The 58,857-nt window shown below is 45.9% G+C and overlaps 2 protein-coding genes across 2 annotated transcripts; one reads left to right on the forward strand and one right to left on the reverse strand.

Moving 5' to 3' along the window:
- Nucleotides 1–5,702: 5,702 nt before the first annotated feature.
- POFUT1 (protein O-fucosyltransferase 1) lies at nt 5,703–33,328 on the reverse strand. The gene is made up of 7 exons (XM_037497119.2): nt 33,149–33,328; nt 31,494–31,615; nt 27,306–27,488; nt 25,539–25,651; nt 15,948–16,140; nt 13,717–13,959; nt 5,703–10,444 (listed from the first exon to the last, which is right to left on the reverse strand). The coding sequence occupies exons 1-7, from the start codon at nt 33,279–33,281 to the stop codon at nt 10,256–10,258; spliced, it is 1,176 nt and encodes a 391-aa protein (XP_037353016.1). The 5' UTR covers nt 33,282–33,328; the 3' UTR covers nt 5,703–10,255.
- Nucleotides 33,329–33,493: 165 nt separating this feature from the next.
- PLAGL2 (PLAG1 like zinc finger 2) lies at nt 33,494–43,435 on the forward strand. Its single transcript, XM_037497134.1, has 3 exons — nt 33,494–33,582; nt 38,901–39,274; nt 42,097–43,435. Exons 2-3 carry the CDS (start codon nt 39,015–39,017, stop codon nt 43,325–43,327), a joined length of 1,491 nt encoding a protein of 496 aa, XP_037353031.1. The 5' UTR covers nt 33,494–33,582; nt 38,901–39,014; the 3' UTR covers nt 43,328–43,435.
- Nucleotides 43,436–58,857: the final 15,422 nt, after the last annotated feature.

Below are 58,857 nucleotides of genomic sequence, written 5' to 3' on the forward strand. Positions count from 1 at the left end.
TACTCACTCACCTCTTGAAGTCTCTGCTCAAATGTCACCTGGACACAAAGGCCTTCCCTGACCATCCCACTGGTCTCCTTCTCTTTAGCTATTTCATTTTCCTTCATCATCATCTCTTTACACATATTTATTTGTTTCTTATCTGCTTCTCCCCCAACTAGAAAGCAACCACCATGAGAAGAGAAACTTGGTTCCTAAGAGTTCAAAGATTTCATTTGTATTCCTATTTTACAGACGAGGACGCTGAGTCCTAGTGATGACACATTCGATAAATATTAAAGCTAGGCCTTGCTTTCAAGCCCTTGGGTTCCAAACCTAATGCTCTTTTCAAAGGTCACCCAGTCCACAGCCCTCATTTTATAGCTGAAAAGGAGACAAGAGTTCAGAGAGGACCAGAGCTTTTCTTGGAACTTTCCTTGTCACAAAGAGATGGGTCTCTACCTCGCTGCACACTATTGGCCTGTGTGGCCTGGGTCCTTGACTCCCTCCAACCCCTACACTTCTAGAGGCAGGAGAGGGTCTTTCCCATGGCCCATCTCCTTAGCAGGCTGAGTGCTCAGGGTTCCTACTTGCTCACTAGCAAAGGCTGGAGGTAGGTGGGCTCACAGTGAGCAAAAACAAAACTGAAAAGCCAGGGAGAGAAGTAAAGGAAGCTTATAGCAGACAGGCCCTCATAAAGCTTAATCCCCCATATCTACGGCCCTCTAGACAGTTTCAAAACATTTTCATGTACTTTGGAATTTGTCTATCAACCTTGTGCCTACTTCTGGTTCATAGTTGGAAAAAAAAAAAAGAGCCTTAGAAAGATTCTGCAATTTTGCTAAATAATACTACTATTATCAAGTGTCACCATGTGCCAGGTACTATGGCAATCTTAGTTATTGAAATTCTCACAACAGCCCTACAATTAGAATGGAGTTATGTCACATGTGGGTTTAACAAATTTGGGGGAAGAATAAATATTGTCTTTCTCCTTTAGGACCTGACTTTAAAGATGAGACTTGACTGAAGATATTATTTCCATTGTACAGATGCAAAAACTAAGGTTCAGACAGCCTAATCACTTGTTTAAGTCACATACTAGTTAGAAGCTGAGCTGGGATTCAAACCCAAGTCTCCTCGACTATGTACACCCACACGCTTGCAGCCCCAGGACAGAAATCACAGTGATCAGACCCAAGTCCGATGACTCCTCACTAAGTCACATGAAAAAAACAATGAAACCAGGGCCTCCCCAGTGGCCTAGTGGGTTGAGCGCAGCACTGTGAAGCCACAGCCTCTGCAGCACCAGTTCAATTCCCAGCCGGCTGGGAAGAAACCCACATGGCAAGGCAGGAGAGGTCTGCTGCTCCCTCAGCAGTATTTTCATCCATCTGCCTGTTCTACTCCCCACTCTGTCTCTGGTGAATTCTCTCACCCTCTTGCGCCTCTGGCCTGTACCCCAGTTGTTGTATAAATAAATAAATCTTAAAAAAAGAAAAGAAATTATTAAAAAAAAACAACAATGAAACCAGGCAGTGTAGGGAAGAGGATGAATTGGCTTGACGTCAAGGTGGTCAGGCAATCAAAATGATAAATATGCGACCCTTTTGACCCACCAATTCCACTAGCAGGAACATATCCTACAGTTGCATCTGCACATGTGAGGAATGCCACATGCTCCAGGCTCTTCATTGCAGTTTTGTTCACTATGGCCCAAAAAGTCAAACTTGAGTATCTGACAGTAGGGTACATGCATTACAGCCACTCACATTGTGGAAGATTATGATGCAGGAAAAAGATGTGAATATCTGATACAGAAAAAGCTGTAAGTTATGTGAAAAAAGAAACAGGCAGACAGTAGGATTGTGTGTGTGTGTGTGTGTGTGTTTTACAAATGGAGCAGCTCTCTGACCTGCCTGTGACTATACAAGGTGGCTTTTTCTTTCTCCTTCTCCTAATAACCCTCTCCTTTTAAAATGTCAAAAAAAAGGGGGTATACAAATGGATATATGTATATATCAATATATGTATATATCTATACATATCTATATCTATATCTATATATATACATGCTTAGAGATGGCATGAAAATTTTCTGGAAAAAATATAAGAGATCACTAACAGTGTTTACCTCTGAAAGCTTATGGGCTAGGAGGGGACCCTTATTTTTTCACTCTGCTAGTGTATTCTTTTGCACTTTTGAAGTACTTTTTATTTTGAACATGAATTTATTTTTAATGAATTTTTCAAATAACATACACAGGCAGAGCTCTGTCTTTGGGCACTGTTTTCCCACATAGCTGACTCAGGGGATCCCTTAGGGAGCTCTGAAAAGTTCTCCTTCCACACACACTCCATTTGCTGGCCCTTGACCAAAAGACAAACCCTGATTAAAACCTGATCAAATACCCTAGCTTTAAAAGGCTCTGGCTTTTAAAATTCCTCTGGCTGCCTAAGGAAGAGGGCCAACACTCTCAGCTTGGCATTCCAGGTGCTCCTTTGGCAGCTTAAACTTTCCTAGGTGACCTCATCTCCAGTCTCCTCAGAAATTCCCATGGCACAACTCACTGCCCCCCACAAACTGAACCCTTTTTCTGGTTTTCACTTTATAGTAAAAGTCTTTCCCCTTGGTTATTTAAAACTCTCATTCACATTTACCACCTCGATGCCCAGTCCCAACTGTCTCACCCTGCTTGCACAGACCTCATTGGGTCCCCACTGCTCCCAGGGGCACATGCTACTCTACCCCTGCCAGGTTCTGACCACAATGAACTTGCCAAACTCTTTCCCCAATCTAGCCAAACTAGGTGAAATATGGCTCCCAATTTGTGCTTTTGCTCATGTGGTTTCCTCCATCCAGAATTCTCTTCCTTCTTCCCTCTGAGTACCTGTTGACATCACAGCCATCACTCAACTCAACTCCAACCTCCTCCATGAATCTTCCATGAGGTCAGAAGTCATCTCACCTTCCCAGCTACTGTCTGCATGGGCATTCATTCGACCCAGACACAGTGGGCTCTCCTAGACAAGAACCAGGTTAAGTGCTGGTATAAGGGCGACAGGTCAGGCACAGTTCCAGTTTGTGGGGAAAACTCTGGTCTAGCTGGGAAACTGAGAGGCAAATATCTACCAATAAGTGACCTCAGAGACAGTACAGCACAGAGGTTAAAGGCATTGATATAATTCATAATTCCATGGGTCAAGTCCTAGCTCTGCTGTGCACAAGCTGTGTGTGAACTTAAGCTAGTTTCTTTGCCTCTCTGTGCCTCAGAGTCTTATCTGTAAAATGGAGATAAGAGGAGCAACCTCAGGGGGGTTGTTCTGTGAACTAGGTTAGTTATCTTACGTAAAGTGCTGAGAACACAGCCATGGCACACGATAAACAATACATATTGGTTGTTTATTACAATTTCAAGGTGTTGTGGGAATGAGAAAGAAGGTTTTGTAGAATGAGGTCTTGAAACATAAATAAGCTAGAAGCAGAGGGAAAGCCTGGACAACAGTGCGGAGGTGTGAAGAGTGAGTGGAGTATGAATGAACCATGTTTTTCTCAGTACTTCAATACTTGCCCCTTCCCTTCCCAGCCACTTGGGACTTGTTCTGAGGGGCTTCAGGACCTGGCATAAAGATGAGGCGGAGTGAGGTTCTCCTGAACTTCATTGTGATAATGCACACCACATCATTTACTTAATATTTTTCTCTAAATCAACTTATTTTGTCTACCTAAATTTCTTAAAAAGGGAAGTTTAAAGCACAAAAGTAAATGAAAATACAAAGTATCTCAAAAAGCAAGCAAGTAAAACTGTTAGTCAATTCTAGCTAGCTAATGCTGTTACAGCACAGATTATTAGCATTTGGTAGAGTTAGTGACATGCAGGCACCAACTAGACTTTCTCTTTGTCATTGTTAGCAGGACTGAGAAAAAATATAAAAAATTACCTCCTTCTAAATAAAAAAAAACATCCCTTTTATTATCGAAACAAAAAAAATCAAATATTTGGGAATAAATCTAACAAAAGAGGTAAAGGACCTATACAAAGAAAACTATAAAACACTGTTAAAAGAAATAGAAGAAGACACAAAGAAATGGAAAGACATCCCCTGCTCATGGATTGGAAGAATAAACATTATTAAAATGGCCATCCTTCCAAAAGCAATCTACAGATTCAATGCTATTCCAATCAAAATTTCAATGTCATTCTTCAAAGAAATAGAACAATTATTGATGAAATTCATATGGAATCACCAAAAACCCCGGATAGCCAAAGCTCTACTGAAAAAAAAAGAAGGAAATGGAGGCATCACACTCCCAGACTTCAAACTATACTACAAAGCCATAATCATCAAAACTGCATGGTATTGGAACAAGAACAGACACACAGACCAATGGACTCGAATAGAAAATCCAGAAATAAACCCACAGATTTATGGTCAACTAATCTTTGACAAAGGAGCAAAGACTATGCATTGGAGCAAAGAAAGTTTGTTCAATAAATGGTGCTGGGAAAACTGGGTCGCTACATGCAAAAGAATGAAGCTTGACCACTACCTCACACCATACACAAAAATCAACTCAAAATGGATTAAAGAACTAGACATAAGACCTGAAACCATAAAATACATAGAAGGAAATATAGGCGAAACACTATGGGATTTGCACATCAAAGACATCTTTACAGACACATCACCCAAAGCAGTGATAATGAAGGCAAAGATAAACAGCTGGGACTACATCAAATTAAAGAGCTTCTGCACAGCAAAAGAGACAATAACAAAAACAAAGAGAAACCCCACCAACTGGGAGAACATTTTTGCACCCAACACTAATGATAAAGGACTGATCACAAAAATCTGCAAAGAGCTGATGAGACTCAGCAACAACAAAGAAAATTATCCAGTCAAAAAATGGGCAGAAGAGCTAAAAAGAAACTTCTCTGAAGAGGAAATGCAAATGGCCAACAGACATATGAAAAAATGTTCAACATCACTTGTAATCAGGGAAATGCAAATCAAAACTACAATGAGATATCATCTTACACCAGTGAGAATGGCACATATTAAAAAAACTAGCAACAACAAATGTTGGCGAGGGTGTGGAGAAAAAGGAACTCTTCTGCACTGTTGGTGGGAGTGCAAACTGGTCCAACCACTATGGAGAGCTGTGTGGAGATTTCTGGACCTACTAAACATAGAGCTTCCATAGGATCCAGCAATTCCACTCCTAGGTATTTACCCAAAGGACACAGAAACATCAATTCCAAAGAACACCTGCACCCCTATGTTTATAGCAGCACTATTTACAATAGCTAAGCTTTGGAAACAGCCCAAATGCCCAAAAATAGATGACTGGATCAAGAAGATGTGGTACATATACACCATGGAATATTACTCAGCATTCAAAAAAGATAAACACATGCAATTTGCAGCAACATGGATGGCGTTGGAAGGGATCATGCTCAGCGAAATAAGCCAAAAAGAAAAAGAAAAATACCGGATGGTCTCACTCATAGCAGGAATCTAGAAAACTTAAATAAGGGACCAGGAAAATGAATATAAGAAAGTGAAAATCAAAATCAACAAAAAACTATGAACCAGAGACACTTTTTGGGGGGTGGGGGCGGGAGGGTTGGGATTGGGGTCAGAATGGGGCGTTTGCAATTGTATGGGGGAATATAAAAATAAAATTTATTATTTAAATTAAAAAAAAAAAATTACCTCCTTCTGCTAGTGCCCTGCACCTCCTAAACCATTTTGTACACTGAGAAGGGAAATATCCCCGTCCCTCGAGATAGGAGAGAATGAATTTCAAATGGCTCTATTTGCTGTCAATTTCTTTTCTTTTTTTTTTTTTTTAAAGATTTATCTATGCATTCAAGAACCAGGGTGTAGGCCAGAGGGGTGGGGCGATGAGAGGATTCACCAAAGACAGAGTGGGGAGCAGAACAGGCAGACTGTCTGAAATACACTGCTGAGGGGAGCGGTGGGCGAGTCAGGAGAGGTCTGCTGTGCCATGTGGGTCAGCTCCCTGGCCGGGCTTTGAACTCTTGCTGCAGAGGCTGTGGATAGCCTCATAGTGCAGTGCTTAACCCTTTGTGCCACGAGGGAGGCCCCTTTGTTGCCAATTCGTAAAGAGGAAGATGTTCTGGGATGGGTGTCCTCCCTGGGCTCCTCTGAGAGTTTCTCCCTCTGGCACCCCTGGGTGGGCACTACGCCTCACTTCTGCTGAGTCACTGCATGTGGGGCTGGAGGAGGTTTCTGGGAAATACCTTTTGTTCCTTCCCTTCCCACTGTTTACCTGGTTGGGCTTGGTGTCCCAGGCTGGTGATCAATAAAGGATTAAATGTAAAAACAAACCAAACCTGCCCGTCCTTAAATAATATTACTTCAAGGGAAAGGTCCCAACCCCCAAATAAATCGAGTTTCAGGTAAGAATCAGAAAGAACTCTGACAACATAATCCTGCATGCAGGATTTGCCTCTGGGTGATGGGCTTTTTTCTGTGCTCATTAAGGATAGAGAAAACTGAGAAGAGAAAGGGTTTTTTTTTATTTTTTGGCCAATGACAGTTTACTGTTATTATTCACTAAGCTTCTTTGAAGTGAACAAAACCTGAAATAAGAAGTCAACTCTTTCTTCATCCCTTTGTCCTCTCTCCTTTTGTTCCTTCCTCTCCACTCAAGAGTATTTCTGGAGGACCCATGATGTGTCAGGACAGCTTCCCCAGCTTTGATTCCTCTGAACACCAGTTTCCCATTCCTGCCTAATCTGTAATCCACTTCTACTTGTAGTTACTTGATTTTAAAAAATGTGATCCCCATTGTTTTACTTACATAAATGTGGCCTCATCCTGAAATAATAAAATGCATAAAATGAAGGGCTAGACTATCAAGTTTCCGCCTACACCCCACTCGGTGTGTTAGCAAATCCTGTTGGCTCTTCCTTCCAATGTACTGTTTCTTCAAAAGACTGTAGCAAAAGGACTTGGTGGGACAATGAAGGAAACAGGGCTGGTGAAATGTTAAGGATTGTTGAAACTGGATGTTTACTTTATTACTTATAATTATTATCTATATTTGAGTTTTTTCATAATAAAAATTTTAAGTCTTTGATCTAACATCCACTTCTGGAAACTATCTTAACAAACATTTCAGATACAGAAAAAAACTTTACAAATAATACTTTTCAAATAGCAATAATGAAAAATTGGGACTATACTAAATTCTCATAATAGGACAACAGTATAAACTATGGGACACCCCTTAGTGGAATGTTATGTCATTAAAAAATTGTTTATTCAGGCTATGTACCAATACGGAAAATATATACACTATAAAGTGAAAAATAGGACATTAAATTGCATATACATGATTAAAACTACACAAAGACGTATCTTTCAAAAAGACTAAAATTTGAAAATAATTTTATATATCCAGAATGTGACCACTTCCCACCACCTTTAATGCAGCAACCATTGCTGGAATCTCTAGCCTCACCCCTGCTTCCACAATTCCATCCCTTCCCTAAGTGGTTGCCAGAGGGGTCTTTCAAAATTGTCGATCAGATCATCTGAACAAACCCTCTGCTTAAAACCCTATAAAGCTTCCTAGCTCTCCAAATGAAAGCCAAATCTCAACCTCACCACTACCCTTCAGGCTGTAGGAGGAATCACCTCCCCTGCTATTTCTGCTCAGCTCTCTGCCATCCCAGCCAAACTGACCTGCTTGCTACTCTTCAAACATTCACTGCTGTTCAGGACCTTCGCATTTCTTGCCTGTGCGGTGCGCTGCCTGGGTACCCGAACGTGCACCCCCTCCCTCCTGCTTCCTTGGCAGCTCTTCAGAGGCCTCCCCTGAGCTCCTTAGGCAAAACTTCCCCCCTCTTTCTTTTTCTTCACAGCAATTACCAACACCTCCCACTGGAACATTTATTTGCTTATTATGTCTTCTAGTTACAATGCAAACTCCTGAAGAGCAAAGATGTTTAGTCTGATTCTTGGCTGAATCTCCAGTATCCAGCAGAGTCTGACACCTTGTAGGTGATCAATAAATACCTGATGAATTAAAGAATGCTGAATTAAATAACCACCCCGGAGTGGTAAGCTTCACGTGGGCTTACTGTTTCTTAGGTGATCTCCCTCCCCCTGAAAATTCCAGGGAGTGGTGGACCACAGTGGAAACTAAGGTGGCTGATTATTTTCCATCTGGGGCCTCCCCAGCACAATGGAGGCAGCAGAGCATGGTGGTAAATAGTATGGTTTGGGAAAAGTATTCGTTTTCAGAGAATTAATTGTTCCTTGCACAGAAAGAGGATGATAGTTCCTACTTCCAGGTCTGGGTGGCGACTAAAGCAGAGAAAGCCCATAAAGCACTTAACAAGCACACGGAAGGCACAGAGTAGGTGTGCGACAACAGGCAGACAAATTAATCAACAACCACATGTGTGCCTTTGTCTCTTTCAAGTTTACAATGTACCCTTATACATGCTTTATCTGACTTGGGCCTTTCAACAACCCTGTCGGTTTTATCACCATTTTATAAATGAGGAAACTGGGTCAGAGGAACAAAGTGCTTGTCCACAGAACACAACCCAATTTGACCAGAACTCGGTGCCCTTTCCTCCAGCAACACAAGCTATTATTACTGCCCATGTTAATAAAGATAACCTGCATGACCTACAAGGGCCCAAACTCTAAAGCATGTGCAAGTGTGAAGCTGTGAACCGCAAATGAATGCAGCAAACAAGATCAGCCAGTAAGCCAGGCTTTTCTCACTCCCATGGAGGCTGGGGTGCCTGGCTCCCACCTCTCGGAATGAATGAGGCTCTGGAACAAGTCTGAACAGACAAGGCTCCTCACGGAGGAATCCACAATTTCCCAAGCAGGACTATACCAAAGGCCTTTCTGTTGTACCTCCCATTTTGATTTGGGCTGAAGCTCTAAGCAGCAAATGTCTGAGGTCCTTGTTGTCCTGCAACCTCTGACCCAGTCTGCTTGACAAGAAAGGTATTTTCCCCAGAGGTAATCAAGGGATTACCAAGCCCTGCATGGAGTTCTGGGCCTGGGTTTCATTGGCCTCCTCCACCTTCTTGGGTATCTGACAGAAGTGGGGACCAGCAGCTGCTTAGACCCACGCCCACTTGGAACAGGGTCGAAGGCTGAAGGACGTGGCAGCAAAGAGATCAGCAGGTGTTAGACATGAATGTTAGAACCAAGAGGCAAAAAATGCAGACTCAGGAGTCATGGATTATTAAAGTTGCAGCCTCTGAGAGACAAAGTAACCTCCTACTGTAGCACTTAAGTCTCACAGGGTTGGCGAAGATTAGACTTGGTGGGAACAAGGCAAAGGTTGCTTCCAAATGGAAATTCTGATGGCTACTGGGTCCTGGGTATCTTCTTACAGTCAGAGGTTTAGGATACCAAGTTAGCAGCAAAATTCTGCAACCAGGCTCTTGGGAGAAGAGATCAGAAGGGGAGAGAGCAGCTTTCAGAAGGATTCTACCAGGCTTGCTGGCCCCTGGTGATGTGTTATGAGGCCCTGATGGTGCCAGGCTTGTGGCAGACTGTCAGCTACCCAGATACGGAGAGCAGTGCCTGGTGGTCTGATTTGACAGCTTGACATGTGCTCGGTGCATGAGCGGCATTTGGCCACCGTGGTCAATCACTTCCATTTGCACACTGCTTACAGCAGAGCAGAGTGCTCGTGCCTCAATACCAGCATGGCCTCTGAAGAGCAATCACTGTCCTGGATGGGTACTGGCCTGGCCAGACGAGGCTGAGGGCCACTCTGGGGGTCATCTAGGAAAGTGGTCGACATACCCACCCCTGGCCACATCCACATTCAGTAAAGGTCACTTTAGGTATCCACGTTAATGAACTTCACAGAGGGAGTTCTAGGGTTCATGATCTTGCATCAAAACTATAAAAATCTCTTTCTCTTTTATATATATGTCTCTCTGAAGAGAGTTTAGCATCCAAGGCTGCTCAGAGCAGGGCAGACTAAAAGACAGAATAGACTGCTTTGCTCATGCAAAAAATTCCCAGGAAGAACAGCAGGAAGCACATGAGGAGGGAAGATGCACTGGCTCCAGGTGCCTGGAAGTCCTGTGACCTGGGAGATGGGCCATCTTCCTTCTCCACCAAGTCCCTGATACTTTTCTGTATCTCTCGCAGGTGAGAAGAGGAGCTTCGTCCCTCGGGGATCAATCCTGGGACCATTTCTGGTTGCCAGTCCTGGCTGGAGGGACCAGCTTGGACTGGTGATGTGGGCCAGGCAGGATCAGAACTCGTCCCGCAGCTGAGGGGGCCGGTCCATGCCAAAGAAAGAGGACGGTCTTCCCCAGAGGTCCCGTTCCCGCTTCACAAAGGCAGTGAAGGAGGAGACACAGTTGCCAATAAAGTGGTCTGCTTGGCCGAGGATGTAGAGATCAATCTGAGCCACCTCAGGCTTCAGGCTCACCACCTTTACCTGTAGGAGAAAGAGCAGAGCGTTTTAGGCAAGGTGGCTGCAGGTCAAGGTGGGAAGCTTGACTAAGGCCTGTAGTCCTTATGCCCAACCTTCTTCACTGGGCTGAAGAAAACACAAAAGGGGGCACAGAGAGGATTAAGATATGGGGTCCAGCATCTGACCAAAGCATTGTCCACTTCTGCCCAGGAACACCCCCACCCAAGTCAAACACCTCGTGTCCCAGCACCCCTTCCCCACAGCCTGCCTCAGCCCCCTTGCCCCACCCCCCTCCACACCTTTGCTTGTGTAGTTCCCTCTGCCGGGAATGTCTTTTCCCTTCCCATTAAAATCCTGACCATGGGGCCGCCCCTGGTGCCACAGGTGGTTGAGCGCCGCGCTGTGAAGCTGTCTGCAGTCTCTGCAGCACCGGTTTGCTCCCTGGCCGGCTGGCAAGGGTCCCACATGGCGCGGCAGGCCTCTCCTGTCATGCCTGCTGCTCCCCCTCAGCAGTGTACTTCGTCAGTCTGCCTGTTCTGTTCCCCACTCTGTCTCTGGTGAATCCTCTCACCCTCCCGTGCATCTGGCCTGTACCCTGGTTCTTGTATAAAATAAATTAATAAATCTTTAAAAAAATAAATAAATAAAATCCTGACCATGCTCTCAGCTCAAGGTCTACCTTTCCTATGAAGGCCTTATCTGAAGGGCTAGGTTTTCCTCACCAAACAGTGTTCTGACCAAACAGCACCTCATTCAATTCTGCCACCCCAATACCTCTGAACCCAAAGTCCTTTCCAATCTATTCCTGAGACAGGACCCAAAAGGGAACCCTTCTTTTGATGGATTACCACTCCCTGGGTCCAGACACCACAATCTCATGCCTCTTTATGGCCCTCTAGCTCCCTCTCTTGCAAGTCTGCTCACTAGAACACCCAGAGGAAATTTCTTGAGATATCCCTACTCCTTTTGCTCCCTCCTCCCCAAGGTGAACATATCAAAATGACGCCCAACTGCTCTTCAGAAAAGATGACACATCTTGACGGTGGCCTATAGGGTCCTGTTCAGGCCATGTTCCCATGTCCTCTCATATCTCCCCACATCATCCTTTCTGTTCCAGCCACTACCCACCAGACTGCCTTCTTCCTCGGGACCTTTGCACATGCTTTTCCCTATGTCTGAGGTGGCTTGTAACCTGAGTTGCTCTGCAACTCAAGTCTCTCTTCCTAGGGGAAGCCGTCCTCTCTGGCCCCCCAGGACCCTCAGTGACCAGGATCTTTTGCTCTACACTCTCACAGAACCATATCCCTTTACATCAGAGTACATACACATCTTAGTTTTCAGTTTTCACTCCTTAGTGATTCTCTGATTAATGTCTCCTCCACCTGACTAGGCTGTGGCTGTATCATTTTGCCACTACTGGCTGGGGTCTGCCTCAATAAACATCTGCTGAATGTATAAGTGAATGAACCAATGAACCCCCACCACCACCACCACCCCCCACCCCCGCCCCATGGCATGGCATATATTGCAGTTCTTTGTAAAGCATCTTTTCTGAGCCCAGACTGTGAGCCTAGAGGGCAAGACTGTATCTGATTTATCAGTATCCAGGGCTCAGCACTGGCCCAGCTTAATGGAAGACCAAGGCTTAGTTCAGGAGGAAGGGTGGGTTCTGAGTTCATGCAGAGGGGCCTGAGGAGTGGGGAAGGGCAAGAACTGTGGCACAGGAACAGGAAATAGAAAATGGCGAGAGGTTCAAGGTGTAACAAATATATCAACACTAAAAACTTACAGAAAACTCCCTGGGACTCTCCAAATGCTTCAACTTAGTACAGAGGTGGTGGCGGAGGGCGGGGGGAGGGGGTACCAGCTAAAATGGGGCTGAAAGTGCTTTGCTGTCACATAGACATTTCTGATGTAACAAAAATCATCACCTCACTGTTTGGATGGTAGCGAAGAAATACTGGTTTAATCACAGCCAAAATCCCCGAACAATTCAACCCACGCCCTGAAACTTACCCACTTTGTGTCATGCCCACTATAATTAGCTCCGAGACCTCTTGGGTAAATTTTATCTTTTTTAGGACTTTGGTTTCCTTAGCTATAAAATGCAGGGGTTGGGATGAGGCACTCCCAGCTCTGACAGTCTTCTATCGAGTGGGTGGGTGTGGGACCAGAAGGCACTGACTCAGCACTCTCTCCATAAGATGGGCTTTCCAGCCTGTGTCTGGGGTAGAGAGAAGGGAGCCCCTCCACACAAAAATGAGGGTGCCCACTGCTAGAAAGCACTTTTGCCTTTTACAGTCCACACGAGCATTTAGGGATTTCAATCATTCAACAAAGTCTTTTTGAATGGTTATTATTTATCTATTTTCACTTACCTACTTATTCTTCATACATTCGTCATACTTCCTACTTATTCTTCCTATTCTTCCCACTTATTCTTGATACAGTACCAAGGACACTTTATTCATTCATAGTCCATTCAGTCATAGACTGTATATCAACTATTCATCACTTCCTTAAGCATTTGCTAAGCACAAAAGAGACTTGCCTTTATCAGCCACTTACTTGTACTATAGATTATAGATAACTCTTTCGAACACTTGTTTTGTACCAGGACTGTGTTAATTTCTTTGTATTTGATCTTCACAGTTACCCTATAATATAGATACTACTCATCCCCATTTTATAGACAAGGAAACAAGCACAGAGAGGTAAACTTAAGCATAGCTGCACAGTGAGTAGAACCCAAGTTCTCTGGCTCCTGAGTCCATGATCTTAACCCTCTGCCACACCTGACTCTACCAAGGGCCCACTCTCACATCCTTAGTCAACAAACATTTAACAAGGGTCACTATGTATTAGGCATGTCTCAGTCCCTGGAGACAGCAAAGCCTGAGAGGTCAAAGTACCAGGCTAGCCTTGGAGAAACAAAACAGTGAGTCAGCTTCGGAACCTGTCTTCAAAGAGCCACAGCTCCTGGGAGAAAGACATGTTTCTAGACTAGTCTCTTACTTAGCCTAGAAAGTGGCTCAGAGAAGATGTGAGAAAGTACAGGGACAGTTCCCAGTAGGGACACATTAGCTACAAGAGTGGAAGAGAAACCAAGAGAATCTGTGGAGATGGTGCTTGAGCTAGGTAGGGTTTGAGGGGCGGGTGGGAACTGGAGGAGGAATTGGATGTCAGGCCAAAGCCTGGAGGTGTGAGGACGGGAAGCAGGGAGTGGGAGCGGTGTGACCTCCCTGGTGCTGTTTTTGATTCCCTTCTGGCCACACTCCCCCTTTGCCTGTGCATACCTTCCCTTTGAAGAGCTGCTGGATCTCGGGCACATAGTTCTCAGAATCGGTGGCAATGTAGATTGACTGGGCATTCAGCGTCTTCACCCAGAGCTTCACAGCCCGCCTGATTTCCTTCAGGTCAGGGAGGCACATAGTCAGGGTGAGGGGGGCGGCCGTGCTGCGGCTGTAGCCCACACACTGTGGAGAGGCCATGAAGTGCGAGCCGGCGGTCCCATCCTTCAGCATGGCGCAGGCATTTTTCTATGGGGTGGGATGGGAGCATGAAATCAAAGACGAGCAACTGCCCCTGAACCCCAGCAGCAAGAGCTAGCAAGGGGGAAAAGGCAAGGTGCACAGGAAGAGCTCAGCTGTGTTTTTTAAGAGTGCAAAAAGGGGAGAGGGCATTGCATCAAAACAATAACTGCAGTTATTTCTGGCTAGTGGGGTATATGGGCTTTGCACAATTTTTTTTTTTCCTCTCGTCTTACTGCATTATCTGGGACTTCCAGTAGAATTCTGAACCTGGCACTGATAATGGACAGCATTATCTGATTCCTGACTTCAGTGGGAACATTTCCGATAGCTCTCATGAAGTCCATGTTTACTGTGGGTTTCGGAGAGATAGCCTTTATCAAGTTAAGGTGGGTCCCCTTCTAATCCTGGTTGGCTGAGGTGGTTTTTTTTTTTTTTCGTTTTTATCATGAATGGGTGTTGACTTTTATCAAATATTTTCTTGGCTTCTTTTGAGATGGTTATATGATTTTTTTTTTCCTTTGGGAGTTAAAATAGCAATATCAATGCACTTGTAGTATAAATTTCACTTGTTTGTGTTAAAGGTTCTTTAATACATTATTAGGGTTTACTTGCTAGAAGAACCTGTGCACCTATGTTTATGATGATGGGCTATACTTTGCTGTGTTGACCTTATCCCAGTTTGATATTAGTGTTATGCTAGTTTTTTTTTTTAAAGATTATTTATTTATACAAGAACCGGGGTACAGGCCAGATGCGAGGGAGGGTGAGAGGATTCACCAGAGACAGAGCGGGAAATAGAAAAGGCAGACTGACGAAATACACTGCTGAGGGGAGCAGCGGGCGTGACAGGAGAGTTCTGCTGCGCCATGTAGGACCCTCGCTGGCCGGCCGGGATCGAACCAGAGCTGTAGAGGCTGTGGACAGCTTCACAGCGCTGTGCTCAACCGCCTATGCCACCAGGGAAAGCCCCATATACTAGTTTTATAGAAAAATAGCATCTTAAATCTTTTCATGTTCTAGGAAAGTATAGATGGGAACTGTTTCTCAAAAGTTTGGCTAAAATATTCCGTGTCTGGCCTGCTTTCTTTGGAGATAAGGGGCAGGAAAGAAGTCTAGTGGGTAAAAAATTCCAACTGAGGGCCTCCCCTGGTGGTGCAGCGGTTGAACGCTGGGCTGCGAGGCTGCCCGCAGCCTCTGCAGCGCTGGCTCGATCCCTGGCCACCGGTGAGGGTCCCACATGGCGCGCAGACCTCTCCTGCCACGCCCGCTGCTCCCCTCAGCAGTGTATTTCGTCGGTCTGCCTGTTCTGCTCCCACTCTGGCTCTGGTGAATTCTCTCGCCCTCTCACGCTTCTGACTGTACCCAGTGCTTGTATAAATAATAAATAAATCTTTTAAAAAAAATTCCAATTGATTGTGAGTGAATTTTGACCTAATTTTTATACTTATTAGTATTTTTTAAGTCTTTACCAATGAGCATTTCTAACATGTACCATATACATCTTCTTAAACAGTACATTACGTTGTCTACATCGATCCTGTTATTTTCACACTGAGGATAATCTGGTGGGGCTTCTGCACATTTACTCAGCCTCCAAGTTCTGGGGATGACATCTTCATTTCTCGGGAGCCCCACCCAACCTCCAGAACTTGTTTTTCGACAAGCAGTCTACCAGCCAAACACTGAGCTGGGACAGGGGATGTCTGGGCGATGGCCTCTCTCTGGCTTGTTGCCTGATCTGGAGTCTAGCTTGTTATCTGTTTATCTGCAAAAATGAGGATGAAATTAGCAACTTTAAAATGAGAGCTGGCAAGCAGGCGCTGTGGGGCCATATTTCTGTTGAGTCTATGGCAGGATCATGGGACAAGGTCCCATGAACTTGGCCGAGGGAGATCTTTCAGTAATGACTGGGATTTGGTCCAATGTTCAGCCCCACAGATGTGAGCCCTGCCAGGAACACATCCAAACCAGCCAGGAAAGGGAGGTGGAGTTACCCAGTCGGAGCCAATGCGCAGGTGAATGCCCACATAGGGCCGGAGGAGGTGAGTGTGGATCTGGTCCTCTCCTGTCCTCACCATCTCATCTGACCATACCATGTACTTCTGGAGTGGCCTATGCTCCTCCAGGACAGGGAACTGAGCTGGAGCCCCTGGCAGGGCAAGCACTGGATGTTCTTTTGGAGAAAATCTAGGTATGAAACAGAATGAGGGGAAATCAGACAGAGGATGCACAGAGAGTCTGGCCGCCATCCCCACCCCCACAGGAAAAAGGACAGTGTTGCATCATGTCCCAGAGACCCTGAGGCGGGGCCCCTGTAACATGCAAGAAGCATGAGAGGTTGTGAAATTCCAACAGGCTGATAAGAAACCTTGGTGGCGGCAATAGGTGCAATATGCAATACTGTCCCGCCACATGGAATTTACAACCCTCTTTGCTTGTTTAACAATTAAAAATTTACAGTAAGCATTCCAACCTTTTGTATGTCATGCTGGCCTCCAATCTATGGTGCAGCAATTCACTCCAGGGTTGGGTGTCTGGACTGAGGCTTTGCCCTTTTACCTACATGGTGGGAGTGGGACAAGCAGCTGCTTATAGAGGGCAATGCACAGATCACACTCACAGAGAATGTGTGCACTAGAGGAGGTCATTCATTTGACACAATACATATTTACTGACTGCCTACTATGTGCTGCTGTCCAGGGTAGAACAAGACAGGCACAGTTCCTGCCTCGAGGAAATGGTCAGAGGCCTGCAGATGTCCCCACAACCCCTCTTTGTTGCTGGACTCAAGCTTCTGAAGGCAGTGTGTCCATATGCCTAGACCAGTGTCTGTCACACATAAGGGTCCACTAAGTATTTGCTGACTAAACAAGTAAGGAGCAAACCTATGTTCCCTCTTCAACTAACCCCAGAGCCTATCTGAGCAACAGGAAACATCCCGCTGCTCTATAAATGCATAACCTGCTTTCAAACCCCGATCTCTACATACTTCTCCCCATTTCCTGGAATGCCTTCCCTCTGCCATGCCAGACAAAACCCTTTTCTGAAAGTTACGAAATAGGCACCACCACTCTGGAAGACATTTTGGCAGTTTCTTATAAAACCAGACATGCAATTACCATATGACCCAATAATTGTATTCTTGGCATTCATCCCAGAGAAATGAAAACCTATATTCACACATGAACCAGTACACAAATGTTCATAGCAGCTTTATTCATAATAGCCAAAAACTGGTGAGAACTTGGATGTCACTCAACAAGTGAATGGTTAAACAAACTGGAGCATCAACACCCTGGAATACTATTATAAGAAAAAAGAACAAACTATTGACACAGGCAACAACTTGGATGGATCTCAAGGGAACTCTGCCAAATGAGGAGAGCCGATCCCAAAAGGTTACATACTGTATGAGTCCATTTATGTAACATTTTTTAAATGATCAAATGGAGAACAGAACAGAAATGGAGAATTTAGTGTTGTCAGAGGCTATGTGTGTGTAGATGTGCAGCTGTGCGAGCGCGCACACACACACACACACACATAAGTGAGTACAAGTATAACCGGGAAAATCTGAATAAGATGGGTGGATTATATCACTGTCAACATCCTGGTTGTGATACTATACATAAGCTTTGCAAAATGTTACCAATGAGGAAAACTGGGTAAAGGGCACAGGGGATTGATTTTTTTTCACAACTGCAGGTGAAAGTTATAACTCTCTCAATGAATTCAATTAAAAATCATGAAATAGGGCCTCCCTGGTGGCGCAGGCAGTTGAGCGCAGCGCTATGATGCTGTCCGCAGCCTCTGTAGGGCCGGTTCGATCCCCACTGGCCTCGGAGCAACCCACACGGCAAGCAGACTTCTCCTGTCTTGCCCACTGCTCCCCTCAGCAGTGTATTTCATCAGTTTGCCTGTTCTGTTCCCCACTCTGTCTCTGATGAAACCTCTCACCCTCCTGCGCATCTGGCCTGTACCCCAGTTCTTGTATAAATAAAATAAATAAATCTTAAAAAAAAAAAACAAACATGAAATACTTCAAACCATACAGGGAAAACATTTTTTATACTTTCACTTTTTTATTTTGGTTTATTTTTCTTTCTTTCTAGTTTTCTTCTTTCATTTTGTTTTCTTCTTACAGGAAATAATTTAACAGTACATACACCAATGACTCAAATTAGCAGATGTTAACCCTTTGCTTTGTTTTGAATTTTTTTTAAAAAAGTGCACACCTAAATAAAGTCTAGCTTATCATCTTTTTCTCTTTTCTTTTTCTTCCTAGAAGTATTGTGGCTTTATGCTCAATTATACTTTTATTGTTGATAGACAAGGGCATTGTTCTGTATACTTTGCACACAGTATAAAGGTAAAGGCATGGTGTGTCGAGACAGATGGCCTGTTCTCACACTGACTGTGCCACTCACTGACCTGGCAGTTAGTTAACCATTGGGCTTGATCATTCTGTGGGTTTCCACATCTGCACTGTAGAGCTGATAACAGTTCACACCTCATAGGACTGTTGAGAAGATTAATGGATAAATACAAGCAAAGTATTTAGCGCAATGCTTGACACATAGGAAACTCTCAGAAAAACCCATCACCATTATTGTCATATTGAATGCAACCTATTTCACCTTTTCAAAACCTCACTTTAAGTTCTGGCAATGTGGCCATATTGATCCCGTGGATCATCTGATGGTTCTGACTCTCCCGAAATCTCCCATTTTGCATTAATAAACCACAATTTACCTGTCTAGCCCCCTCCTGCTGAGGGGTATTCTAACCTTTCACTCACATGAAGGTGCTACAATGGATGTGCCACTGAAGTTCTTCACACCCAACCTAAACTCCTACCTCTGCAAACACTTTCTAAACCTCCAAAACCAGCTGCCTGTCCTGCCCTGTCCTGTGTCGTTCACTCCTCAACACTTGTGTGCTCAGCAGACCCCCTGCTCAACTGTGAGCATGTGAGGGTAGGGCCCTGAGCAGTCCCGTACCATGATTCCCACACACAGTGGTCCAGGGCCAGTGGAGAGGAAGCAACGAATAGGAGTCCACTGACACAGACAGCTAGACAGCTCTGTAAGACACAGTCTTGTTGGACTTTAATTTCATTTATACAGACATGTGAATCATTTATTGAAACTTATCATGGGACAGGAAATGCTCCAATTGCTTGATAAACACTATTCACTGATTTTCAAAAAAGTCTTGGGGGTAAGTACCATTGCTGGAAGTAAGTACATTTTACAGATGAGGAAACTGAGGCATAGAAAGGTTAAGTAATAAGCCCATGGTCACACATCTAAGAACTGTAGAGCTGGGATTTGACTCTTAGCAGTCTGCTCTGGAACCAATGTTCTTAACTACTATATCTCACGCCAACCTCCCCTACCCTAGCCAATAAGCACTTCAAAAGCTGAATTTCTAGCCCTTAGTATAGGCCTCAACACACAGTAGATACAATAAATATTTTTAGAATGGACAAAAAAAAAAGTAGAAAGGATTCAGGGATTTTTTTTTTTTTAATTTTTTTTTTTAATAGAGGCATGTTTTATTTATTTATTTATTTGTTTGTCTGTTTGTTTGTTTTGTTTATACATGCACTGGGTATAGTCAGAAGTGCGGGAGGGTGACAAAATTCACCAGAGCCAGAGCGGGGAGCAGAGCAGGCAGAAGGACCGAAGTACACTGCTGAGGGGAGCAGCAGGCAGCAGGAGAGGTCTGCGCGCCATGTGGGACCCTCCTCCGGTGGCCGGGGAGCAGCCGGGGATTGAACCAGCGCCGCAGAGGCCGCGGGCAGCTTCGCAACCCAGCGCTCAACCGCTGCGCCACCGGGGAGGCCCGGATTCAGGGATCTTAACAAAAAGACCAGATCAGGTTGTTAAGGGTTAGAGAAAAATGAAGCACACATTCATTCAGCAGTACCTGCTACAGGCCAGACCTTGGCTAAGCGCCTTTCAGATGGTACCGCAAAGAATTTCAAAAAGGAGGCAAAAGTTGTGATCCCTGAGGGGGCTGGAACATTTTTTAAAAATATATTTATTTATTTTCTATTTACAATAGCTAAGCTAGGGAAACAACCCAAATGCCCCAAAATAGATGACTGGATCAAGAAGATGTGGTACATATACACCATGGAATATTACTCAGCATTCAAAAAAGATAAACTCATGCAATTTGCAGCAACATGGATGGAGCCAGAAGGGATCATGCTCAGCAAAATAAGCCAGAAAGAAGAAAAATACTGGATGGTCTCACTCATAGCAGTAATTTAGAAAACCTAAATAACGGACCCGGAAAAAGACTAATTATAATAAAGTAAAAATGAAAATCAACAAGCAACTATAAACCAGAGACACACTACGGAGGGGCGGAGAGAGAAAGGATGAAGGTCAAAATAAGGGGGACTGCAATTGTATGGGGAATATAACCAAAATGAAAATGCATATATTGTGCAAAAATGAAAAATGATGTAAGAATAATATAAAATAAAATATAAAAAATATATATTTATTTATTTTGTGCGTAGAAGAACTGGGAATGTACACCCCTCTGGGGTGTAGACCAGAGGTGTGTGTGTGGGGGTGTGTTGAGAGGATCCACCAGAGACAGAGTGGGGAGCAGAGCAAGCAGATCCACCAAAATAGACTGCTGAGGGGAGCAGCGGGTGAGACAGCAGTGGGAGAGGTCTGCTGTACCATATGTGGGTTAGCTCCCTGGGGATTGAACTCAGGCCTCAGTGGTGATATCACTGAGACTTAACCCCTAGCCCAGCAGGGAGGCCCTGGAACATTTTGATAAAATTGGGATCTGTGCCCTCCCAGACCTCTTGCAGCTGACCTTTGGTAAATTCTAAGTTTGGAATGTCTGTCCCTTGTAGGAAGGTCAGGTGTACACATACCAACCAACTGGCCCAGCTGAGCTCCCAATGACAGCCAGCATCTTAGGCCTGCTACGAGTGAGCCCTCTTGGACACGTAGCTGGCATGCCTTCAGATGATTCCAACCCTGGCCAACAGATCACTGCAGTCACATGAGAACACAAGCAAGAAGCACCTGGCCAATCCAGGTGTCTGTCAACAGATGAATGGGCAAAATGTGGTCTGTACATACAATTGACTATTTAGCCTTAGAAGGACTAACATTTTGATCTATAACATGGATGAATCTTGAAGACACTATGCTAAGAGAAATAAGCCAGAGACAAAAGAATAAATAGTATGTGATGGCGCCTAGACTAGAATAGGCACCTTATATAAGTAAAATAAAATAGGCAAATTAACAGAAATAGAAAAGTAGAACAAAGGTTGCCAGGAGTCGGGAAACGGAGAAAGAGAGAGTGGTTTCATGGCCACAGAGTTTCCGTGTGGGATGATAAAAAAGTTCTGGTGGTGGACAGTGGTGGTGGTTATACAGCATTGAGTGTACGTAATGCCATGAATTGTGCAATTAAAAGTAGTTAAAATAAATAAACACAACACAGCTCCACTAGCATAAATATGCATATACACACCCAGAACCTTTTTTTTTTTTTAAATGTCATGTTTTTATATGTTTAGAACTGATCCTGACAGCAATAGTTACTAACCTGGTAAATAATGATATCAGTTACTCCTCAGACAGTAATTCCATTTTACATTAGCATTTGCAGGCATGCATATGTATATAAAATGTCTAGAAACGGAGGTATATACACCAAAGTATTAATAGTGTTTTTTGGAAGCGTTGGTAGAAGTGTGAGTAAATTTAATTTTATTCTTTATTTAAAAAAAAAAATCTGCCACCAAATCGATGGTAGGTATTCCAGAGGGTATTCAATCCAAGAGGTTAGAAGTTCAACATGGACTGAAACTTAGAGCAGTTGGGATTCCATGAACAAACAAAATAAACAAAAACCAGAGAACTGCCTGGCTAAACCTAGTCAGCCCACAGAACTCTGGGAAATAGAGATTTGTTTTGTTTTTGAGTCACTAAGTTTTGGAGTATTAGGTTATCAGAAAAGTCATGATGCATTTTTGCAACAAAAAACAGAAAAAAATACGGCATAACTTTTCTGACAACCCAATAGCTTGTTACGTAGCAACAGATGAAGAACCTGCCATTTTCCTCCCCCCACACCACCCACACTGGCCTTCTTCCCACTCCTGACCACACCACCAAGCTTATTCCTGCCTCAGAATCTTTGCTTAAGAAGTGAAGTCTCTGCCACTATTCCCTCCAGCTTGTAGGATGGCTGCTTCCTTCTCTTATTTCAGGCCTGTTATGGCTGAATGTCTTTACCCACCAAATTCCTATGTTGAGGTCCCTCCCAAACCTTAATGTGGTAGTATGAGGAGGTGAGGCCTTCAGGAGGGTGAAGACCTCACGATGGAATCAGAGCCCTTATGAGAGACCTGAGAACCAGCTCTCTCCAACAAGTGAGGATACAGCAAGTAGGAAGCACTGGCAAGCCAGGAAGCAGCTCACCAGAACCTGATCCAAGAGGCTCTCAGCAGAACCTGATCGGATCACCCTGATCTTGGACTTTCCAGCCTCCAGAACTGTGAGAAATAAATGCCTGGCATCTAAGCCCTCCAGTTTGGAGTTCTATGAGAATCCCAAATTGACAGTCCTGGCCTGACAATCACATATCACCCCGTTCACATCTTTCATAGCACTGTGTCTTCTGGAACGATCTTAGGTAAAACTTTATTCATTAGCCTCAGCTCCATCAGGACAAGAGCTTACGTGTCTTATTCCTGCCTGTACCCCCAGCATCCAATCCAGGGCTGGACATTCAGGAGCTTCTTAAATATGTGCGGAAGGATGGAAGGAATGACAGAAGGCAGCTGCCTGGGTGGCCCTACTACCTACAGCTACCTCCAGGCACCTCACCTCCCTACAGCTACTAGTCCTTCTTTCCCAACAGTGTGGTTCTAAGGCACAAGGTTCCCCAAGCCTTCATGCGATTCTGGCAACTCGATGAATTCAAACAAGTGTTTCAGCCACATCTCCTGAACAATAAATACATCCAGGTAGCACTGCCCCTTCTCTTTCAGCCAGGACTGTGCACTTCTTTTTGTTTTCTGGAGTTTGCTTTTGGAATGGGTGTCATTTCCCCCCTGCCATTTTGTCTATGGGGCAAAGCTCCATTCTTTTTCTTTTTTTTTTTTCTTTTTTCTTAAGATTTATTTTTATTTATTTACACAAGCACTGGGTACAGTCAGAAGCACGGGAGGGTGAGAGAATTCACCAGAGCCAGAGCGGGGAGCAGAGCAGGCAGACTGACGAAACACACTGTTGAGAGGAGCAGCGGGAGGCAGGAGAGGTCTGCGCGCCATGTGGGAACCTCCTCCGGTGGCCAGGGAGCAGGCGGGGATTGAACCAATGCTGCAGAGGCTGCCGGCAGCTTCGCAACCCAGTGCTCAACCGCTACGCCACCAGGGAGGCCCAACGCTCCATTCTTTGAGGGCGGGTTCTGGCAACAGCTGTAGATCATCAGAGCGGAAAGGGAATAACCAAGTAGATGGACAAGTGGGAATGCCCTGCCTAGGATCAACGAGGGAGGATTAGACTCTGCCATGACTGAGCATCCTCATTTGATCATGAACCAGCTCTGAAGGCCTGTCCCAAATAGGAATTGGAGTTGTTAAAGGCACAGTTCTGGGGGTCTCCCTGGTGATGCAAGGGGTTAAGTCTCAGCACTATGAAGCAATCAGCAGCCACTGCAATACGAGTTCAATCCCCAGCCAGTGAGCTAACCCACATGGTGCAGCAGACCTCTCCTGACTCACCCATTGATCCCCTCAGCAGTGTATTACGGTCAGTCTGCCTGTTCTGCTCCCCACTCTGTGTCTGCTGAATTTTCTCCCCCCACACCTCTGACCTATACCACAGTTCTTGTATGTATAAATCAAAATAAATCTAAAAAGAAAGGCACAGTTCTTTTCTCCAAGGCTATTTAAAATAGGTGCTTTGGAGTCAGACTTCTTAGGTTCAAATCCCAGCTCTACTACTTCAAGTTATGTGACCTTGGGCAAGCGACATCACTCCTCTCTCCTTCAATTTCCTTATGACAGTAGCACCTGTCCCACAGATGTGTGGAAAGAATAAATGAGTTATTACTGTGAAAGACTTAGTACAGCCTCTGGCACGTAGTAGGTGTTAAAAAAATACTCTTATTAACTAATTAAGACTTACACACAGAGGGCCTCCCTGGTGGCACAAGGGGTTAAGATGCAACCTATGAAGCTGCCCACAGCCAGTGAAGCACGAATTCAATCCCCCCAGCCAGCCAGGGAGCAACCCACATGGTGCAGCAGGCCTCTCCTGACTCGCCCGCTGCTCCCCTCAACAGTGTACTTCGGTCAATCTGCCTGTTCTGTTCCCCACTCTGTCTCTGGTAAATCCTCTCACCACCCCCCCCACCTCTGGCCTGTGTATGCATAAATAATCTTTAAAAAAAAAAAGTCTTACACATAGACCCCAGCCCCAACTGCTCCCCCAGCAATTCCATTACCTTGGACAAGTTATTTCTCCTCACTGAATTCAGTTTCCTCATCTCTTAAATGGAAACTGATCAGAATACCCAATTCATGAAACTTTGTAAAGGCTTTAATAAAATAAAACATGTGACTAATAACAGTAATAACTAACAGTGGTTGGCCTTGATTATGTGCCATGAGTTTCACACACCAGGAGACAGCTACCGCACAGGGTTCCTTCCACTCAATCAAGGGGGAAACTCAGGCCAGACAACTGGAGGGCTTGCTCAGGGTCGCTTGAGAAAGAGGCAGGGCTGGGTCAGAGCTCAGGTCTGTCTTATCCTGAGACTGTGCCTGTGCTCATTTCTCACATCAGTCTATCTTCGGCCTACTAACTGCCAAGTGTTGTGATCATGCATGAATTCACAAACTCTTCACAGCTCCTAACCCAAGTCTGACTTCTGACACTCTTCTCGCCATGCTACAACATCAAGGACAAGAGCACTATGTTAGTTAACATCATTATAACGAGACTGTACTTCTCTGAAGACTAGTTGGGGCTTCCTCATTTTTATATATCACCTCTGGCCTTTCAATACTATGTCTCATACATGACAGACGCTCTATAAATATTTCACAGTCTGTGCCAATGCCCTGCTAACCTATTTTTTTTTTTAAATAGTGCCTACTGGAGTGCAATTAATAAAGCACATCCAATTATTATCAGGATGACATCATTTCTTAGTCTGCAACTGAAGCTGTTCATCTCTAGAAGCTGCTTCCAATTTTCACCTTGTGAAGAGGAAGGTAACAGGGGAGTGATTCTTCTCACGCTGAGAGGAGGAAATCGAGACTCATGTGACTGCACAATACTCTTTTATGACATCCTTTATCTACTGATAAACTTGCTCAACCTTGTGGCAGGTCAATGTTCTACTGTGTCAGGAGCTGGATGGGAACAGATCACACAGGATCCCAAGTTCAACAGACAGAATGGTCGCACCTTTGGTCTCATACATCAGGGTGTGGTAGAGGGGGAGAGGGCTAAGAAGCTGCTGAATGCCCATGGGCCCCATGCCCCTCCCCTAAACCCAGCAACACTGCCCCTTCCAAGTACCTCTGGATCCACTGGTCTTTGTAGGAGGCACTGAATGAAATGCCTGCAAAAAGCTCCGATTTGTTGAAACTCACATGAAACTGATCCCAAAATGGGCCAAAGGGGTTTCCTTCCTGCAGAAAGAGTATGGTAAAAGGCTTACTGAGGGGGAGGCAAAGGCATTGGGGGATGGGCCTAGGAACTATGAGTGAGGAGCCCTGGGTGAAGTCATTCAGGCTGAAACACCCTCATAGGATACCCCAGTAGGAATGTCACTTTGCAATTTCTGGGTTCGTGGTTAAGGAGGGCAGTTTGGCCTCCACTCCGCTTTCTAACAGATATTCACCAGTGTCATCTGCACTTAACATCCCATCCCACCAACCCTGCAGCATTGGTGAGGGTCCAGGGAAGAAGTGGACTTTGGATTTGGGGCCCCCGTCTAGAGCTTCAAGAGACTTTCAAGATCAGAAAATCCAATGTCCTTATTTTCAAGATGTAAACCAGGGCCCAGGCAGAGTAAGATACTTGCTCAGGGTCACACGCACATGAGGGCAGTGTTGGGACTGTAAACCAGGTTCCCCTTCTCAAAGTTTATGGCTCTTTCAATTACCTTCCTTAGATGAGCACCGAAAGACATGTTGGGGATAGTCTTATCCCTAAAGTACCAGAAATCTATAAATTTTTACTGATAAAAAATAACTTCTCATTTATCTCTGAGAGGCAGAAAAGTATAAAGAAGGTAGATGGTGCAGTTAATTACCTAGGATCAGATCCCACTTCTACCACTTGCTATGTGACCTCGTGCAAACTATTGAGAATTTCTGTGTCACACTCAGTGTTCTCACTATAAAACATGGCTGTTGGGCCTCCCTAGTGGTCGAGAGGTTAAGTCTCAGTACTATCACTGCTATGACCTGTGTTCGATCCCTGGCCGGGGAGCTGACCTACACATGGCACAGCATACCTCTCCTGTCTCACCCGCTGCTTCCCTTAGCAGTGTATTTTGGTGGATTGGCCTGCTCTGCTCCCAGCTCTGTCTCTGGTGAATCTTCTTACTACCCCCACCCCCCACCTCTGTACTACACCCTAGTTCTTCTACACAAAAATGAAAATCTTTAAAAAAAAAAACTGGGCCTCCCCTGGTGGTGCAGGCGGTTGAGCACTGAGCTGTGAAGCTGTCCAGAGCCTGCAGCGCTGGTTCGATCCCGGCCAGCCAGCGAGGGTCCCACATGGCATGGCAGACCTCTCCTGTCTTGCCCACTGCTCCCCTCAGCAGTGTATTTCGTCAGTCTGCCTGTTCTGTTCCCCGCTCTATCTCTGGTGAATCCTCTCACCCTCCTGCGCATCTGGCCTATATCCCAGTTCTTGTATAAAATAAATAAATAAATCTTTAAAAAAAAAAAACCAGCAAAATATGATTGTTGACAGTACACTCCTCATGGAGTAGGTTTAAGGATAAGTGGGTTAATATGTTGATAGCTCTCAGCATAGTGCCTGGCATGTGAGTATTTGTTATTATTACTGATGTGGCACTTTATAGTTTACAAGCATTCTTACACTGGCCCTCATAACACTTTAAGAGTAAAGAGCAGCACTTACTTTTTGCAGGTAAAAATAAAGGCTAAGAGGAAGTAAAGACCTCTGCCCACAATGACATTGCTAACAAAGGCCAGAAACAGAACTTAAATACTCTAAGCACCCCCAGTGCCTTCTCCCACACACTGCCATCACCCAACGTCTAAGAGGTCTAGAGGACATGGAACCATCAAAAAGGGCCCCCAGACCCACCTTCATGGGACACGTTTTCTTATCAGGACTTCGCTGGGCTGCCACCTCAAAGCAGTATGCCACCCGCTTCTCAGGGGGCCAGTGGGTAGGTGCCAACTTCTCCATGAAGTCCTCCAGGCTGATGACCCGATGGTAGGCCTGGAGAGGTTCCAATTTGAAGTACGTCTCGTAGGATACATGGAGCTATAGGAAAAGGGGGGAGGGGCACAGACATTTATTAAACCATTATTATAATCTAAAACTCAGCCAGCTTGCACTACATGCCACAGAGAAACTTTTGGTAAAACATACCAATTAGGCCAGGAAAAGACATCTACACTAAAGAACAAAGAGTAATAGCCCATGCATTCAAAAATGCCTGCTGATCTACAAGAAAAAAAGGCAAATGACATGAGAGAAAATATGGGGCAAAGGACAAGAGCAAACAACTCACAGCAAAGTAAACCCAAATAACAATACACTCAAAAGCTGTGCAAGTTCACTACTCATTAAGAAACGCAAATTACAACTATAATAAGATTCATTTCTCATCCATGAGACGCGCAAAAATGTTAATGATTAACTATCACTGTTGGAAGGGGTGGGGGAAATCGGTGCTTTCATACACGGCTGGTGGTAGAAGTGTACATTTTGGAACACTTTGAAATGCAATCTTGCAGCATCTAACAGAATTTAGAACATATCTTCCGTCTATAGGTATTTGCCCTAGAGAAGTTTTTGCACCTTGCACCAAGAAAAGGGTACAAGGATGCCACAAAGGAAGTATGGGAAAGAACTTGGAAGGAATCACAGTAAAGACCCATGATACTGGTTATGGGGGAAGGGGAAAGAGTGAACTGAAGGTGGGGAAGGACTAGGATTAGACTCAGGAGCCAAGGGAGATTTTATCTTTTACCAACTTTATCTGTAACCGTTTTCTTCCTTTCATTAATGAACAGATAAAGCAAAGGAGAGAAATGAGTAATGAGTATCACTTCTATGGGTGACCACATGAATGGTAACTGTATTTATCTCTTTATTTTTATAGATAAAAAAAAATTCTTAGGCGATCAAAGAATAAAATTTGAACTCGATTCTATAGGTCAGGGTTTTCCCCAATATATTTTACTAGTTCAGGTGCATAAAGGTGTTGCAATAAAAAGTTCCCTAGGTAAGCAGGCTTGGAAAACGCTGCGTTAAATCTGCTTTGTTTACTAAAGAATTTTTCAGGGCCTTTAATATACTAACGTGCATTCTGGATCTCTAATTTCGGGAAGATAGGGAATTGAGAACATAATTTCCCAAAATGATTTAATCACTGATTTTTCTTACATGAACTACTGGTGTTCTAATGAACAAACTTTGGGAACTTTAACTACCAGCAAAGAGGTATTGCTGAAAGGTTTTGAACAGAAATAGTATGAGATTTGCCTTTCTGAAAGATTACTCTGGTGGTAGAGGAGAGTGTACTGATGCTAGTAAGATTAGAGATGGGGGAAGAATTAGGAAGCTACTGCAATAGCCCTGTTATTTGTTCAAGCATTCATTCAATGTGCATTTTGAGTAGGTCCAAGGGAGAGATGGACAGGCATGGACTGATTAGAAGATATAAAGGAAGGCAACTGAGAGGAAAAATGGAGCCTTTTAGGATTACTTCTTGACATCTGTCTTGATAGCCAGGTGTCTGGCTGGCAATACAGGAGGTGAGACAGGTTTGAGGGAAAAAATGCCAAGTTAAGTCCTGGCTTTGTGAATTTTGAGCTATCTATTGGACATCCAAACAGACTCAAGGATCTAGGAGTTAGAAACACAGGCCTACGTATGGTCAGAGGAGAGTCTGGGGCAGAGATAAATTGAGAAGGGATGTGGAAAATAGTGAAACCACAAGAATCAATAGAAATTCTTAACAAAGTAAATAACAGTAACGATAGCAGCTAATATTTTTTGAGTGCTGACTTAGCACCAGGTGCTACACTCATTGTGTTTCCTTGATTTGTTCATCTAATTCTAAGAGGTAAGAATATAGTCATCTCCAGTTTACTCATGAAGAAACCCAGGTAGACAGAATAACTCATCTGAGGTCACACAGCTAATATGCAAACAGAAAGAGAAGCTAGATCAACATTTAAAAACAGTGAGTGGTGAGAGAGAAGCCCCCATACAGCATAAAGAGGAAAATGCTGAGAGGTCAGGACTGAAGCCCTGAACAGGCTATGTCTTGAAAGCTAAGGGAATGGGAAGACCAGGAAGGAGAGAGGCTCAGGAGGCCAGGTGCCACTGTGAGGTCAGTTGAGATAAACACCGAGAAATGACTCCGGTATTTGGTAATTCTGAGGTCCCTGGTGATATCTTTGAGATTAGTGCCAGTAGGGGAGCCCAATAAAGACAAGTAGTAACCTGCAGAAAGCATGAAGTGGAAACTCCGAAATACTCCTGGCTGAGAAGGCAAAGGAAGAGAGAGCAAGCAAGTCAGAGGGAGAGGAATGGGCAATGTCTAAGTTACTGTAGTGAGCACAAAAAATCAGATCACCAATGGCTCTCAGCTACCGAGGACTTCCTGTGTCCTTAGCACTTCTGCATTGATGAGCTCAACTGATTCTGAGAGAGAAGTATATAGCACTCAAGGACTGCCATGGTCACCCACTCATTGTGGGAAGTAGCATCAACTACTACCAGCCTAGTATAAAGATGAGGAAACCAAGGCACAAAGAGGTCAAGTACTCTGCCTTGTCTATAGAGCAAGTAAGTAGCCAAAGCAGGATATGATGTCGGGTCCTCTGGCTTCACCTCCAATAGTTAACCACCCCTCTAAATATAGGCATGGAAAGGAAAAATAAAACCTATGCAAAGGCTACAAAAATGTATGTAAAAGAGTGTTTTTACATACTAAATATAATTTTTGGAGTTCATTAAAAACTTTTTAAGGGGACTCCCCGGTGGCAAAGTGGTTGAGCGCCGTGCTGTGAAGCTGTCCACAGCCTCTGCAGCACTGATTTGATTCCCCACCAGCCAGGGAGAACCCCACATGGCGCAGCAGACCTCTCCTGCCTTGCTCACTGCTCCCTCAGCAGTGTCTTTGGTCTATCTGCCTGTTCTGTTTCCCTGCTCTGGCTCTGGTGAATTTTCTCACCCTCCCGTGCTTCTGACCTGTAATCCGGTTCTTGTACAAAATAAATAAATAAATCTTTAAAAAAAACCACAAAACTTTTTAAGCCAGCTCCTCCCCAGTGGCCTAGGGTTAAGTCTCAGCATAACCATCCCAATGGCCCTCCGTAGCAAAGCAGCCTGAGTTCCATCCCATGCCAGGGAGCTAACCAACATGGTGCGGCAGAACTCTTCTGTCTCGCCTGCTACTCCCCTCAGCAGTGTATTTCAGTAGATCTGCCTGTTCTGCTCCCAACTCTGTCTCTGGTAATCTACTCATCCCCTCCCAACTCTGGCTACACCCCAGTTCTATGCAAAAATAAAATAAAAATCTTACAATAAAGGAATAATTCCTCAAAAAAACCTTTTTAAGCCAATTCATTAAATATTAATTCAATTCCTAGTGCTAGGCCCCCAGGGATACAGCGTGAACAAAGACAAACATAGGACCAACAGAAGAAACAAAGAATAAGCAAGGAATTGGAGGATGCTCCAATTGGCATGACATTGGAGGATGATGTCAATTGGCATGACATCATCATGCCAAGAGAGTCCCCTGATGGGGTGAGAGGTGGCACTGGAGCCAAGCTTCCTGGGTTTGTGGCCTTGGACACCATACAAACTAGGCTGTGACTCAGTTTCTCCTTCAAAACTGATGATTCCCCATCACCTTCTGACAATGGGATGAACAGAGACCAACCAGTGTTGGAAATGGAATTTTTAGGTTCAGGCCTCAGGCTCTGGAGTCAGCAGACAAGGACTTGAATTCCAGCTCTACTACTCACAAGGTGTGTAATCTTAAGCAAGTCACCTAACCTCTCCAAACCCTAGTTTCCTCATGGGGATATGAATAGGAAAAAAGAGTTAATCCTTATACAGTGTTTAGAACAGTGCCCGACAGAGAATAGGTGCTAGATGCTAGTCATCATTATTCCAGGGAAGAAAGTTCTTGGTGGGAACCCACTCCCACAGAGAATGAGTAGCAGAGAAGGACTCGGTGTCAAGCAGAAGCAAGCAGAATTGAGAAAGAATAAGAAAGGACCAAAGTCAGCAAGGGATACTCACATTGGTGAAGGGAGGTTTGTGATGCTGATACTCAATCCAAGGAGGCACAGCCAAAGTGCGGTTCAACAGCTTTGCAAATGCCAGGGAGCCCAAGAAGTGATCAGCCTGGTTCCCGAAGCGCCCTGGATGGTATATAGCAGGTGAGATGAGGCTTGGGATGGATATGCAGAGCTCAGAAAGGAGGCAGTCAGAATTGGGGAGGGCCAGGACACCAAGAAGAACCAGAGTTGACAGCATGGGATTAAGTCTGGACTCCTGGGTCTGACAGTCAAGGCCCTCCAGCCTTTTCTTCTGTCTCAGCCACTCCGTGTTCCTTGCTGTTCCCTAAATATGTTCTACACTTAATATCCCGCCATGCCTTTGCTCTTGCTGTCCTCTTAGCCAGGATAGTCTTCTTCTCATTCATTGGGATCCTTTCACTAACTTCCTGCCATACTCAGTTGCCTTCTTTGCCACCCACTTTGGGTTTGAGTTACTTATGATTTGTAGTTTTCTTTGAATGTCCTTTCCCACTTCCTGGCCTTTGTGCTGACTGTTTCCTCAGTCTGTAAATGCCACAGGGGAAAGGCGCAAGGGCCTTGTCTAGTTCTTTTTGTTATCCCCAGCATTGCTTTCATTCATTCATTATACAAACATTATTGAGAGGCCATAATGTACCAAGCTGTCTGCTAGGTGCTGAGATTACAGGAGAGAAGAACAAGCTGGATCTGCCCTCCTGATCCAGCTAGGGAAACAATAAACATGTAAGAAATACATAGTGGTAAATTTTGATAATTTTAAAAAAGAAATGAGGAAATTTTGGTGACAGAGAACAATAAGGAGGAGATCATCTGGGTTGCGGTCAGTGAAGTCCTTTCTGATGACATTTAAGCTGTGACCTGAGGATGAGAGAAGATTGCTCTGGGCAGAGGGGACTAGCACAGCTGCAGGATCTGAGTATGTGTGAGGAACAGCAAAAGGCTAAGTGTGGCTGCAGCTGGAAGTTCTCCAGAGAAGGGAACAGTGGAGATGGTGGGTGGCAGACCAACTTATCATGGCCAGGAGTTTGGAGGATTTTAAGAATGAATGCCTTCTACAATGACGATGGCCCTCCACATTTAGATTGCAACCTCAACTGGCCCTGGGACTCTCCCTATTTTATTTTCCCATAGCGTTTAACCTCTTCTAAGATACTACGCAATTACTTATTTTTTTGTGTTTATCTTTTATTGTTTGTCTTGTCCCACTAAATTGAAAGCCTACAAAGGGGATGGAATTTTGTGTTTTGTCACCGCCCTATGCTCTGACCAGAGAACAGAGCTGGGCACAGAATGTCCTATAAATATTTGTTGAATGAATGAAAAAATCGCCCAGGGCCAGTGTTGTGCCAGTGACATCAAGTCCTGCCCCACTAACTCCATTGCTGGACTCAGACCTTGCGCAAGACGAGTATCATCTCGAATACGCGGCCACGGTTCTCGTTTGCCAAAGGCAAGGTTGGAATACAGAGGCCCGTCAGGGTCCTGCAAACGGGCTGAGAGGCACGGAGCACGTCCTGCCCCGCGCCGGGGTTCTCTCCCGGCCATGTCAAGGTGTTTCTGGGCGCCTCAGAGAAGTGGCGTCGCCTCTCTGGGCCTCAGTTTCCCCACTTGAGCAGAGGTCTCGGGAGGCCTTACCCATGCATGGGCAGTAGAGCAGGTAACCGGCCGGGTCCCAGGAGCCCGCGGGCAGCCCCGGGAGCGGCAGAAGCAGCAGCAGGAAACACACACGCATTGGTAGGGGCGGCAATGCCCGCGCGGCGGCGCCCATATCGACTCCGGTGTCTGAGCGCGCCACGGCGAGGAGGCGGGGACGGAAGGAGGAGCACGAGAGTCCGCCCCGCTCCCAGCGGCCTCCGCGCGCCGCCCGCGCACTGCCCTGGTCGCTCTAGCCAGCGGGCGGGCGGGACCATAGAGAGCCCGCGGCACCGCCCCCTCCACGGCCCGAGCGCCCGCTCGCGCGGCTCCCACAATGCACCGCACAATGGCCCGACCGCCGCCACTACCGGGGCCTGAGCGGGCCTGGCGGAGCCCGAGCGCGGCCCGGCCCGCAGCGCGGGGCCCCGAGCGCGGTGAGTGCCGGCGAGGGCCCCGGGGGACGGCGGGGAGCGGGGCGGGAGGCCGTCTCGCTGTGCCCGCGCGCCCAGCACCCGGAGCGGCGGCGCCCCACAACTCCGGCCCCTCATCGCGGTCGCCCACACCCCCGACCGGGGGCCCCCTCTGCGCCAGCCCGGCCCGTATAGGCCCCAGGGTGACAAAAGCTCTTTTCCGACTCGATACTTGAGTCCTAGGGACTCGGAGGAACCCCGCTAGACCCCTCCCTTCCGAAACCTGGAGCCTCGGCCTTGAAGGTCCCCTCTCCCGACCCCCCCAAGCTCCCTGGAGACCCAGATAACGCGTTGCTGACCGTGCCACGGACCCGGGTCTGGGGGACGCAGATAAGCTGCACCTGCTACCCCCCCCCCGTAGACACGCCTACCCCGACCCACCTAACCCCCTTTCCTGCTCCAAATAGTCCACTCTTTACCCTGTTTCATTTTCCAGAACCACATAACCCCTTTTGAGGCTTCTTTCAACTAGTCGGTTCTGTAGAATCCCTGTAAACCCTGCCTGTAGTTCCCTCCCCAGTGACCATAATCCCAAGCCTTAATCATCTATCTTCTATCCACGTATCCATTTGGAGGGAGACTTTTGAAAGTCAGGGAATTAACTGATGACAATCTTCAACCCCTGGAATCCTCCAGCCCTTTTAATCCCCCCACCCCTTTTCTTTTGGGAGGGAGAGCCTCAGAAACTCAGATAACTTGCTCATGATTTCTTACTAAATTTGTGCATCCTTCCGTCCCTCAGTCTTTCTCCAGACTTGCCCCTGAACTTTTGTCTTTTCTCCCCCAACTGTCCACTCCATCTCTCAGTCCCTGAATTTAACCATTCTCACCACACAGTGGTTCATCTGGAAGCTGCTAGAGGAGTCAGGCTATTTCTTGCAAGTTCGGTCCCAAGCTTGGTGGGGGAAAGGGACCTGAAATGTGGACTATAAGGGGACAACTGGTGTGGGGGAGTTGTTGGTACTTTCACCTGTAAGTGTGGCCTGTCTCCTGGATTGTGTGTTTTTCCACCTGTCAGCTTGGACTGATAGAGTCTGGCCTTGGGTTTCTCACCCTCCCCCACTAGGTGAGGCCACCAGATTGGGGCAGGGATGGAAGGGGGTCAGGTCTAATCAGGTTTCCTCTTCTTGAAAACTGGGCTGTAGTGAGATGCAGCCATTTGCTCAAGGCCTTCTCAGGAGTGGGAGGCAGAGGAAATACTGAATCAAAGGGACTCCAAAGAGGGCCCATCTACACTAACAGAAGAACTAGCAGCCTGAGAGTAAATCCAACCCCTGTTAATCCTGTTTGATGTCTCCTGGAATGATGCAAGTCATTGAGACTCTCCAGCCTCCCTGTAATTTAATTCTCCCACCACTGAGGAGTGTGTGAGGGAGTGAGTGGGGTGGGGGTAGCTATTCCCATTTCCCTCTTGTCACAGTTTTCCAGCCAGTGTGTCTTTTGGATTTGTTTCTGGAGCCCAGGTCAGGCCTAAGTCTATTTATAATTTCCCAGTTGCTATTTTGGATTCCGCTTAAGGGAAGATTCTGTCCATCCCATGGAACTTTCCTGGGTGTGTTTCCTCCTCCTCGGCAGGTGTTGAATTGAGTTCTTCAGATCCCCAAGTAGCTCTTGGGCAGGAGGGATAAAAGCTATTTTAGGGTAGTCACTGAAGTGGAGCTGTTAATCCTCTGTGGGTCTCTCTAGTTAAGAACACTCAGAGATTAACCCTTTCCTTGCTGCAGGGGGGCGATTTCTCAACAGGTTTTTAGGAGGGTTGGGAGAATTCAAGTGTGGCAGCAGAAGGTGGGAATGTGCAACTCAATACAAAGCAAAGATAATAGCTGCCTTTTGTTAGGTACTTACAGCAAGCCAAGCCCTATATTGAGCCCTTTGCAAACCTGACTAAAATAATCCTTACAACAAGCCTGTGAGGTAAGTATTTTTAGCTTTACAGATTAGGAAACAGACTAATAATGGAGAAAGAACGAAGTTTCTATAGAGATGATGTAACACCATAAAAACTATAGTTTCGTCAGAAGGCAACAGACATCATGGCATACAACAAAGGACAAACAGTTGAGGAAGCAGTTTGTCTCCATTTCAGTTTCCAAAATGGACCATAGAGTTTTTAGCGAGCATTTGTATTGAGGTATGGAGCCTTAATAGAAGCGGTTCCTCAAGAGAACTCTGCCCCAGGAGATAGTGCTGGGGGAAGAGAAAGAAAGAGGGACCTGGTTAGAGGGGAGATGTGAGGGTTAATTGTGAGGAAAAGGGGAAGGATTCTGGCGAGATGTTGGGAAGGGAAGGAAACTCACTCTGAGTTCTGAGAGCTAACATTAAAGGAGGTTGGGGGGCAAAGCCTGAAGGCCCTGGAGCTGGGGGCAGGGGGAGAAGGCAGATACAGTTTAGAACGAAAGACAGCATTGCATGTATTCAGCATAAGTTTTATGTCAGGAGTATTTCACTTAATCCTCCATGAGAACCTTGTAGGTTAGGGAGAATAAGACTGTTTTAGAAATTGAAGAAACTGAGGTTCAGAGAAACAAAGTAACCTGCCCATGGTTTCACAGCCACTAAGTGGCAGCTCTTGTGATAGCAAGTCCAAGGTTCTTTCTCTGCTACCTCCCTCTGCAGATCAGGCCCTAGAAGGCATCTTAGAATGAAAATGTACTGAGTTATACCAGTAACTGGGAGGGATTGATTGTGTTTGCTTTATGGGAACAGGTTCTGTCAGCTTCTCTATAGTCGTTAAGGTTAGAGTGTGAGACCAGAAGAGCAGCTTTGAAAGAGAAGCAAAATTCTTTCATAGTTTCACCAAGGAAGAAGTATGAAGGAATTGGCCTTCCGATTATGCGAGACAAGCCCAGGAATCCTGCTGGATCAGAGGAGTTTGCAGACAAAGGACAGAGAGAGAGAGAGAGACTAGATTCCCAAAAGGATTCCTAAGTAACAGATTTGGTTTTCCAGCAGCCTGTCGGTGACTGATGACTGTAGGTAAGGACTTCTGCTGTGCCTTTTTAAAAGTGTAGGGGGAAAGGATCAGGGTGTTGGCTGTTTTCTTTTTAAAGCCGTAACCCCATTAAATGCAGAACAAGGCAAGCACATGGTTGCTGCCTTCCTCTTGTTCTAGCAGGACAGCCTCTGGGAGCTGCACCTTCAGTCTCTTTCCTAGAAGCCCATTACTCACTGTTTCAGTGGCAGCACACTAGCTGCTGGGTCGTGTTTGTGCTTGTTCAGGAGAATAGATGAGGTGGACGTGTGGGAGGTAGGGGACGTAATGTTCTCTTTCTGAGTTTATGCGGAATTTCCAGGGCTAGACTCCCCTTTCACATCAGCCAGACTGATGCAACTTGCTTACCTCTGACTGCCATTCCCAGTTTACCAGAAGCTGAGGCAGATGATTGTAGATACCAGAGGGAACAGGTTTTGACTTTGACGGTAGGGGTAATTCCCTCCAAACGAGACATTCACACTTGTAGCTGGCTCTCTACCCAGTTCCAAGGTACAGTGTAATCGCTGGTATTATAAACAGGTAATTCCACCCTTGCAAGGAAGGAGGGGACTTAAACAATGAAAGCCAACCGGCAGAGGCTTTGAGGTTTATAGTGAAACAGGCAAATATGCTATGAGGACTCGAAGGCTCTAGTGAGACTATAGTTTTTATGCTACCTTCCCCTCCCCAGCATGTGACTCATGCAAAGTATAGCCACCTTTGTACAGATCTTTCTAGGCAAATCTCCACTCGTGATGGGGAAATGTTTATCATATTACATTGCACTGTTTCTTCAACAAGAGGAATGGTTCCTGAACAGGATGTAGCACATGTTAATGATGCGCAAAGCTCTTTGGGGCATGAACCTGCTGATCCCATCGTCTGGTTCAGGACCATTCTGTTGGATGAATACACTGTAAGCAGCAGGTGCTAATGAGCTGAGCAAGCATTCTGTAGCCTACAGCTAATGTGTGTGGTTGGAGCCCTCCCAGGTTCTCATGGGCAGTCAGACACCACCTTGTACTCTCTTCAGATGGAAAAGCCTCATGACCGAATTTTGGCATGACCTCTTCAAAGGGAATCCCCTTGCTATAGCAAGTTATGCTGTGGTTGGTAATGTATGATGAGCTTGTGAGTTTGAATGTGGAGCTCTGTCTTCCGTTTGACAGTTAGTACAGTACCTAAGTCCCATCTTTTCTAGCTCTGAGTTGATGTCAGGAAAGTTGTGCCATCTTTGTTCCAGTGCATCCCCCTTCAGCCCCATAAAAGAGAATTCCAGACATCAAGATTTTAGGCTCTCCCGCCCCCCACCTACTTTAGAAGCGCTATAAACCCAGTTTAAACCAGAATGTCCTGAACATTAGTTAGCCTGTGAGACTCATTTTGCATTCAGTGATTAAATTACCTTATCCAAAAGAAAGTTGAGATTCCTTTTCTAGATGGTAGGTGTGGAGATAAAAGAGATGATTTGAGCCCTCAAAGAATCGGAGTCTGGCGGAGGAGACTAAGTTCTAATGCAAGTATGTTATTAATCATAATGGAGAAATGCGCATGTACTGTATTTCTGTGCTGTATATGTAGAAATAAAGGTCTAGGAGGAAACACTCAGCACCTTGGAATATTGAGCAGATTTTGCTAAAGAGGCACTGTCTGGACTTCAATACCCAGAGTCTCAGAGAGGCTGTGGTCAGGACAGGACTGTTTTAGGGGCAATATTGAGTCCACTACTGCCTCCTCAGACAGAACTTCTTGATGTTGATACACTGCTAAGAAACACATCTGGCACTCTTTCCAGGGTGTAAATTTCCTGAATAAAGCTTCTCTTTCCTCCTCCTGTTGCCTTTTGGGCACTTTATTGTCCTTAGCACCTCTATGAGGAGAATTGTGAAAAGTAGTGGGTGAGGGGAAGATAGGATAAAGAGGAAGAGGAGGAGGAGCTTTCTGTAGGTTTAGTGGGGAGGACATAAATGTGAAATCAGAAGAGAACTGTTTGGAGTGGAGGGCTTTTACTTCCTCAGATTATCTTGTTTCTTATTAGTCTAGGTGGCCCTAGTAATAGTTACCATTAAGCATTTACTAGGTATCCAGCCTTTTGCTGAATGAATGTTTTATATTATTTAATAAAATGAGCCTTGTGATTTAGGAGCTTATTACATCCCTTTATAAATAAGGGAATATCTTAGTAATTGGCTGAAAGTAAATAGCTTCTAAGTGGAAGGACTGGGGATAGAATGGGGATCTGTGTGCCTCCTGAGCCCATGTTTTTGTGGTATTAGGCTCCCTAACACCACGTGTTCTGATGTTTCAGGTGAAGAGATTGTTTTCTGAAGGCTGCGTTGGAGGCTGTGACAGAACAAAGAGCCTGTTTGGAACTGATGGGGAGGCTTTCTGAATAACATGGCCCTTCGCCATTAGCCTTGCCATGACCACATTTTTCACCAGCGTCCCCCCTTGGATTCAAGATGCAAAGCAGGAGGAGGAAGTGGGCTGGAAACTAGTTCCCAGGCCTCGGGGCCGGGAGGCAGAGAGTCAAGTGAAGTGCCAATGTGAAATCTCGGGGACACCCTTCTCAAATGGGGAGAAGCTGAGACCTCACAGCCTTCCCCATCCAGAGCAGAGGCCGTATAGCTGCCCTCAGCTGCACTGTGGCAAGGCTTTTGCCTCCAAGTACAAGCTGTATAGGTAGGTAAAACTCCCGAACCTCTCCTTGCCTCAAGCTTCCCTGAGGACAAAACCACTGAGTGTGAGGCTTTATCCGTGACAGAAAAGTAGAGATTAATTTGTTGTACAAGTATACCTTCAACACAAACCATATGAGGTTACTCATTAAGAAATAATGGTTATTTTTTATCCAGATATTAGAATCTGATGGGTGCAATATCAGTTAGCCATGAACAAACTTAAGATTGTATTAGTCTACTTCAGTACTACTTTCTCTTAGTTCAAAATTAGCAGTCTTAGAACTTTAGAAGGAAAAGGGATGTTTGACCCAATCTGTAAATTTTAAAGTGAAGGCTCAGAGTGGAAAAGTAACTTACCCAAGGTCACATAGGTGCTCAGGTCTTGCAGTGCCTCTTCTACTGAACCAGCCTATCACTCAGGTGATTATGTTGGTCTCTGTAGAGGCCCTGGTACTCTCTCCGTCAGCGGCTTCCCTGAAATTGAAAGCCAGGGGCCTCAACTTTAAGTGAAATAGAATGTGAAAACCTCCTCCGTATAGAGCAGACATGGAGGAGCAGCTTTGAAAGGCAAGGGACCTGGTTGGAAGTGACTTTGCTCTCGTCTGTGCCTTTCCATCAGAGGTACCGTGAACATGTTCTTTGCAAATGAGACAGGCTGCTGATGCAGTCATTCATCTATCCATCTGTCCAACTGCAATTTATTGAGCTCCTGCTGCCTACCAGGCACATATACCCATGCAAGGGACAGAGTAGAGTACCAGACAGATGGGGGTGGTGGCCTTCCTTGAGTTTATTCACTTAATGGTGGCAAACAAGAGTAGAGTAGTGGCAAACAAGTAAATACAGTAGTGTCCCCTTGTCCATGTTTTCGAGTTCCACATTTTCAGCTGCAGTTAACTGAGGACCAAAAATATACATATGATAAGACATTTTGAGAGACCACATTCACATAAGTTTTGTTTTAGTATGTCATTAATTCTGTTTTATTGTTAATTTTTTATTCTGCCTAATTTATAAATACTTCATCATAGGTATGGGGGGGAAAAGTGTATGTTGGGTTTGGTACTGTCTGTGGTTTTAGGCAACCCCTGGGGGTCTTGGAATGTACCTCCTAAGCTTGAAGGGGAGGGAGAGACACTGTTTATTATATGTGAACAAGGTGACCACAGGAAGCTTCAGTTCCTTATCTGAAAAACAGTTGATGGGAAAGGGAATAAAGCAGCTAACAGGGTAGTCTGGCCAGGACTGCGCTCATGACAGTTCTGTGGTCCTCAGAATGCTTTGTCAGTGTGCTCCTGTGACACAGGTGGACTCCAACAGGCTGTCCTCTAAGACTTCCTTAGTGACAGACTGGGTGTCAGTGGAAAGCTGCAGGAAACGTCCTGGTCCAGGAGACAGGAGCCCTGCTTCACCCTCAGGTCACTGTGTGATCTTAGGCACATTACCAAATCACTTTGGGCCTCATTTTCCTCACCTGCAAAATGAGGGAACTGGTGGATCACCCAACATCTCCTCTCATACGTTATCGTGTCAGTCCTGGGAGGTTGATAGTAACCTTCACAAGCATGAACACTCTTGAACACACACATGTAGCCTGAGAATAATGGGAGTGCTTGAAGTTATCCAGGTAGGAAGCATCACTGTAGAGGAGCTAGTTGTGGCATACGTAAGCAAATCCAGGTCTTAAGAAATCTGTATCGAAATCCAACCTCTGCTACTACTGATTGGTGAGTGGGACTACCCTGTGCTTCAGCCTCTTGTGGAGGACTCTACTAATGGCACAGCTCACACAAGGCCTGGCAAACAGGTCTTTCTGTAGTCTCTCTGAATTCATTCTGGATATACTGTAGAGCCTGCATTGCATTTTCTGGACTCTGAGCTGCTTTCCAATCAAATGGGAGCAGGTAGACCAAGGGGGCACTGAGGTGCCACACCACAAAAACATTGTTAAAAAGTTTACATGGCAAATAATTATAAACAGTACAAATGACGTTCAGTAAAAAATGAATTGTTCTCACACTTGAAGCCATCATTTTTGTCCCCAAAGGTAACTGGTGGGTCAGTTTCTTACGTATCCTTGCTGAGACAGTCAAAACATGTATTCCCCACACCTTTTTATTTTCAAAAGGGATTGTATTACACACATTGTGCTGAACTTCTTTTTTTTACTTTACCCCTATATCTTGGGAGATTGTTCCAGGTCAAGAAGTTTAGGTGTATTTTCCTTTCTCTTTAATGTACCATTAATTTTTTTTAACTACAATTTTTTGGAATGGAAATACATTCACACAGATAGCAATTCTAAAGATGCCAGAATGTATACAAAGAAAATTTTTTATCACACCCATCCATAAGCTGCCCATTTCTTCTCCCCATAGGCAGTGAGTATTTAATTTCTTGTCTATCCTTCTATAAATGTTTTAGGCATGCAAGCAAATATACATGTTTTTCCTTTTTTCATATGCATATTACTGTCCTATCTCATTGCTTTTTCACCCACTTACAAATCCTAGGAGTGTGTCCCTGTGGGTACATGTAAAGCAGCCTTAATTTTTTAAAAATTGAATCATCTATGTACTTAGGATATTTAGAGTGTTCCCAGTTTTTTACTACTACAAACAGTGCTAGAAAGAATAGCATTGCGTACATGGTTTCGCAGGAGGGCGAGGATATCTATAAAGTATAGTCAGCATGGTAGCCCTTAACATTGCATTGCATGACTCAGCCTTAATTTTTGCATCTATTCCCTATTAGTGGACACTTCAGTTGCTGACCATCCCTTGTGATCTCCCTTCTTTCCTCTGTCTTCCTTCTCTACCCCAGGCACATGGCCACCCACTCAGCCCAGAAACCCCACCAGTGCATGTACTGTGATAAGATGTTTCACCGCAAGGATCACCTGCGGAACCACCTGCAGACCCATGACCCAAACAAAGAGGCCCTCCACTGTTCTGAGTGCGGTAAGAATTACAATACGAAGCTGGGCTACCGGCGTCACCTGGCCATGCATGCTGCCAGCAGCGGTGACCTCAGCTGCAAGGTGTGCCTGCAGACATTTGAGAATACCCAGGTTCTGCTAGAGCACCTGAAGGCCCACTCACGCCGCGTAGCAGGTGGTGTCAAGGAGAAGAAGCACCCCTGTGACCACTGTGACCGCCGGTTCTATACTCGAAAGGATGTGCGGCGGCACCTGGTGGTACACACAGGTCGGAAGGACTTTTTGTGCCAGTACTGTGCCCAGCGGTTTGGCCGCAAGGACCACCTGACCCGTCATGTAAAGAAGAGCCACTCACAGGAACTGCTCAAGATCAAGACAGAGCCAGTGGACATGTTAGGCCTACTCAGCTGCAGCTCCACAGTCAGTGTGAAGGAAGAGTTGAGCCCTGTGCTGTGTATGGCCTCTCGGGACATGATGGGGGCCAAGGCCTTCCCTGGCATGTTGCCCATGGGCATGTATGGTGCCCACATCCCTACCATGCCCAGTGCGGGCGTGCCACACTCCCTGGTGCATAACACGCTGCCCATGGGTATGAGCTACCCTCTGGAATCCTCACCTATCTCTTCCCCAGCTCAGCTTCCTCCAAAATACCAGCTTGGATCTACCTCATACTTGCCTGACAAATTGCCCAAAGTGGAGGTGGATAGTTTTCTGGCGGAGCTTCCTGGAAGCTTGTCTCTCTCATCCGCTGAACCTCAGCCCGCCTCACCTCAGCCGGCGGCAGCTGCAGCCCTTCTTGATGAAGCACTGCTCACCAAGAGCCCCGCCAACCTCTCTGAGGCCCTCTGCGCTGCTAATGTGGACTTCTCCCACTTACTGGGCTTTCTTCCACTCAACCTGCCCCCGTGTAACCCACCTGGGACCACAGGTGGTCTGGTCATGGGCTACTCTCAGGCTGAGGCACAGCCCCTGCTCACCACTTTGCAAGCTCAGCCTCAAGATTCCCCAGGAACTGGGGGACCGCTGAACTTTGGGCCTCTGCACTCCTTGCCTCCTGTCTTCACCTCTGGCCTGAGTACCACCACCCTGCCTCGTTTCCACCAGGCATTCCAGTAGCCCCTAAGGAGGCCCTCCACTCAGTCTTGGCTCTGTCGAGGAGCCTCAGTACCCACCCCATCCACATCCCCCATGAAGGCAGCTGAGCTTTCAGAGCTGGGTTCAAAAGAATAATTCCAGTATCTGTATGGAGCACTTGGTTTGGGGGCTCAGGCTCTAGGATCATTTCCAAAAGGCTCCTTGAGCCCCGACCCCACAAAAAGATCTCATACCGTAGGACTTCAGGTATTTTTACTTTCATTGTTTTGATCTGAATCAGGAGCCACGCTTGGCCTTGTCCCTCTCCAAAGCATCAGAGCCCCTTCTCTGTGGAGAAGGAGAGGCCTCTTGGAGACATAGAGGGATTCACTTCGGATAACCTCAAGAGAAACAGCCCAAGAAGCCCGCCTTCTGGTCCCAACCTGCAGACCCCAGTCAGTTGGTCAGGCCCTGCTGCAGAGGGTCGCTTGGCTCATCACCTGCTTACACCCGGTGGGCAGGAGACAAGGCCTCTCTTCTTCCCCACCACCCCGTCCCTCCTGTACCAGCACCTCCATGTTCAGTCAGTGTTTTCCAGCAACGGTACCGTTTACACAGTCGCCTCAGACACACCATTTCACCTCCCTTGCCGAGCTGTTAGCCTTAGAATGATTGCAGTGAACATTGTTTACACACTGTGAATCCATTCCCATTAGTCCATTCCAGTTCGTACCAGCCAGAACCATTCGGTACCTGGTGTTAACTGGAGCCCTGTTTACAAGGCGGAGTCGGGTCTTGCTGACTTCTCTTCACTTGAGGTCACATTTTTTCCCCTGTGGGGAATAAACTGACTTTGGACTGCTTCACTCTCTGCCATCTTCCATGACTGTCTGTTCCTGCCGTCCTCAGCAGTGTCCACAGGAGACAGGCAAGAAGATCGGAGCAGTTTACTCACAGGTCTGCAATTCTATTTTTCTCCAAGTACATCATGATCCCCTCATCCTCCATGTGGACTGGAGTGGGGAAGAAATGCAAGGCGTACCTACTTCCATCATTTCCTACTCCCTGACCCCCACCCCAGACATCATGAGTTGTTACCATTCGTCTTGGAAGGAGGGACTTGGGTTCAAGACTGGTGTGGAGAGTTGAGGAGAGGGTATGAATCTTTTTCTCTCTCCTGACTGTCCCTTTTCCAGGCAGTTGTGAAACTGTTGGAAGAAGACTTTTCAGAAAGCTAAGCCTAGGCCTATTCTATGGGTACATCATTCCCTCCCATACCTAACTTTTCTTAGCCAGTTTCCCTCCTCTCTCCTGCACTTTGCAGTCCCCATGGACTCAGGGCCGCCCTTCTCTGCTCTCGCATCAAAGAGCTTCCCCCTTGTGTTCCTCCCCTACTGCCCCGAACCTTCTGCTTCCAGTACCTGGTAAGATTTCTTACAGCCGTTGATCAGTTCTCTTCTGACTTGTGGGGCTCCCTGCCACAGACAGCACAGCCCTTGCCCAGCTGAACCGCATCCCAGCTTCATCTTAGTTCTGCATGAGCTTCACTTTTCCCACTTGTGAAGGGAGGCAGCTCAGAGACCACCAATGTGGAACCCTCTTGAGACACCTCCACTCTGATTCAGAAACACACTTCTACCTCTTTACTGTTAACTCCTACAGATGCAGCCAGCAGTTCCCAGGCATGACTCAGCCTATGCTGGCTTCTCCACTAGGATTTCAGGACAAACTACCAAGGAACTGCCTCAGCCTCCCCCAGCCCTCTCCTATTTCTTTCCTTCCCATCTGGCCATTTAGTTTAGCATCAGGAACTGAGCAGGCCGAAGACCTAGGCTTCTGCTTCACCCCAGGCCAGTACTCTGTGGTGACAGCCTTAAAATACAGCTCCTTGGCCCTTGATTAGTAGTGTGAACAAGCATGTTTTGATCTAGACAGGGTAGCTTGGGGATAACTTTCAAAAAACAAACCAGATATAAAAATGTCTGGCAAGATTCAAATCAAAATAGGTAATTTGCTTCTAAAAATTTGTTTCAGTGAGTCCCAGGGACTAATTTTGTTTTAAATAGCATCCGCCATGGTATGCAGCCACCTCCTTCATGCTGTGCATGTTACTGGGACTCGTATTATAGGAAATGGCCTGTGAGGACCCAAGTGGGACTCAACTGCTGCCATTCTCCTTGTCGTCTCTGGTCTTCTAGACCCAGCAACCCTTCGCCCACTCCCTGCAGCCTTCCCTGCACCCTCCTCTTTACAGAGGCAAATGAGCCTCTGACCACAAAGTCCTTACTATTAGTCTCTGCCTGCTCTTTCCTGCCCCTTCCTTGAATCTTTCCCCAGTTAGCGATGCTGAGAAACTCACAGGACAGGCAAAGCAATTATTTAAAACCTAACTGGGGCCTTGCCCTCTTGCCCCGCCTTATTTCCATCCTGTCCCTTCTATCCTCTGCGCCCTCACCACACTCAAGGAATTTCCTTATCACTGTGAACTTGGCTCGTGCAGAGAAACATCTACCTTCGCTTTTTTTTCCCTCTTTTTTGGACCATAGCGACCTGGCTGTTTCTTAAACCTCTCCTCAAAATTAAAAAAAAAAAAAAAAAAAAGGCAAAAAAAAAAGCCTTATTGGCTTGGTGGTTCCATGGATAAGAATAGCTGTATCCTACACTCGGTACCAAACCCACTCGAGTACCCTTATTGAGGCCGTGAGAGCCCAAGGGGCATCTGCCTAGGAAAGGAGCCATGGCATGTGGCAGATAATGAACAGGGACCAGATAGAAGGGGTGATGTCCCCTCTCCCCATCACTCCAACTTCTGTCAGCAGTGAGCTGACCTGAACAGGGGCAGGCATCGCCCACCCTGCACAGCAGTTGGTTAGGGTTGGCTACAGTTCTAGGGGCCACAGGATGACATGCCCAGCTGTCAGTTCAGAGGCTCTGCACACCTTAAAGAGGTGAGAGGTAGGGAAGAGGAGCACCAATGAGTTTTTCCCCCAACCTTTTACAAATGGCATTTTAATGGAAATCCGGGAAACAGGTGTGATTACTTTTTTGCTCGTAGATATTGTCCTAAGTTGAAATTCTCTCACTGCTCTAAACTTTGCCTAGTAGCCCTTTTAAGTCCTCCTCCTTTCTTTTTTGGTAGCTGTTTTCTCCACCCCTCTCCACCTCTCTTATCTAGGAGCTGTTTTTAAGCACGATTTTTTTTAACAGTTTATATTGTACAGGATCAATATTTTGCTTTTTAACAAGGATATTTATGTAATAAGAAACTTTGCCTTAGGCAGGTGTTGGCCAGAAAAGTCCAGATTCCTCTGGGACCCCACCCTGGCCTCTCCTGGAGCTCTGAACCTGCTGTGGAAGGAATTGGCTGTGACCTTCACCACTGGAGAGTAGGGTCTGAGGCGAGAGAAAGGGTTATTTGGCTCTGACAGGAGGAGGATCATCCCGATGATCTAGTGCCTCTGGGGGACGGAGAGGATGGAAGTATTTCTGTCGGGTTTCTGACTTCCTTAGCCTCTCAGGAGCACCTCTCCACCTCTGAATATTCGCACGAGAACTCCTGAAACACCGCTTCTCCTCACGCCCCTCCTTCCCTCCCTCCCAGTGGTGAAGGCTTTGGAGCCACTCTTTCGTAATGCCAGATTATTTAAAGAGAGAAAAATACAAGACAAAAAAACCTTCTAGCACTTTGTAAACACAGTGAATAACCTCTTGGAGTATTTTTGGCTTTATATAAAACAAGGTTTTTAATTGTAAAATATAAGTGCCATTAGAAAATGCACAGGGCATATCTTTGTTAAAGTAGATTTTTCAATGTTTTACAGAATTACATTTTCAAAAAAAGTTTTTATAATGAAGTTGTTTATTAAAAACTTCTGAATGATGTGTTTGGAAGTTGTGAACCTGTCTGATTGGGGAAGGGCTGGACTCGCCAAGCATCTTTAGCATTGAAGAAGGTGATGAGCACAGGCAGACAATAATGACCCTTCACATTGGCACCTATAAACTTTGTGTATTTTGAAACATCTTAACGTGACTTTGAGGTAAGTGACATTTAATCTTGGGTGCAAGGCTCAAAAAAATTCAACTCTGAAATTTCATTTAACTGAAAATGCCAGTAAAGCAGTCTTTGGGTTAGATTAGTCCAACTCAGACATAGTTGGCTTTTGCACTCCTGTTTCTGCCCTAGTTTTTAGGAGTTTTAACTTCGTCCCTAAGCCCTACGAAGTGGCTTGACCCTTGTGGAAAGAATGCAGCTATGATTCCCAGTCTATCGTTCCTACACAGTGCTGACCAGGACAAATGGATGACCCTTTCCAGGCTTTGTCAGAAGAGAGAAGTCCTATTAACTCAGTGAACCCTCAGTCCTGAACCCTCAGTGAACATGTCTCATTGGCCCTGATCTGTGCCCTCCCAAAGCCAGTCACTCACTATATGCCAGAGATACAAGCCGAGACAGGGAAGAGCGGTTTCTCTAAGCCTGGGCTACTGTTAAGATGAGAGATGGATTCTTGTTTTCCAGAATAAATGACATCTACTGCTCAAGTTACATAGAGGTGACTTGCCCACACTTGTGCCTACCCATCAGGTTCAGACAGGCTGTTTAGAGGGTGATGTGGCTTCACCTGACATCATTGTTTGACCAGTCTCTAATGAAAAGAGCCATCGCCGTCTTGGGCCCTTTCCTTTGTGCTGAGATCCTCCAGGGCTCAGACTGGGCCCGCTTTTCTGTGGACGGGAGCCAATGTCCATAGCCAAGTAGGGCAGGTCACTCGGAATCCAGCCCGAGTCTATGGGGCATTAACAAATGTTAATGTGTGTAACAGGTGCTTGGTGCACAAACAGCACAAACCTGCTGTCTCCTTGGTCTTCACCTTTTGACCACCAATGCCTCAGATCCCCAGGAAGGGTCCCAAAGTAGCACACCTTGCCCTCTAGTGGGTGCATACCTCAGGATGGGTCTCGGGTGGCAGCGCTGTCTTATCTGTTGGATGGGAAGAGGCTGAAGATTTTCTGGAGGAGGCAAGGACTTCTGGCATGGAAGTGGGGGTCTTTAGATGTTTTGGTGTCAGGCCAGACGTTTGGGAGCAAAACCACTGGGATACAGATATACTTGCAGAATCAGGGCTGCCGGGGCTGGTCCAATCAACTCTTACCTGCCCAAGCACAGCCCCAGCACTGAAGGCTGGGGCTCACACCTGCAAAATGTTCTGCAGAGCAAGTAGTCCCTGGATCTTGGGCAAGGTGAAGCAATGCCCACCTTTCTGCCAAGTAGCCCAGGAGTATCCAACTGTGAGGAAACCTGGGCACATGTCCACTTGCTCCCTGACTGGCCACGTTTAAGATCTTTCCTTGCCCCAGATCCTTCTAAGCTCACCTTGATTCTTGTCTCTCTTCACATATTTTGAGCACCTCCGGGTACTTAAGCCGCTGATTAGCTTTTGCAAGAGATACTTCTTGAGCCCTCTGCATATATGCCTGCATAATGTATCCTGTGCAAAGGTGCAAATACCCCACAGCAGTCCCTGCGAGAACCCGGTGACTCGCAGACGCCCAGTGCAGATGCGGGGAATAGTAACGTGGTGCGGTGGCTGTGAGCCGGGTGGGTCTGACCCCGGCGCCTGCTCCGAGCTGCGGCCTGTGCATCGCCAGCGCTCTACTAATTAGGGTCCAGTTCCGTTTTGCGCCCGCGGCCGCGTCCCCAGAGGGGGGCCCTCTGCGCCTCCACCTCGTCTCCAGGTATCGGACACGCCGCACGCAGCCAGGGGACCCTGGCGGATCCCAGCCGGAGAAGTCCTGCGCCTCCCACCCCCGGGCGCGGCCCCACCGCCGCCGCCAGGCGCGGAACCCACGGTCACCGCGCACCCAGGGCCGCTCTGGGTCTGTGGCTCCTGCAGGTGATGGACGAGGGAACGCGCGCGCCTGCCGCCCCGCCCCGGAAAGGAAAGGGGCGCGCGCCCGGCCCCCGCGACCTGGGCCTTAGAAGCGAAGGGGCGCGGGCGCCCCGACCCTGCAGTGGACCCCCGGCCGCCCGGAAGCTGCCTCTGAGGCGTCCGACGGGATTTTGGAAAACCGTCTTGTCGGGGAGGAGGCACCAGAAATCTGGGGCGCAAAAAAGGGTGGGGGGCTCTGGCGGGAACTGGCGAGAAGGCCGAGGGAGGGACCACTGGGGAGTCTGGGGAGAGATGGAGGCGGCAGAGGAGCTGCCGGGGAGGAGAAGCTGGAGGTGGGAGCCGAGGTGCAGGAGGTCCCGGCCCCCTAAACCTTGACGCTCGGTGTGGACTCACGGGCAGCCGTCCAGTGGGAGCGGGAGGCCGTGAGCGCCCGGGAGGACCGGCCTTACCTGTGAGCCGGGGCTGGCTTCGACGCATGCGCCTCTCGCACCTATCCACAGGCGCTTCCTCGCCGCGGGATCCCGGGCTTCTGCTCGCAGTTTCTTGAACCACCCGCAGCTGTCAGCCACAATCAACCCAACATGGAGACACGCTCTACTACCTGATGAATTTAGAGGCGATGGAGCCCTGGCATGCCAGGAGGGGCTGCAAGTTCGAGTTTTGGTTTAGGAGCAACCCCTGCTTCTGGAACCAGGTGAAGGAGTGTGGGGCGGGAGGGTGTCCATTTTCAACTCGCAGCCAGCGGCACTGGCTCAAGTTCACAGGAGCTGGGATGCTGTTCTCACAGCACAGCCTCCCGGAGGCAACCTAGAGGTTGCCCAGATTATTAAAGAGGATCTGTGGCCCACCCCCCTGCATTCCTACCCGCTGGGGCATAGGCCCCACAGAGCCAGAGAAGGCCTAACGAGGTGGCCATAGAGGCCCTCCTGGGGCCTATGGGTTCCAGCCTGGCTAAGTTCTGCTCTGGGACCAGGCCTCTAGCTCAGACTCCCTTCTCCTCCTGTGGCTCTGTGCTTAGGCCAACAACAGCACCATGCTATCCACTTTATCCTCCATGTACTCTGCCTCCTCTAGATGTCCAGCACACCCAGCTTCAAGACTGTAATCCTGGTGGCCAAACTCTTCTGTTTCCAGTGTCTCATGACTGTCCCATGCCACTGTTCTACCTGAGCAGCCTGCGCGATGGACGCGTAACGTCTTCATGTTGTGGATCTCACACATCTTCATGGTGTGGATTTCTCTGATTCCCACCATTGTGACATGGGCACCCACACAGCTCTTTGCTTGGAGGACCAGTGCCTTTTCAAAATGTACTACTTCAAGGCCACACATGCTAGGCTTCATATCTATGCTGGCCCTGCACACTGACCGTGCAAACTGAATCACATCTCCCAAAATGAGGTGGGTGTATTTGGTGCTGGTTGTCAACTAGTCTTGGATATTCCTTGTCCCCAGGGCCTCAGGGCCACAGGCCAGGCCACCCCAGGCTACTGGACTGTTGGCCATCTGGCAGAATGGATACACAGCAGCCAGATGGCTGCTGGACACAGTGAGATCAGGGACACAAAACAGCAATGTATTCTTTGTGATTACGTTGCTTTCTTGCCCGTGGGCCTACATGGAAGCCTGCTCTTGGCTTATGAAGTCTCAGCTGTGCTCTGCAATGTCTGACCATTGCCTTTCTCGTGAGTTTTATCCAGCTGCCACCAACATTGCCGCTGTTCCTAGGTCTACAAGTACCTCAAGATACACCTGTGGTCACCTGCAGTCACCTGCTAATGCACGAGAGCCCCATGCCCAACACCCCCAGAAACTGTCACGGTGGCATATCTGGGCATGGGCTCAAGGCAGGGGCAAAGATGTGGTCCCCCCCAGAAGCCTACATTCCTGAGCCCCAATCACTGGACTCAAAGAGTCCAGCTCTCCCATCTCCACCTGTTTTTAGACTTCAGTTTGGGGGCCCAGGAGAGGGCGTGTTTCTGGGCATGGGGCCTACACTTGCCCAGATCTCACATCTTTCTGTTTTAAAGTGATAGCTCAGGAAACAACTGGGAAAGCAATGTGGTTTTGTTGTTGTTGTTGTTGTTTTTAAACAGCACAGAAAGCAGGCTTTCCTGTTGAATCTACCTCTGTCTGTCTCCAGAGAAGGTATTGTAGACTGCATTGATCTCTCAGCTCCCTCTGCTCCCATGTCCCAAGGCCTAGACTCTTCAAAGAGGGCCAGTGCAGGGCTGCTCAACAGGCCAAGAGCTTGGAGTCCCCAGGGGCAGGGATAGTGTGTTGTTTTATGTTGTGTTCTTTTAAATTAACTTTAGCCCTAACTTTGCTTTCTTCTCACATCAGGTACAACTGCCACCCCCTGTGGCATCCTATAGGTTCAAGAGCTGCCTCCAACCCACTCCTCTGGTTTTTGGGACTGTCTCCATGTTATTTGTGGGGGGGGTGTGACTATTCAGGGTGGGTGCCCTTACAGGAGAATGCAATAGGAGCCAGGGCCAGCTGGGCAGTAGGCTGGGCAGTAGGGATGGCTGAAGGCCTGTGGGGTGGAGGGAGGAGAGACCCTGGTTTGTCCTAACTTTTTGAACTGATAACAACTCTGAAAGCTTCAAGAATTCTCTTGGTCCGGGTATGACCCTTCTGTATAGAAAGTTAAGGCTGTATGCTTTGGACTTTACCTCTTTAAAAAATCGTTCTCGAAGTACCATTATTTTACATCCTTGTTAGTGTTTTGACAGTGTAGGATTTCCCCCCCAGGTGCAATCACCATAGCCCGGCCCTCCGCTGTCATCCACTGTGTCCTCCTCCCATCTCACTGACTTCACTGTTTTAACTGAACCTATGTGTCTCCTTCATTTCTACCAGTGGGGGAAAGTGAGCTGTACAGGCCTGCTTATTGCTTTTAGTTGAGAACGTTTACAATATCAATAAAACTTCTGTCATTGATGTCACCCCAAAAGAGATAGACTTCACTAAGGCCAGCTTGGCATACAGCTCACCCCATCTGTAAATGACGTGAGATCAGAGGATGGAGATGACTTTGAAGTTGGGGCACTGACACTGGACTTTGAGGAATGGGGAATAGTTTACAAAGTGGGGCTGGAGAAGGGAATTCCTGGCAGAGCAAGCAGCATACCAAAGGGGCTGGGAGGGAAATGTGTTCAGGGCACAGCACATGCCCTGCTGTGGCCCTTTGAGAAAGGCAAGACAAGGCTGAATGTGTGGGTTAAGGCTCTATTCTGAAGATGGGAATTATGAATGCAAATCATTGCATTTTGTGAGCAGCGGGGAGGGGCATCTGATGTGAATCAGGAGGACTGCTCCCAGGGCATCTGGATGCAAGGAGAGTTGTCTGGAACGCCAACTCTTATATTTTCAGTTTGGATTTTGTCTATTTTTCCAGGCAGCAACTCTTTCAGGAAGCCCTCCAAGACTGCTCTGGCCTGTAACAATCTCTGTTACCTCTTACGTACAGCCTAGAATCTGAATTTTGGGCACCAGTGCTTGGCCAGGCTGCACGTTCTGGGCATCTCTTTTGTGACGAACACCTGTCCCTGATGTTTCCAGAAGACAGGTTGAGCCCCCGAAACATCCTGGTAACACTGGAAGTTAGGGCTGCATGTGACCCCTATTTACTGGGCACTGGGAGAACAAGATGACTATTCTGGCTTCTGCCCTCAGTGGCTCAAGAATCCACTGAAGTGGCTGAAAACAATGACAACCACCACCAGTGTTTAATGAACACCCACTTACATGAACACGGCAGAGTGGCTCTCTAAACTTGAGTTGGGCCATGCCCTTCCTCAGCTCCAAATTCCCCTAACAGTTCTGACAGCACACTGGAGAAGTCATGTTCCTCATGGGTTGCAAGGCCCTTATGATCTGACTGTGTGTCCCTTCTCCAAGTTCCTTGGAGAACACCTCTCCTCTTCCAGAAGTTGACTCTTCCTTCTGCCTGGAAACTTTGATATTTACATGGCTGGCTCCTTGATTCATCAAGGCTTCTCAGCTCATGTTATAATTTTACTTCTTCAGGGCAGCCTTCCCTGACATCCTTCCTGAAAAATATCCCTCTCCCTTCCCTTTCATGGATTTGGATTTAATTGTAGCACTTCCAACTATCTGACAGTATGTTGTGTAGTCATTTATTTACCTGCTTTTTTCCCTCTATACTCCTGGGGACTTTGTTTTATCCATTACCCCCTCAGCAAAATGCCCATCACAGCTGGGGGCTCAGATGCTCTTTGTGGAATGAATGAATCCTTCATACCTTTGAGGTTCAAGAGGGTTTAGAAAAGTAGGCAAAGGAACAACACATACAAAGGTATGGAACTGAATGCCTTTGCAAGGCTTGTGTATCTCTAGGGATGGGAACTCTGGCCACCCAAGCAGCCAAGCGGAGTTCAAGTGATGTCTATGGCCCAATTCCTGGTCCTTTCTACAGAGAGATGGCCACCTGCTTATACGCACCCCAAGGGTAGAGGAGGAGGTAAGGGTTTAGGAGGGCTTCCCACTCCAGGTAGGAACAAGAGCCTCTAGGTTTTGCTTACCTCTGGCCTCAAGGATATTGCCCTGCTGTGTTGGCCTGAGAAGGAACTTTGGACAAGTTCTCTCCAATCTGAAAAACCTGTTCAGAAACTATGGCAATTAATTATAACCTGTAGCCACCTTGATTACAGCTCAGGGACTTTGGAATTTCCTCCAAGGACATGATTTCAGCACCAAAACTCAAGGAAATCCCTCATATCTGCTTGCCTTTGCTCCACAGAAGAATGAAACACTGATTTGAGTGACCTTTGAGGCTCCCACCATCCGAGCTGACTCAGGCTTGCAAGGGTTTGGGGCTGTGGTGAAGAGGGCACCAGCTAAAAGGCAGATAGGCCCAGGTGCTCTGTTCCCCACTGTGTGGCCTTGGGCAAGTCTTTTCACAGCTCCCAGCCTGTCTTCACCGAAAGGACTATTTAGAATTCCTTAGCAGGAGAAAAATTCCCTTAATGATGACCTCCCTTCCACATCCACCTCCAGCCCTTCAGTTGGCTGGCTTGCAACAATGCTTTTGGTAGCATCTAACAGAAACTCAAATTGACTGAAAGGAGTTTTTTTTTTCCCCTTACCTGAACATCAAGAAGTGGGCTTTTGGGCCTCCCTGGTGGAGCAATGGGTTGAGCACCACACCATGAAGCAATCCGCAGCCTCTGCAGTGTGAGTTCGATCCCCCGGCCGGCCAGGGAGCAACCCACATGGCGCAGCAGACCTTCTTGTCTCGCCTGCTGCTCCCCTCAGCAGTGTGTTTCAGTCCGTCTGCCTGTTCTGTTCCCCACTCTGTCTCTGGTGAATCCTCTCACCCCCCAAGCCTCTGGCCTGTACCCCAGCTCTTGTATGCATAAATAAATAAATCTTAGAAAAAAAAAGAAATGGGCTTTTGGGTTGTTGGATTCAGTAGCTGAATGTCTTCAGGGACTTGCGCCTTCTCTGATCTGCCATCCTCGCTTTGCCACCAGGTTGGGGCCAAGCTGGTGGCAATTAGGACATGGCAACTCCAGAAGCAGCCAATTGTATCTTCCCAATTGCAACTCCCTTAATATGAAACTTTCCTGCTCCTGCAATTTACTGGCTAGAACAGCTTAACATATCTACTCTTGAATCAATTATTGACAACAGGGAACAAGCTACCATGACTTGTTTGGGACAAGCATCAGTGGTGAAACGGATGTCTACCCAAAGTGTTCAGTAGGATGGTGAAGCCTGTCATCTCTAGGAGCTCACACTCATACCTTAGCCCTGTTAGGGGACCTCAGGTGGCACTTTACCCCTCAGGGTGTTGGCTCTTAGGATTAGAGGGTACTGACTTTTGGGCTAGTAGAGGTACATTTTCAAGGTTATTGGACTTAGAGTTCCCTAAGTCCATCCAAGTCGCTATTAAACTAGATTCCTAGGAGTCAAGCCCTTCAGGATCATTTTTGGTGGATGTGGAGAGGATAATGGATTGAGCACTTACTGTGTGACAGAACTCAAATAGTACCTCAGAGCCCTTGTGATTGTATCCATAAAAAAGACTGCAGTAGAGATTTCTACTTTAGTCATGATGGTATGTTAGGGATCAGTCATCCTCCCACTTGAAATAACCAGAAAAACTAGATAAAATACACGAAACGGTGTTTAATAGGCAGTTTCAGTTTGGGATGACAGATAAGTTCTAGTGATGGCCAATGGTGATGGTTGCTAAATACTGTGAATGTACTTATTCGCACTGAATTGTACACCTTCAAATGGTTAAAATGCTAAACTTTATTTTATGTATATCTTTATTTTTTTAAAGATTTATTTATTTATGCATACAAGAGCTGGGGTACAGGCCAGAGATGCGGGGGTGAGAGGATTCACCAGAGACAGAGTGGGGAGCAGAACAGGCAGATTGACTGGAATACACTGCTGAGGGGAGCAGTGGGCAAGTCAGGAGAGGTCTGCTGCACCATGTGGGTTGCTCCCTGGCCGGCCGGGGGATCGAACTCATGCTGTAGTGGCTTACGGATTGCTTCATAGTGCTATGCTTAACCCCTTGCGCCACCAGGGAGGCCCTATGTATATCTTTTTAAAAAAGATTTATTTATGCATACAAGAGCTGGGGTACAGGCCAGAGATGTGGGGGGTGAGAGGATTCACCAGAGACAGAGTGGGGAACAGAACAGGCAGACTGACTGAAATACACTGCTGAGGGGAGTAGTGGGCGAAACAGGAGAGGCCTGCTTCGCCATGTGGGTTGCTCTCTGGCCGGCTGGGGATTGAACTCGTGCTGCAGAGGCTGTGGATTGCTTCACAGTACATATGTAAAAGTAAAAAGGAATTACAACCATAATATTAAGGCTGGGAAGGGAGAAATGGAAGTATACTACTGTAAGGTTCTTGCATTACATGCTAAATAGTATAATATCACATGATAGTAGACTGTGATAAATTAGAGATATATAACCTAAAGTAACCATTAAAAGGGCAAACCAAAAAACTTATAGCTAATAAGCCAATTAAGGAGATTAAAGTGCAAAGAATGCGTGATTCACCCTAATGAAGGCAAAAAAAGTGTAAATTAAGTGTACATTTCTCTCCCTGTTCCCAACCATGGGGTAGATGCAGAATAAGCATACAGTTGGTCTGGCTCAATGAAGAGGATGAGCCCAGGAAAAATGCTGTCTTTGTAAAAAAGTTTGGAAATTACTGCATTCTAGTAACTTCAAAGACTGTTGATTTTGAGATCTGTGACACTGCTAAAACTCCCAGTTTCCAGAAAAGATCATAAATAAATTTTAACAACCCTTTGTTTTCCTCAATGCATAGACAATGTCAGATAGATACATTAACTACAGCTACACCCAGATTTTCTTTGTAGAAACCCTTGAAATGTTTCATGTGACCTCCTTTCAAACTGTATATAATCCATGTTGAGAACCTCAGAATTAAGTTAGCTATTTCAGAGCTACCTGCAGGATATTCCATTAGTCTCAAGTCTTTAATAAACTCACTCACTTTTACTTGTCTCAATTTACTTAAACTGACAATAGGAGAAAGGAAACAACAGATGGAACAAATAGGAAACAAGTGGCAAGACTACAGATTACTAGGCAAATCAGTATCACATTAATTGTAAATGTCTAAATACTCCATTTAAAATGCAGAGATTATAAGACTGTCTTAAAAAAGCAAGATCAAGTTATATGCTACCTATAAGAAACACAGTTTAAATTTGAAACTACATATAGGCTAAGAGTAAAGGGAGAGAAAATGATATTCTATGCTAACATTAGTTCAAAAAAAGGTAGGCTTGGCTATATTAACGTCAGGTAAAGTAGATTTTGGAACAAAGACTATTAGGGATAAATTCATCGAAAGGACAGTATGCATCTAACAGAGTTTCAAAATACATAGAGCAAAAACAACTTCAACAAGAAATATAAAAACCTGTAATAATAGCCAGAGTTCAATACTCCTCAATCACTGATAAAAAAAAAAAGTAGGCAGAAAATCAACAGGAATATCATAGACCTGAACAACTAACTCTACCTAATAATATTTAAAGAACATCTTTTTAAGAATAGCAGAATACTTTTTATTTTCAAGGGTATATGGAACACTTACCAAGACAGACCATATTTTATAGGCTGCAAAACAAGTCTCAATAAATTCAAAAGGATTTAAGCCATACAAAGTTTTTACTAACTATAGAATTAAATTAGAAATCAGTAACAGAAAGACTGTTGAAAAAACCTCCCACAATACTTGGAAACTAAATAACATGTTCCTAAATAACACATGAATTTAAAAAAAAAAGGAAATTAGAAAGTATCTGAACTGAATAATAATGAAGACATAACACATCAGAATTTCTGGGATTGTTGCTAAAGCACTAAATAGCTGTATAAGAGGTAAGAAATGATCTCAAACAAGGACCTCAGCTTCTAAAATAGAGCAAATTAAGGACAGCTATCTACTCTCCCCATTTGGCACAGCATTGGAGGTTATAGTCTGTGCAATAAAGCAAGAAAAATAAATAGAAGGCACCCAGATTTGATAGGAAGAAGTAAAACTGTCTTTATTCATAAACATGATCATCCATATAGAAGTCTGATGGGATCTAAAAAAAAAAAAGCTATTAGAATAAGCAAATTTGGCAGGTTTTAGGATATAAAGTCTATATATATGTAACTTTTTTTTATACATCAATAATAGAAAAAATAGAAATACACCATTTATAACAGCATAAAAAATATGAAATACTTGGGAATAAATCTGACCAAAAGATTGAAGACCTATATACAAAACACTATAAACTATTGTTCAGAGAATATAAAACTCTATATGAAAGGAAATATAACTTGGGTCAGAATTCTCAACATTGTTAACACGGTATCAATATAAAAATGGATCAATGGAATGGAAATTCCAGAAAGAAATACACACATATATGGACAACTGATTTGTCAAAGGTACAAAGGCAAAGGAGAAAGGATAAGTTTTTCAACAAATGGTACTGAACTGGACATCCATGTGTGAAAAATGAATCTGGATTCATACTTTACACCATGCTACAGTTACTTAAAATGGATCATAGAGCTAAATGTAAAACTTAAAACTATAAATTTCTAAAAGAAAGCATAGGACAAAAATCATTGTGACCTTAGATGTGATACCAAAACCAAAATCCATAAAAGAACAAACTTGATCAAAACTGAACTTGTTTAAAAATTTCTGCTCTTCAAAAGATACTCTTAAGAAATGAAAACACAAGCCAAAGACTGGGAGAAAAATCTTAAAGTATGTATCTGATAAGGGACTTGAATGCATAATATATAAAGAATTCTCAAAACAATAAAAAAGTCAACTCAAAATTGAGCAAAAGCTCTGACCACACACATCACCAAACAAGATATATAGATGCCAGATAAGCACATGAAAAGATGCTGAACCTGTCAATAGGGAAATGTAAATTAACAATCAGATATTATGTACCTGTTCAAATGACTAAAATCAAAAAAGATTAATCACACCAGTGTCACAACATGGTGGAACTGGAACTCTCATATGCTGATGGAAATGTAAGACACAATTACTTTGGAAAAGAGCTTGGCCATTTAGTTTAAACATACACCCCTGGGGTAGGCAACCCATAACAGTATCTATCCTCTATTAATC

This window comes from Talpa occidentalis, unplaced genomic scaffold (assembly GCF_014898055.3).
Source record: "Talpa occidentalis isolate TD23 unplaced genomic scaffold, MPIMG_talOcc4v2.1 talOcc4.10, whole genome shotgun sequence".
Taxonomy (NCBI): Eukaryota; Metazoa; Chordata; class Mammalia; order Eulipotyphla; family Talpidae; genus Talpa; species Talpa occidentalis.

What these genes read in the sequence shown, in the direction of transcription:
- PLAGL2 (XM_037497134.1), top strand. Translation starts at nt 39,015, where the DNA reads ATGACCACATTTTTCACCAGCGTCCCCCCTTGGATTCAAGATGCAAAG. An exon ending in TCCAAGTACAAGCTGTATAG is followed by an intron (nt 39,275 to 42,096) that starts GTAGGTAAAACT and finishes TCTCTACCCCAG; the next exon opens with GCACATGGCCACCCACTCAG.
- POFUT1 (XM_037497119.2), bottom strand. Translation starts at nt 33,281, where the DNA reads ATGGGCGCCGCCGCGCGGGCATTGCCGCCCCTACCAATGCGTGTGTGT. An exon ending in GCTCTACTGCCCATGCATGG is followed by an intron (nt 31,616 to 33,148) that starts GTAAGGCCTCCC and finishes TATACCATCCAG; the next exon opens with GGCGCTTCGGGAACCAGGCT. An exon ending in AGCAGCTCTTCAAAGGGAAG is followed by an intron (nt 10,445 to 13,716) that starts GTATGCACAGGC and finishes TTTCTCCTACAG; the next exon opens with GTAAAGGTGGTGAGCCTGAA.